The sequence below is a fragment of the Pezoporus occidentalis genome, unplaced genomic scaffold (genome assembly GCF_034315485.1).
Source record: "Pezoporus occidentalis ecotype Australia unplaced genomic scaffold, CSIRO_AGI_Poc_V1 ctg103, whole genome shotgun sequence".
In the NCBI taxonomy this organism is placed as follows: Eukaryota; Metazoa; Chordata; class Aves; order Psittaciformes; family Psittacidae; genus Pezoporus; species Pezoporus occidentalis.
Window position 1 is genome coordinate 1 of NW_026912812.1, and position 71,146 is coordinate 71,146.

The following is a 71,146-nucleotide window of genomic DNA, read 5'->3' on the forward strand; positions in this document are numbered from 1 at the left end:
TTAACATAAATATTTAAAGCCTGGCAGATCCAGTCCTTAAAGGACCCAAATACGGGCCAATATAAATAATCACCTCTAATTTGCTTACCTCCCCAAACTTCCATACAGTAATGTACCATTTTTACTTTGTCCTTACCCCGCCTAGAAGGGTAGTCATCCCAATATTTAATCATCAATCCCAACAGACTATCCGGTGGTATCTGGGGTAGCTTAGCCTAAGCTCTGACACCCCCCCCCCCCATGGAATCAGAAGGCTTGCTTTTCTTCTGTCCCATCTTCCGGAGTGCCTTCTCACACACACACAAACAGCCCCCTGTTCATGGCCCAGTCCCTTGCGGGAGATGGGAGCCGCAATACTAAGGGGTCCACACTCACTTCGTCCTTAATTGGATGTCTCACACAGGCACACTCCGGGACACCCAACCCCAACCGAACAGGTAACCAGGCCTATTCTTACGCACTCCTGCGTCTTCGTTTGGAGCTTCGTGCACAAAGATCATGGGGTTGCCAGCTTTCTTTTGCTTGCTGTCTAATTTAGGATTTGTCGGTAGAGGGTATGGTGAGATAGCACCCAAGCAAGGGCCACTATACAGCAGGGCGTCTCCCCTGTGTGGGGCTTCGCACCAGATTGCCTCTATCCAAGTCACGGCACCAAAATTGTTATAAATGTGGCTCAAATAAATTGATGAGAGCCAAACCAATGAATCAAATCGGTTTATTGAGCAAGTGACAGCAAGCAAAACAGCACTGGGCACCCGGGGAGTCTCCACTCCGCCAACGGCACACACCCCACTTCCCCAAAGTCACTGGTTTTATACTCTTCTTCATCTGATATATGTGTCACCTCCTGGCGTCCTCTGCGTCTGTGTGATCTGTAGATAAAGGGTCTCATTCTGTCTCCCGGTGGGTGTGGGGAGGAAGGCTCCTTATCGCCTTCGGGGTTTCATTCTGTCTCCCGGTGGGTGTGGGGAGGAAGGCTCCTTATCGCCTTCCCCATGCATCGTTTACTTTAACGGATACCCGCGGTCTATAAGCAACATGTCAAAGCACTGTAATTTTCCAGTAACTATTAAGCAAGCAAGTAACTCCTAAGCAAGATTTGATTAACAAACAGGAATTTACTCATTACAACAGCACTCGAAACACTTTAATGTTCTGAAAAAGTAAACCCCTGAATGCTTCCTTTCGGCTACACAGGAGGCTGGATCACCCACTACGGATGTGTTTATCACAGCTAGCGCAAGCAGCCACCTCTGCCTCCCTACACAACAAAATGGAGGACCAACACACAGATCACAAAGAATGGAAAACGCGGGAACGGGAAGAGGGAGGAGCGGGAAGGAGAGGAGGAGCGGGAAGGGGAGGAGGAGCGGGAAGGAGAGGAGGAGCGGGAAGGGGAGGAGGAGCAGACCGGGGCCGGCACTAGCGCTGACACCGCCCCGGAGGGTGGACCCCGCGGTGCCAGCACATAACGGCTGACAGCAAGCTCTCCCAGGAGCCCTTGCGCCTCTTATTTGCATACCCTCACCTTTGAGCCCAGGAGTAGCCAATCAGCGGGCGCGGCGGCGGGCGGTGAGTGCCGCTCACCTGCTGCGGCCGCGCCGGCCCGACGGCTGATTGACAGGCAAGGGGCGGGGCGGCGGCCTTCTGCTGCGCGGTTCCCGGCGGCGGCGGCGGCGGCGCGATGGTGTGCGGGGGTTTCGCTTGTTCCAAGAATTGCCTCTGCGCACTCAACCTGCTCTACACGGTGCGTGGCCGCCGCGAGAGGGGCGCGGGCTGCTCAGCGGGGCCTCCTCTCCCGCGTCTTCCCCGCCTTGTGGGTTCCGCTGTCAGGCGAGAAGAGGGGAGGAGAGGCGGCTGGGTCTCTGCGGCCTGCGGCGGCCTCCTCTTAGCAAGCTGGTGCCGAGGGTCTGGCAGGGCTCTGAGCCGGGAACGCCGCATGGTTGCGGTCTCTGGCTCGGGGGTGGGGAAGGTGGCACCGGTCAGACCGGGCTTTGTCACCGTGGGGACGTGGCTCCTCGGGATCAAAATCCAGGGTGGGTCGGGAGCGGGCGGCACGGCAAGCGCTGCCTGCCGGGGAGGGGGGTGTGCGTCACATCTCTAGCCCCCTTCCGAGCGGGGCCACGGGATCACCCCTTCGTCAGCCCTCCCGAGCCCGACCCGCCGGTGCCCTTTCTTCTTGGTCTGGAAAGGTCTCTGCACCAACGCAGGCGTGAATGGGGAAGGGGTTATTTTGGTTTTCCTCAGCCAAAGCCTAGCGCCGAAATAAGGCAGTTCGGTGTATGAGAAGGCCCCTGGCCCTCTGGTAAGCAGCCGTCCCCTATGATGGACCAACGAGTTACAAAGTCTGGCTGCTTTGGTGTGGTGGGAGCATGGGGGGGCGGGGGAGAAAAGTAGTATGCTACACTGAAATAACTGACTTGCTGGGGAGCTCCAGGCAGGTGCCTGGTTTTGTTCGGGCAAGTTGGAAGACCTGTTTTCAACAGATAACAATAAAATCATAAAATGGTTTGGGCTGGGAGGGACGTTAAAGATCACCTGGTTCCAGCCCCCTGCCATGGACAGAGACACCTGATCCTAATTTCCAACTGTGGTATAGTTGTGAGGTTTTTTTTTTTTAATTATCTATTTTAAAATTACTCATAAATAGCAAGAAACAGGAGTGTATGTAACGGCTTCCTCTTGCAGCACATTTGGAAAGGTAGTATGTCCTCTAATGTTTCATGTTAACAGCTGTGCTTGGGGGTGACTTTCGGTAGACTGCAGTTGGGGTCAGCCAGTGCTTGCAGGCAGTTGTATCACTGTTTTTCTGGAAGCACTGCCTGATCTCGAGTGAAGGTGAGAGAGGAGAACAAAAAGGTCTAATGCTGTTCATCAGAACAAACAGTTCTTGTAGATAGCAGTTACTGGGCCTGATGATAATCTCCAGGATGGAGCACGAATGGATATAGAAGTGCCTCTGTTTAAGCCAGTGTTGTTTGTTATTATATTTTTTGGTACATGAGGTGACTCTCATTCCTTCAGAAAAGGGCAGAACAAAAACCTTGGTATAGGAGAATTATAGGACTGTGTCCCTGGAAAATGCCTCTGAAGTATGCTTAGGGGTACTCCACTGCCCACTGTGGAAGTCACCTGGGATCCCTGTGATGCTATGGGTTGCCCCTAGCCAGAACAGAGGGGAGCAGGTAGGCGTTACATTTTTTGACATCTGTAGTTGGAGGTAAGTTTAGTCTATGTAGACTGGCATGGTGAAGGTAATTAAAATTGTAGAATAGCCCAGGTGGGAAGGAAGGGACCTCAGAAGATCATCTTGGCCAACTTCCTATGGGATTACCTCATCCCAGTGGATTGTTATAGGTGAATTGTCCCATTCCAGTTTTGCTTTTTGGTAAACCAGAGGTTAATGCAAGACTTCATTTTTTTTTTTTTTTTATCATTCTTGGTTTATATTTCTGGAGTGACAGAGGAGTGAGAGCTCTTTCTACCATAATACATGCAGAAATCTCATTTTGATGTCATGTGGACAGTAGGTGTTTTTCTGAAGACAGGATCAGTTATTCTTAAAGCTGTGTATTAACCAGGTGTAAGGGGTCTGGTAGGTTTTTTGATTGCATTTGACCACAGCAGGGATGGGTTGATTTTAGGGACCTCTGTAGTTCTTTCTGCAATACCTGTACAAAGCACCTGTGACCTTAATCTTGTTCTGATGTCTCCCTGACTAGAATTTACTTTGTGGGTGTCACTTGATATTCTTTCATTTGACCTATGCTGAACATATGTTTCTGCTGAAGAGAAGGAATGTCTTTGCATTACAGGAACTAGAATATCCGATCGGTACTGCTTGTGTTGCTTATTAATTATAAACAAGTTGCAGGACTAATGCTTTCAAATTCAGAGTTTCTGCAATAAATAACATTTAAGGTGTTGGCCTGGTGGAGTTGATCCAGCAAAAATGTGGGGGCTTCGCTGTTCTTCGGTTAGACAAAATCTTTCGGTTGCAAGTGAATTATGGGCTTATTTTTTCCTAGCTGGGAAAAAAAACAGAAGACAACTAGAGCAAGAATCTCATCATCATCTTCTTAAACAACATCAATTCACTGTGATAATTGATGAGAGGGGAGTAGTAGGGGTGAGAAGGGATATTAGCTCAAACAGGTAATGAATGTTTTTCTAGCTAGCTTTGATGTGCCTGGATCACATGCTGGGAATGAATTAACCCTTAGAACTGCATATTGGGGGTTACAATTTACAGTCTGCTTTTCTTTAAAAGTCTTCTAGAAAAGGATATTAGAGCTTGATTTTTATTTTTTATTTTTAATTTCTTTTTATTCTTTTTATAGTAAGTAGTACACTAAGGAAAATAGATGTCCTGACTGTAATAAATCTGGCTTAAGGCAAGAATCCAGAAACCCACTAACCTAATTGCTTGCTTAATGTTCTTTTCAGATGGTACTTTGCTGATGACTTTTGGTTTTCCTCTGTACTAAGTTAATGTCCTTAGGCCCTGATTCTATTTTTAAATTCATTTTATATGAGTAATTCTGGCATCTATGCCGAGTTGCTGAGTTCAATATGGTTCCTTATGGGTATAGGAAGAGTAGCGAAAAAGAGACTGTTGACTCTGTCTGTAGTGACGTGTGTTGTTGGAATAGTCTTATGTGGAAGAACTGCCTGTATTGTAGGACCTTCAAAATACTAGTTTTGGGTACCTGACCAATGTCTTTACTAAATCATATTTCCATTTCCTGCTGAATGGTAAATCATACAAGCTGTTTAGAAGGTCTGTCCATGGAATTGAGCCAAATTCAAGGATGTGTGGCAGAATCTGCCAGGTATGAGAACCGTTCATGCTGGCTCGACCAATATTTGCTCACTTTAACAAGATAAAAGATTTCCTTAGGTTGACAGTGATCCTTCCAAGGAAGCCTTGAGTAATTGTGTTGAAGTGAGAACAGCTGATATATTATTTCAATCAGATTTTCAGAAAGGAAAAGGAAATTCCTTATTCCTAGCTAGTGGTGAAAGATTGAAGTGGTAGCTGGGTCACAAGATTAAATATTTAAATTAAAAATTAAAATACTGACTATCAGTTCATTTGGATCGTGTGTGCTGGGTTTGTCACCCAAGCAGCTACTTAATTGCCACTGCAGCAGCAAGCATGAGCTATTCATTGTGAGGTTGTCAGTATGTAAACATCACGCATTTATTTTAATGAACAGGTTTTCAGTTTCATTACAGCTAGAGAGGTTGTTTGGTTTCAAATAAAACATATAGTACCTTTACCGTTAGAAGTTTGTATTTCTTAGTAGCACAGAATTTGTTCCCCAAAAGTATCCATATTTCCTCTTACCACCAGGAAGTACTTTATCAAAGCAATTTACTTTTTATATTAGTTTGCTCTCTGAACCTGATTTTTTTGATTGCCTGTTAAGCATCCTGGATTTTGCATTCATTTTCAAAGCATTGCCTTTGAAAGTTGGTGTTTTGATACTTTTCCCCTATCACTGCCGTTTCTCTGGGTGCAGTAATTATTGTCAGTGCAACTAGTGCATTTGTGCCTTCTGCCCTCTTTACCAAAATTGCTTTGCCTGTATTATGGAAATATGTAAAGATGAGTACAGAAATTCTCAGATTTGAACAGCGTGTGCTTAGCTTCAGAGGGATTTTAATAATGTCCATCTTAAATGCAAAGTTCCCCATACAGAGGAGTTGAGCATGTTGCATCTTCCATGCAAATTTGCTACCTCCATCTATTTTTTTGCTGTGGAGGGGGAGCCTGGTGATAGAGGTAGGCTGAACATCTGGCTTTTCCAAGGGAAAAGGGAGATGTGACTGTTTTCTATGTTACTTGATGATTCACGACTGCTGTAGTGGCTGCGTATCATCTGAACTGGATGCTCAGCAGTTTCCTTGGAGCTATTTCTGTCATTCTTGAGGACATTTTGAAGGCAGCAGTACACACTGTGCTATCTAGCCTTGATGTGCAGATCAGACAGTGGTACAGAAGCTCCCAGGTATGTGGCAGGGAAGGTTAACATCGGTCATATCAGTGTAGTCTTGGTTGGGGTTTTTTTGTTTGTTTGTTTTTACTGGCTTTTGGGGAAGGTTTCTACACTCATGCTTGAGAACGCAGAGCGATTACAGCGTAAATACAGATACATATTTGAAGACTTTTTGTCAGTGTTGGGAATGCCCTCCCCAAAAAGGTAGTATAGCTGCTGTGTCAGTTTATAGTCAAAGTGCCAGAGGTTTGTGGTAGCAGGTCAGCACTGAGATACGTGCTGGCCCTGTATGCCAGATATGAGTGGGTTCTGGTTTTTCACTTGTCTTGCACAGAGCATGTAGTGGCATTTAGAGCTAGGGAGGCAGGCTGTATTTTGTGAAAGAACTGGGGAATGGCAGGGCATAGAAGGAGAAGGCTATATGACGCATAGTATGTTTTGATAATGATGTTTTTAGATATCACAGCAGTGCAGATGAACACTTTCAATCCAGCAGTTATTGCGAAGCCCTCAGAATGCCTTGTAGCTGAAGTCATTATTTGTGTTCTTTCTACTATTATTTTCATGTTGAGGGGGATGTGTGTGTGGAAGAAGGATCTGTGGAATCACTAGGCTTCCTGAAAACATTTTGCAAGCAAAAGTAAACATGACAGAACATAGTTGTTCCTGTTACACCACAGAAAGTGTGTGTTTCTGAAGACCGGGGGGGGGGGGGGGGGGTATAAAACGGCTTAAATGTCACTGTCATTTTAACATTAAAGAAGCTTGTTACATAGTCAAAACCAATTAGATCCTAATTACTGGCCAATAACTTGAAGAACTAGGCCTGAAACCAAAAGAACTGCCTTTCATGATGACACAGGAATGCTGTCTTTCACATAAATTGCTTATTCCACATCATGTGTCTCAAGGCTGTTCAGTAACCAGACTACTGATCACTTTTCATTTACATTAGTCACTTAAAGGTGGAATATTTTGCTTTCTTACTCCTCAGCCTTTGCTTTCAGTAAAGCTGAAGGAGTACTGTAAAGAGAAAGTTGCTTACAGCTGTGATAGAAACCAATTTAGCTTAGTCTTAACTTGTTTAAGATGCACCATTATATACTGTCCATACTTCTAATGTGGTGTTTTTTAGATGAAGTTCAGGGAACCAGAAGAATTGTCTCCTAGATTCTCTATGGCTGTGCAGGAATGTTTGGCCAACTTGAAGGCAAGGGTGGTGGAAACCTCTTCCTTCAAAATACATACCATTTGAGTTTTAAACTGTAAAGTCACTTTAAAAGAAGTGGAATATGAACTTATATGTGAAGAGAGAGGTTAGGAAGGATGTGTTTCATCATGTGTGTAACCTGGCTTTAGTTCCTGTTCCGCGTCCAGCTTGAAAGCTGTTCTGTAAATATTTCCTTTGCTGATACCAGTGTAAGTGCTATGTAGTCTCTTTACTTGGGAATGATGAGGATGTATTTCTTGAAATTCAAGTTCAGAAATGAAGTTTTTAAAAACACCATTTAGGGCTGAGTTTAGAAGGAAGCAGTGGGAATTTCTGCATATGACTTCCTTCCTAGTGAGCAGTCCAAGCTAGCTGAAATAAATGTGCTAGTTAGTCTAAACAGCAGATTTGTTTGGGGCTTGCTGTTGAAGGAAGGAGGAAGTGGCTTTGGCATTTGAATAGTTTCTCAGTTGTGTTGTCTAGAGAAATCTTTTGTCAGTATCTTCGTTTCTTTTTGTAATGTAGAATATAAACCTGTGGATAAGCACACAAGGGGTAAATTTGAAGAGAAGTATGTTTTTCCAGTACAGGAGTGAAGGAAATGAGCAGCTATGTATGCAGGAGAAGTTGGATTTGAAGAAGAGAGCAAATTAGGATAAATTATTATCTATTTATTTTTTTAATAGAATTTATGCAGCAGTAAGGGTAAAGTAAATCCCATCAAGTGCTGTAAAGGCTAATGCTGTAGTAAGGTTAGTAAGTGCACTGGAGAACAGGGCAAACTTGTGATGACTTTACCTGTGTGATAAAGAAATTCATCTTTGTCTACAAACTGTTATTTTGAAAGAGCTCTGTGGTTGAAGTGGGTCTGAAAAATAGAATGGAAATCACTTGAAGTCTGATCCACTGATCTTGCAGTCCCGAAGAACTTTCCTGTTACAGACAGAGTAACATGCTGTCTATTGACAGTATGCTTGATGTTTTTTTGTTGTTTTGGTTTTTTTTTCCTCTTATAGGGGTAAAAAAGAATTGATCTTCACTTAAGATTTGTGCTACCCATAGGTTTGTTCCAGTAAAGCATTTGCTTCATTTCAGATTGATGAGTTTAAATGTTAGGTTCTGCTAAGCCTGTGTTTGCCTGTGTGCTTTTTAAATAAGGTTGCTAGAGTTTGTATTGATGGAGAAGGTAGTATACAGTAACTAAGGATAGTATATTCAAAATGCTAGGTGTCAGTCCCCCACATGCACACACTTCCCATGGCTCTGTGTTGCTTATTTGTGGACAGTTTGTAGCATCTGTGTGAGAGACAAATTGCTCCAGCTTGAGACTGTAATAAATACTTTTGCTCCTAATGCCTGTTGGTTTTCTGTGTAAACATGCCTTAAATGAATGGGACCTTCTGAGACCAAGATTAGTACTTGTGTTTTTGAATCTCTTTAAGTACTTCTGAAGACTCATTCATTGCTCTTTTAGTGAGAGACCTTAAGGCTTGTAAGAAGGTGTTTTGTTGTTAATGGGTTTAGGAGCTATTTAATGAGCTAGTTGGTACAGAAGAGTCCTTGGCCAGTGTTAAACCTGCCACTTATCTGCCTCTTAAACTTTGATTTTTGGTGTGGAGAGCTCTTCCATGGTGGAAGAGCTGTCTGTGGTGTGTGGGATGGTTGGTTGGGGGAACTTCTGGGGCTCATCTGTACAGGTTCCTGCTCAGACAGGATCACGAATACCAGTTGTTTGCCAGCTGTGGCTTTGTCTCCCGAGTCTTGAAAACCTCTGAGAACAAAGTCTATCACCTCTGAGTATGGCACCAAACCACCCTGCTTTGTGCTTTATCTAATGTCCAGCCTGAGCCTCCTAAACTGTTGTTTGTAATACTGAGAGGAATTTTTCTCCTTTGGTTTTGTAACGCACTTTCAGCTTCAGTTACTATTAGATTATCCCTTGGCTGCCTTTGTTGCACTAAACAAACCCAGCTCCATCACCTGTTTCTCAAACATCATCCTCAAGGCTCCAGGCCATTTTGATGACTCTTTCCAGGTTCTCAAATTCCTTTTCAACCTGGGGAGCTTGAAATAGGACACACATTTGAGCTGCAGTCTCACCAGCATTTGGTTTCCTTTGATTGCACTCCTTTTGGTTTTTCCTGTTTGCAGTGGGAGCAGACTTGGCTCGTATTCAGCTTGTAAATCAGTTTGATCTTCAGATCTATCTCAGTAAGGTTGTTGCTCACCTGGTTTGTTCCTGGGTCCAACTGAAGCACCTCATGAGCAAGTTTTGCACTTCATGAAGTTCCTGTTGGCTTATTTTTCAAATTTATCAAGGTCCATCTATATTTGAAGAGTCAGTTGCTCTTCCTTGTTCAGTATCATCCACAAATTTTCTGAGAATTCATTCTGTCTTAATCGCCCAGGTTGTTGATGGAAGGTACTGTGGCCCCAGTATCAGCCTTCATGGTGCTCCTCAGGTACTACCAGCTGGATACTGAACCATTGATTACTACCGTTTAAGCTCAGGGATCCAACCTGTTACTTAGTCTAACAGCCCATTTCTCTAACCCATGTCTCTTCAGTTTACTAATAAGGCTACTGTGGGAAACTGAATTTGTCTTAATCACTGAAAACTGGGTTGTGATTTCATATATTTCTAGTAGGCTTCTCAAGCAAATATTTGAAGCATTATTAACCAAGGCCAGCTTTATATAAATAACATGGAGTTTCACTTGGACTTCAGTCTTCCAAGGATGATGCTGTTTTCATTGGAGGAATTCTGGTGCTCTGAAGTGTGGTTTCAGTAAAATGAAATGTGACATTCAGAAGCTCCATAGGGGGTCCTTTTCCCCTTTTTTAACACAAGTGACTTTTAGGGTTTTTTTATTATTATAAGTAAATAAAGCTTGTATGGTTAGAATGTGCATATTGCTCATTTAAAAGGAGTTAAGGCCTCTAAGTAATTTTGTTTCAAGTACATTTTACTACAAAGTCTTAGGAGCTTCACTTCTAGAAATACTGCTTTTTAATCCTTGTGTTTCAGACACTGGAGTAAGCCCTGTTGAGCAGCCATTTTTAGTGGCTAAACAGTGCCTAATACTATGAGGCTTGTGTTGTTTTACAGACTTATAAATCCTCTCCCAAAAACAACTTAAGTTTGGTTTTTTTTCCTGTTTGTAGTTGTGTGCATTTACTTTAGTTTTTCACATGGCACTATAAATCTATATATATAGAGAGAATTTTATTGCACAACATGCAGAGAGTCCAGTCCAAACCTGAAAATGAAGGAATAACTATAATTTCATCTTTTCCTCAAAATACAAAAGAGTCAAGAACTTAATACTAAATCTGTTTCTGGAATGGTTTGTAAGCCTGCAGTCTCCATTTCAGTTTTGAAACACAAAGTCAGTTTTCCACAATTTTTAAGTGGCCAAAATTAGAGTAGCCCGTTAGTTAGTTTGATCCAAATCATGTGTCTGCCTGTCTGGATCCAGCATTTTTGTGTAGCTTGCCAGCCAGAGCCCAGTCGCATGGATCATACTGAATTGCCAGATGTTTTAAGGAACTGGACAATGGACGATTTTGTTATGTGAAAGAAGAGAAAATACAGCTTTAGTATTACAGAGGTAATGCTTGAATACGAGACTAATGGCTCTAAAGCTAGAACATGATCAAAAGAGATACAAACTGTTTTATGTTATTTTTCAAAGCTGATCACCTGATTCCTGAACCTCTGGGGTTCAGTAAAGCATTTAAAAGCTAACATAGCTTTTTTCCCCACTTGAAAACCATAACGGTTCTAGATTCAGTATGTGTCTGTTTCTATCAGAAAAGCTTTTTGGGCCAAGAGGGGTTGTGGTAATAACTTTTAGTGTCATACTCACTGATTTCATTTACATATCATCAGTATAATGGAAGCTGAGGTGAGTAACAGCAGCAAGAAGTAACCAGTACTCTGGAGCTCATGCACTGTGTTTATCCAGTAGGTATTAGGCACAGAATTTGTTTAGGCCACTCCTTTTAATTTTGACACTTTAACAATAAAACTCAATCAAATTGTTTTAGCCCTCTTATGAAGTGAGCAATGCACTAAACAAATACATGTTTTGGTATCCTGGTAAAGTTAAAGATCTGCAGCCATAGCTCAGGTGGAACAAAGAAGTATTGGGGAAAATCACTAAAAGCAAAGTTTCTTCTGCCCCCCATCCCCCTTTTTTTGTGTGAAATAGATTGAAATATAACATTGCCTTTGAGATTTTTTGTATTTTTTTTTTTTAATGAGAGATTGCTTTGAATTGCTGTGTAGTGGCAGTGTGAGTTCAGTGCTTAGAAGTTCTTGCAGAGCATGGGACGTCAACCAGCGCTTTCTGACTGGAAATTGGGTTATAAGATCTCTTTTGTTGTTCACTTCTGATGCTTACATGGAAAAATAAACTTTCCCAGTGGTATGAGACAATGAAATTAAGTGAATGGGTACAGATCAGAGCAGGTAGGACTTGCACTTAATTGTCTGATTAGCAAGGCTAATTTTTAACATAATCACATCAGGAAGTTTACAGCCTTGTGCAGCATGCATTGGGAAAATCTGTCTGTAGCAGAGCCAAGGCTTTTGGTTTTATTTTATTCCCCTTCCATTCCCCCTTGCCCTTTCATTTAGATTTACTTGTTCTGGTGCTTTGGTTTTAAATAAACATGGTGGTTAAAGCATTTTCTTTAAAAGAAACAAAGACAAATATGAAATAATCCTAAAACTCTACTGGTATTGAGCAATTCCTTTGAATTTTATATTGTTCTTTTGTCTCTTCATGTGGTAAGAGAAGCATAGTTACGGCAAACATCCTTTTCTTCTTACATACTTTCTGAGTTTCTTGTGGGGATTACTGGCTTTTGGTTAAAATGGTTTTGAGATATGTTCCTGTGTGAGCACATGAGAAAAAACAACCCCTGTGCGTTGATCTTGATAAGCATCACTACTTGTTTTGCTAGCTTTCTTGATGTTATCTTAGATTTCCATGTTTCAAAACCAGCATTAGATAGGTCAGTCTTCTAAAAGGTACTTAAAAAAAAAAAAAGACATACTTGGTAAGTGGAGGCAAAAATGCTCTGCTGCAGGCTAAGTACACTGAAATGACAAGTTGGACATTCTGTCCCCTCACCACCCTCTGCCCCTTTGAATAAGCAGTAAAATGCCAAGCGATTGTCCTGTTCAAATGGAAACTGGTGAGCAAGTGTACTTTCTTGCTCTGTATTTGTTGTGAAATAAAGCCAATTACTTAAACTAGACCAAGTGCTTACTGTTCTGTGTTTTCTTCTGTTGTTGTTTGTTTCTTTATATATATATTTTAATAATGGTACAACTTCTGGGTATTTTTTTTTTTGTGAGGTCAGGGTTTCGGAAAGTTAAAACTTGCATGTTGAACTGGTGTTATTTAACAGATAACGTATTATCTGTGATATGATGGTACACATAGGTCTAACTCTGTTTTAAACAAGAGAGTGTTAGGCATCTTGTGTATTGGACATCTGGGTTGGTTTTCCTGCTGCTTTCTCCTGCTATACCTCATTACCTCATTACAGATTTCTTTGCAGCTTTTGATGGTGGAATCTTTTTTTCCCTTGGTTCCCCCCCCCCGTTTTGGTCTAGAAAGAGGAAAGACTGGAGCTTCCTACTCATGTAAACAACAAATCCCAGTAAATTAACTGGGAGGCATTCTTCCTGCCTTCCCTGAATACCATCTCTGAATTAAAACTGATGATTTTTAGTTTATTTGTCAATTTCATTATAATCTACACTTGAGTTTAGTGTCTCTAGTCAGTCACAGAGAGTGCAACATGACTTGACTTGCAGATGGATTAAGTTGCAGCAACTTCACATTAATAGTATTGAAGAATAAAAATGTGTGCCTTAAAACATCTGGAATTGAACTTCTGTGGTGAAGTGGAGGATAGATTTGTTTAGGGTTGTACTTCTTTTTGCACTGGAAATTAAAATTGTACCTTTCTAATAACTTTAATGTAAGGAATGTGGCTGTCTATAGGTTAAGCCTCTTTTAATGTGCAGACTAACTCTTTGTTTTTTTTTTCTTCCAGCTGGTAAGCCTGCTACTGATTGGAATTGCGGCATGGGGAATTGGCTTCGGCCTCATCTCTAGTTTCAGAGTTGTTGGAGTAGCAATTGCAGTAGGAATCTTCCTCTTCTTTATTGCTTTAGTGGGATTGATTGGTGCTGTGAAACATCATCAAGTATTGCTATTCTTTGTATCCTTCTCATGAACTGCAGCTTGGTTCACCAAATATTAACAGCCTACTCTGTCAGCTGGGACTGATGTGGAAGGTGCTTCCAAAACAGAACAGAAATTCACAATCTTATTTTGGTCAAGTGCAGTCTAAATTAAACTTCTTTCCCATTTAACCTTATTCTAGCTTCTTTCTTTTCTCCCTTGTTTGTTTGCTGAAGACAGAAGTATCCATGTCTCCTTTTGAAAAATTAAAGTATTTCAATTTTTGGAGAGGTTTTTATGGTGGTTCACTGTGTGACAGATGCTTTGTATTGTGTGCTCAACCCTGCACCAAGCTAGAGTAGATGCATTAGTGATGTTTAACAGTAGAGAAAGGTGATACTTCCAGATAGCGAGCTGGTTGTAGCAGCAGGGGAACATGTTGGTAATACAGGCTGTCAAGAAGCACTTTCTTTTCATACCTAGGTTTTAATTGCAAACCCAGACTAGAAATGAGCGCAGGCCTTCTCAGTGTGCTTTGCTGCCCCTTCCTCCATACTGACAATGTGTAAGCAGTCTGTTATGCTGCATTGCACAAGAAGATTGATCTGTTTGAATGAGAAAAGAGGTGAATAAGATAACTCTTTAATTTTTTTGGTTGTGCTCTGTGAATAAGTAGTGACTTCCACCATACAAACAGCTGAAGTGCATGAGATAAGTATCTGCCTCGGAACACAGCAGCCAAATTGTGAAGGCAATGCCTGACTTTCAAAGCATGATATTTAGTATCAAAGTTTGTTCTTTATTTGTACTGGTTTTAGATGCAGTAGTCCAAAAGTATGTGAAGCTGTGTTCCAAAAGCAACTCACTTTTTTTTTTTTTTTCACCTAGGCTAAAGTTATCTTTTATAATTTGTTACAAGACTGTCATTGAAGAAAAAACCCAACATATTCTGAGTATGCAATATCTAGAAAAGTATTTTATTTACTGCTGTAAGTATCTTGAAATGACAACATGAGTACCTAAAGCTGAAGAAACTGGCTGTAGATTTTTATCTCTCAGAGCTTCTTTTATTAACCTCTCTGCTCATGTTGTCTTGTTAGGCAAGAGACACCTAACCCAGAAATACCAGCTATGTATAGGTGTAGCCAAAAAGAGAGAATATATGGTGATTGAGGCCTGGGAACATATTTGGTTCATCTTTTCCTCAACCAGATAGAATTTACTTCCATAATTCTTTGTTTCAAAGGACTTACTTCTTATTTCATTGGATGATAATACCATTAGGCCTATGTGTTATAAAAGCAAAATTAATTAGAGAGTATATCCTTAACTACTGTTTCCAGTACATGATTATTCTTTTGCTGGTCTTTATTGTCCAGTTTTCTGTCTCCTGTGCCTGTTTGGCACTAAACAAGGAACAGCAGGTAAGAAAAGTTTCCTGACTTCTTGGTTATCTGTAGCATAATACTATAAACATATATGTACACATGCGTACACACACACATTATGTAGGCTCCCACAAAGTGGGGAGAGCATATTTTAGGAAAAATCAGCATTATCCTTTTAAGGACTAAACCTTAGGCAGTGCTTGGCTCTGGAAGCTAGAAAGAAATACATCTATCTTGGTCCTAAAATGACTTCCAGCTGACTTCTTTTATTGTTTTATTTTTAAACAATAAGAAAACCCCCAGACAAGCCTTTCTGTGTAGGTTTATGGTCACAGTGCTACAGGTGTAGCAGTGTAATGTTTTGACTCTGTATCATGTGTTTAGCAATTCCAGATAAGCTGATGAAATCTACAGTAATCATAAAGTAGAGAAGGTAAAGCTATTGAGTTGTTCTTGTGTAACTGAAAAGTTTGTAACTATATTAGGAACTGAGGTGACCCTGAAGTGTCAAAGTAAAACCAGCTTCCATTTGGTATGGAGAATAATTCTTACTCTTAAGTAGGAGGCAAATGTACAGTGACTAATCAGCTTTTTACCTGTAAGTGCATTCTTTGTTTAGAGTCTGAGCAGACCCGGGTAGATTAGTTACATGTCCCATTGCTAGTGCACTTGTTGGGTTTAGGGGGGAAAAAAAAAAGGGGGGGGGGAGGGGGGGGAAGAAAATTAATTAAAACCATGTATGTGCTTCTGCTAGGTGCTGCTGTTTCATTAGCTAAACAGGCTGTTTGAACATTCAAGTCATTATTTACTATATTATTCTGTTAGACTTCAGGCTCTGAATGTTTTAGGGAATTATCAGCCTGGCCTACTATACTGGTTTCTAGTGAAATGTGAAACAGTTCAGTTAATGTGTTTTTTGTTTATGCCTTCTAGAGTCAACTTCTAGAGGTAGGATGGAATAACACTAACAGCGCGAGAACAGACATTGAGAGAAATCTGAATTGTTGTGGATTCAGAGTTTTTGATCTGAATGAAACCTGCTCCTCTGTAAGTTCTCCAAGTGTGAAAAAAACCAACCTTTTTATTGTGTTTGTTCAGAAATGTAGAACTGTTTCCATAGTTGTAGAAAGCAGAGATTTTCAGCGTGTAAGGTAGCTGTTACAATGATACTAAGCTCTTTTGTTAACTATTGGAAACATAATCACAGAGCACCCTGCAAAGGTACCCCATTGTCATTTATATACTGGCTCTTTTGGGGTCTTCCAAAGCTGCTGGAGTTTTGCTCATGGGTGGCAGTCTTCTCTAGAGCTAACTGGATGCTTTCAATCCATGAAGTGTTGTCAGAAAATGGAGTACAATTCTCTATCTGCTACAGGATTGCTTTAGAAGTCACCAGTGTCAACCATGTGCACCAATAATAGAAGAATATTCTGGAATGGTTCTGCGATTTGTTGGTGGCATAGGACTCTTCTTCAGTTTCACAGAGGTGAGTAGAATGTTAGAAAATGAATGCTCTTCCTCCACTTCTAAAACTTAATTTTATGAAACAATTTTAGGGTGTGTATTACAGGAACTCCCAGTACTATCTTGGGAGTCAAATAATTAGGTGAGATAATACTAGGCTATCAGCTTGGTGGAGGGCTTGTCGTTTGGAAAAGTGTTGAATACCTTGTTATTTATCTACAAAGCATGATTAGGAACCATATTAAAATGTGCTGCTGTAAAGTTTAGGTTTTGCAGACAGTTAACCTATTCAGGTTTACCGTTCTCCAAAACTAGTGTCATTGCCGTAACCTGTTCTTCCCACCTTCTGCGACCTGTGCACACACAGGTCTCTGCTTTGGGGATTTATTTATTTTTTGTGCTTCCTGTAGTGCAAAGACACAGTTTCATGATGAGTGAACTGTATTTAAAACATCGAGTTAAAAGGTCTTTGACTCTTTGCTTTAGTGATGATACATATTAATCAGTGGATAAAAATCCTCAAAGAGTAGTTATTTTGTAACCCCACAGTAGAGCATGTCAGACTACTCCTTGTTCTGCTTAGTGCAGTTTTAAGAAGGTTTATAGGCAAAGCCACAGGGGGGAGAGAGTAACTAAAACAGAGTCACCCTGACATCTGCCCTCAATTTCACTACTGAAAATGTGAAGCAGCTGGGAGCTGCTGGGGGGGGAATTACAAGATTTGAAAGAGGCTATTAGAAAAATAGCCTTGTAGTTAAATGGTAACTGTAGAATAAAACAATTTGGAGGATTTGTTTATCATTACACTAAAAACAGGTTTATGAACATGTATCATGGAGGGGGAGAAGAGAATAGTTTAATGCTAGAAATGCCTATGGGAAATACTTCCCACTGTATTGCATATATGCTTTTTGCATTTTGTTTTGTTGTTCTCTCTGTTGCTGGGTGTGGATTCTTTCTGAGAAGGTTCATGCTTTTTTCTAATTAAGAAAGCTGGTGTGTGGTTGTGAAGTTTTACCAATAGTAAAGTATCCTAAACTTGTGTGCTGGAAATTCATTGTCAGGATTTTAAGTTTAAAATGGATTTTGTAAAAATGGGAGAAGATGGGGTGGAGACCCTCTGCTTAATAATATCTTTGGTTTTTGCTTTCAGATTCTGGGAGTCTGGCTGACATACAGATACAGGAACCAAAAGGATCCCCGTGCAAACCCTAGTGCATTTCTTTGAGGTTTATAAAGGACTGAATCTTCTCTCTGTACTTTCTACTTCAAAATACTGATTCTCTATAGTTTGGTATTTCTCCATAGTATGGATTCTACATGTTCCCAAAAGAAACCTGTTATTTCCATGAGAAATTTGTAGTTTTCATATTTAATTTTCCATTATTTTTCTTCTAAGAATCTCTATCTTGAAGTAGACTAGTGTATTCAGTAGCTGGGCAGAGTCAAATTGCTGCTCTGAGCAGGTTAAATAGCTCTGTTAAGGCTTTGGTGTGATGGATCTGGTGAACTTTATACAGTGAGTTTTACAGCACTACTGGCTTCTCTGGTGTCTCAGAAACTCCAGAAGTGATTCCTGCTGTATTTATTGATTACAGAAATACACATGATTTCTCATTAAAATGATAAAAATATGTAGTGGATGGTTGGACTGTATGATTTGGTTAGGCTTTAGGATGAACCATAGTCAACTTTTTTGTCTACCGCTTTCCTGTAGAAGCTAAAGATGTTATTTTCTGTAGTGCACGTAAGTGTATGTTAATGACTACTGTAGTCTTCACCCCACCCGTTTCCTGTATGTTTTGGCTTTCTGGTAGCTTTAGAATTTTGTTGAGAATAAAAAGAATTCTTTACTTTATAATGAATATCTTCACTATGAGAACAATGAATGAAGAAAACCAGAAGAGTATAATCTGCAGCTGATTAACTTGAAATTTTTATTTTTATTTTTCCAACAAGTGAATGAAGTTTGGTATTTGCACAACATCAAAATCAATAGTGATCTGTCATCTTTACTGTAAGAAACTTGATGTCTGGAAAAGTTGTTGTACAGCTATTTTTTTCAGGTGGTGTAAAATTATTGTTGTAATATCTCAGCAGTGTATATTCCTCTGTCATCCAGCTAGCAGTCTTGATTTCATGAGAGGTTGAATGGTGTGTAAAAAAAAAAAAAAAAGAAAAGTAAAAAAAAAAAGGTGAAAATGTTACGGTTTCCAGTAGTCTAATTCTATTCTTTGTTTTAAACAAAGTTAGAATGGTGTGTTATCAATGTAGTAAGTGTTGTCTGAGCTGAATGAAAGCATGCTCCTTCTTCCACCCTTTGATAGAAGCGACGCATCAGCTGCAACACCAGTCATCTGAACACCTGAGGTACGCAATGTTCTATTTGTTTTTAATCATGCTGAATTGCAGACCTCCACTGCACCTTTTTTTCATTCAGTTGCTGCCTCTGGTGTGGTAGGCGGCTGCTGTAGCCTGCAAGAGAGCTCTGGAGGAAGAAAAAGGGAAGAGTATTAAGGCCATCTGCAAAGGAATAGAGCAACTGAGTGAGGTGGAAAGGAAGACGGGCCGATGGAAGTGCATTCTCTCTCATACAACCTCCCTTTACTAGGGAGATGCCTCCTTCTGCAGAGGAGGCAAAAGAAGCTGAAATACATGCCCATCAGAATGCTATCAGACTTTTATGTGCCCAGTGCTCCCAAAGGAGAAATAGTCTGCAGGTTTCAAAGGGGAAGAGTTGAAGCTGAATGCAGAGGTATTTCAGAAGTTGTTAAAACCAGCTTCTCTTCAGGTGTAGCCGATTCTGCAACACCTGCTGTCAGCGCCATCTCCTGGTGCTTGGTCTGTGAATTACTGCTTTACATGCCATGTTGGTAGCCATTTCAAGCACATACGTGAAAGTTCCATGTAAGTGCCCACTCGTGTACTAGGAAAACCTGAAAAGCCTTCAGAATATTACTGAAGTATAATGTAAATGTATGCAGCTTTCCCCTGTTTGCCAGTGCTGTCCTGTTAAAGCAGTTAACCAGCTGTTCTCAATGTATGTCAGGAGGATGGTGGTCATCGTTAATTTTCTGTATAGAAAGGCTCCATGTTCTGTACATTCCTGTAAGAAATTAAAAGAGGAGTCTTATGGAGAGGATTTATGAAGCTTAAAATAATACCACATTGCTGCTTCAATTTTGACTTTTTTTTTCCTAATTGTTTTTAGTGTGTAGTTTTGGGTTGTTCCGGTGTCATAAATACAGTAGGTGGTATTGGAGAGCAAATGTGCATCACTGAGAAAATACTGAAAATGTTACCACTTCAGAAGCTTTCAAGTCTCATAACATGTGAGTTTGGTTGAGTAGTCGAAAGACAGATCAGCAGATCATATGGTTTGTTTAAAGTTTTTCTGTCATAGCAATACTTTAATCTATTGAAGAGTCTGCTTTAGGGAAAAGTACCAACAAAACAAAATAGAAAACGACCACTACAAACCTTGACATTCACATCAGAGGTGTGGATTGACTTTCAGAACCCAATTCTTAAGGGGGGCGATAAAACATGTTGAGTCTGACTTTGGTTTTTGGGGTGAAGAGCATAGCCTCCCTCAGGGGACATCTGACTTGCCCATCAGTATACAAGAAATGCTGGACTTTTCTGATGTGTTGAAATGGAGCATTTAAAAAATTATATCCTTGATACGATTTTGTCTTTGAAGTTTTTGTTGTTCATTGTCTTTTCTGTTAAGAAAGTAGTTTTGGTCATATAAAGACTTTTTATTGTTTGGTTTCTAGAGAGGCATTTTAACTTTTATCTGAGTGCTTGAGAATTGGGCTAAATTGTAACAGATTTTCTAGAAGCTATTTACAGCATCAGAGTATCAAACCATTAAAGTGGATTAACTTGGAGCATTCTTATTGCTTACATTAGATTTCTTTTTGACCTTAGTTGTGTCAAAATGCTTTCTTAAAGTTTGTTATTCTGGTAGAAAGCTGTCTTGACTTCCTTCAAGGAACCTACACATTTTTACCACATAAAAATAATTAGCTGTAATAAAATAATTCTGCATCTATGTGAGAAGGTGAATCTAGATCTTAACATACTGATACTACTGCACAATATCTGCCTCCTTTCAGTGTGAAAATAACTACTACAAAAAGCTTGCATAACTTGAACCTGTAAAAAATGTACCTTAAAACTTCTAGCTGACAAGTGAATGGGAATGTACTAGTGCTATTAACTTGCTCTGTATTTTTAAGCCTAATTATTTCAAGATTGTCAGAATGCCAGCAGAATTCTGTAAAACACATCCATCCTGTGTACTTTAGGTTACCGGCAGTATGTCCTTCAGCAATGATTTCCCAGGTTTTCCAAAGAAATGGAGGTTTTATTAGGTATCTCAGCTTGGCTTCATGCCTCTGTAAACCTAAATAATGTAGAGGAGTAGGTGAAAAGAGCAGGATTAAGTGGACCATTTATATATTAAGGATCTTGGAAATTTGGCTAAGGCAAACAGCCAAAAGCATACCCTTGAGTGCAAAAAAAAATGAATTTCAATTTCAAAACTTAAATTTCTTGATACCTGCAGGCTGAACTAGCTTGTGTGTTTGCATCTGTAGCACGTAGACTGCTAAACTGCTGTAGGTTATGCCTTATGTCTATTTGTTCTGTATTATCCAGAGTATCTGTACATCTGCTAGAGAAAATGCTACTTCCAGTAGTGTTATAAAAACAGACTTGTAAAATGTAATGGCACAACTAGGTTTTGTTCTACGTCAGATACATGGCTCTACACTTTGAGTTTAGTGGATAAAGATGATTCTGATAACCAGTTCCTCCAGCATCCCCCTGTGCTGTCCCTCTGTGAAGTGATGTAACCATAATTTTTGCCCGTTGTGGCTGATAGTTGGTTCTAGAGAATATTTGTGCCCCACTGCATCCTTTTTTCCTCTGTCTTCTGGCAGCTGCTATAGAACATCTTACTGAACTGCTGAAGGAATACTGAGTTGCGTGTCTGGACTATTTCCAGGTACCACTTGATATTTTCTGGTTGGTAGGGTTCACATGCCTTGCCAAAGCCATCTTAGCAGGTGCTTTGCTTCTAATTTTGCCAAGAAATTCTGCTGAGCGGAAACTCTTGCTTTTCTTGCCTGTCCTGCCCTCCCAAGTGTATTCCTCCCTAGTGGTTGTCGTTATGACTGGTAGTGGTAGTAATGGTGATAGTGGTGATGATGGCTGACCAGCAAAAAGGTGAGAAGATAGTGAAGGTATTAATCCTGGGCATAGTTCTTTCTCAGCAGTGCTGCTGCTGATTTCTTAGGTATTTGAAATTGGGAAGTCTCCTTTTGGCCTGAGTCTTAAGGTGATGTGTACTCCCATGGTGTTAAGATGCAAGTATTTCTTGTAGTTCTGACTTCTCTTACCCCTTTTGGCCTTCTAAATGGCAATGACAAGCTGTAATGCAATCATGAAACCAGCCATGTACTCAGTACAGTATCACTTCTGTTAATCATGTCAAGGCCTTACTGAAATCTGATGCGAGCAGAAATCTTTTATGAGAAGTAGTTTTTATCTTTTTCAAAAAAAAATCTTTGACTAGATAAGGTGATCCTTGGATCATTTCAGAGTGCAGCCAGCTTAAAAAAAAAAGAAACAAAAAAGCCCTATGTGTAAACAATCCTCTAGTCTCAAGTATTTTTCTGTAAAAGGTTTGCACTTGTTATCTAACTGTAAAGAAAGGGCTGATACTGAGAGCTTGGCATAGCTTGGTGCTACAAGAAAATAAATGGAGATTAGGCAGGCTGAGCAATACAGAGCTTAGCTAGCTGCTGAAACGAGATTAAAACTGCTTTCCTCTGCTGGGTTTGGCTGGATAGAGTTAATTTTCTACATAGTAGCTGTTGTGATGCTGTGCTGTGGATTTCTGACCAAAATGGTGGTGTTAACACAGATGTTTTCTGTGATTGCTGGTGCTTACATAGAGCCAAGGCCTTTTCTGCTCACACCTCCCCACCAGTGAGTGAGCAGAAGCTAGGAGGGGACACAGCCCAGGACAGCTGACCTCAGCTGACCAAAGGATATCCCATATGGTGTCATTGTTCAGCATATAAAGCTGGGTAAAGGAGAAAAAAGGAGGGGGGATGTTTGGAGTGATGGCATTTGTCTTCCTAAGTCACCATTACATGTAATGTTGCCCTGCTCTCCTGGAGATGGCTGAACACCTGCCTGACCATGGGAGTGGTGAATGAATTCCTTGTTCTGCTTTGCTTGTACACGCAGCATTTGCTTTACCTGTTAAACTGACTTTATCTCAGTCTATGAGTTTTCCCACTTTTACCCTTGTGGTTCTCTTACCCTATCCCACCCTGAGGGGAGTGAGTAGTGGCTGTGTGAGGTGGAGCTGCTAGCTCACAACAGCAGTTAACCACTTCCAAAGTCCTTAGATGTGAAAAGGCAAGCTGTGGTCTCATGTAACAGTAGTTTTCTTTCTAGTACTGGTAAATGATAAGTCAAGAAAACCCAAAACACAGCAATGTTTTGTATGTAAACACTTGAAACAGTTTTATTTTTTTAAAAAACCGTTTGTACAGTTGGATCATACAGTGTTCTTCTGTGCACCTTAAATTAAAAGCCTCCAGCTTTTAAAAATGCCACACAGTACAAAAGTGCTAATGTAAAACTGTAGTGTTTATGCATATAAACCAGCACTACACATTGCTAAATATCACTCTAAATAGTCTCTTCACCAGCGTCAATGAGTGGAGAAGAGATGGAAGATCAGGCTTCATGGTGTTGAAGGGCTTCCTTCTTTCCCTTACAGTTCAGTCTTCAGGAGCTTCAGTGCTTTCTGCATATTTGAATACACTAGAAATTAAATATTCATAGATGTTATTTTTGCTGCAACTTCCTCTGCCAGCAACTACAAATACTGTAGAGAATACGTCAGTGTTACCTAAGCTTTTGGTCATATGCATATTCCTATACAGATTCGGATGCACTGTGCTCTTCCAAGCATCTTGTGAATGTCATCTGTTTAATTTTAACTGGTGAATATATACATCTGTTAATGCGAATACACAGGCGTTTGCAGAGCTGAGGTGGGAGCTGTGCAGCAGTGAGGGAGGGCTGTAGCTAACAGCTCTTCCCTGCTCCCAGAAGGCTTCCTGGCCTGGCAGGGCTTGTGTGCCAGGGTTCTCACTGTTGCTTACAGAGAACGCTGCTGAATTATGCAAGTTCCTACTGACGTATGCTTGCTTTCAAAACAGATGGATGTTTAAGGCTCTGGGGCTCTGCCATCATTCTCTTCACCTCATTGAGTTTAAGTCTAGCACCCTGTTTAATTTTAATCCTAGTTAGCTGTCATTCAGCAAGTGCTGATTGTGAGAGTCTGTGATGTCTGGTGTTATTCCTTGTCGGGTGAAAAATGTGACTGCTTTCAGCATACCTCAGAGTGTTTCAGAATATGCTACTTACACAATGAAATGTCAGAGGGCTCATATGCATAAAGACGGTTTGAGTATCTCCCAGTAATATCTGCTCTCACAGTCAGGGAAGGATCTGGAAAATAAGGATGAGAGAGGCTGCAGTGGACAAACTAACTTTCAAGCAGAAGATAAACCTTTCTGTGCTTCTGCTTGTTTCCTAAATGTTTCTGCAGGACCCATCTGCTTCCACTAGCAACCAAGAGATGGTTCTTCTACAAAGTCACTGACATTTCTGTTTTAACTGTTTGCAGGTTGATTAAGAAGAGGGAATAGGTTTAATTTTGGTCAAGTTGATCAGCATGGCACCCTGTGCTACTGCATAGAACCTGGAGTAACTGCGAACTGAGGCTGCTTTCAGGCTACAAATGTTACTAAAAAAGAAATAATTAAGAGATAATGTGACAGTTGCTTTGGTCCATTGAAAAGGGGCATCATAACCTAGGTTTATAAAGGTATGTGTTAATGATGCATGTGTGCAGTATGGGAGGATGCAGACCTGTTCTGGGAGAGCGTATACTTGGATACATGCATGGACTCTAGCACGTCTTCAAAATGCAAATGCTTTGGAGGGTTCTGTGCATGTTAGGGCAGCTTAGAACTGAGTACTGAGCTTTGAAAATCAGCCCCTGAAGCACTGCTGTTCCTGCAATGTCCAAGGTTGTGTTGCAAAAAACAACCTGGCAGGTTTACAGTATTTCTAGAGATAGGTGGGTGAGCAAGGCTGAGCCAGTGCCCATTCTATGGCATCATGTCATTTTGATGGAAGGAATTACATGATTCATGGAATCCCCGAGGAAGGAATGCTGGAACTGTGAAGCTAATGACCCAGCTGTGTTGCTTTGAAGTCTGATGCAACAAAACCAACCAGAAATCTCATATTTGCCATGGAATAAATAAGACTGCAGGTTTGAGATGCATGGCACAGCAGGAGCTTTGACCCCAGATAAGCTTTCATGCTTGAGGTACTCACCTATGAACAAAATTCGAGGGACATACTGGCCATCAGGTGAAAGATTCTTGTCTGTGGTTTCATACTTAAGGAAAGCAAAGAAGGTTCCCAGTCAAGGAGGGCATAAATACTTTTTTCCTTCATTGTACTTTGTCTCATGAAATACACCCCAGATAATTTTGCGGTTTAAGACATACAGTCTGAGTGCAATCTTTTAACAGCTGGAGTTGCAAATCGGTAACAACAGCTGACGTTATTAGGAAACCTTAAATTCCCTCATATTTTTAGTTTATGATAGCTACAGGTGAAAGAGACTTGCTACTAATCTGTTATGCTTCAGCAGTGGCAAGTTTCCTAGCCATTAAACTGACTAATTATAGCTAGAGGAGCCATAATTAGAACTTTGTTGCATTCACTTACTGAAGTGTAACTGGGAAACTTACCACAAGGTTCAGGAGAATGAATTTTTCAGCCAGTTTCTGTATATCTTTGTGTTCAGCAAAGACCTTCTTGAGGGCTAGAATGGAAACAAATGGGAATAAAAATTAAAAATATGCTCCTGAGATCTATTCTCCTTGAAAAAGAAATTCAAACAAAATGATAGAATCAAAGTGAGAATTCCCACTTTACAATTACAGCAAAAGGAGATTTTTCATTCCACTGGAAGGTGATTAACTCAGATTCTGTGATAAAGAGTAATTATAATGTTACAAAATGTCTCTTCTTCCTTCAGATAGTGCAGCTCACTCTCAAATTTGTCTGCTTAAGTTAGAATTTGAGCATTTGACCCTCTAAGTGCTATTCTACTATTGCAGTTTCTGGCTCCAGTTCTTAAGGCACTACCAATACAGCGTGTTAAGACTGCTGCCTGAAATGTTTGAAAGGATTTCAATGCTTGTACAAATATCCTTTTGCATCCACGGCAAAGGTCTTGCCTTGTGGGTTGGCTTGCAGGAAGAAGGGTCCTCAGGTAAGTTCAGAAACACTGGGAAAAGAGCAGTCCCAGTTACCAGAAATCACACAAGAACTGAGTGTCCAGCCTAGTATGGTTTAGTCCCTGGGCAGATTCAGTCTCAGTTATCAGTGATCTAGAGAGCCAAGTATGTCCTTTCCAATACATTGTTGTTCGCTACTGGTCTTGTTATTGGTTTTGGCTGGTCGTGACACCAACCAAAACCGCATTTGTTACAGGTCAAAACCTGCTGACTTCTACTTGTTTCTGTATCCATTCTGTATCACATAACACTGAATTACCATTTTATTTTACTTCTGGACATCAGAAAAATACCTATGTGGGACAGTGTCTTGAAGAACGCTCCAAGTTGGTATTTCACTAAGCCACCAGAATGGTGGCTGCTGATATTTTTTTTAAACAGCATTTATCCAGAAACCAAAAACCTGATGATTTTGTTATTCTTTTTCTGCATAAAGGGATTACCTTGGCTGTGTGGGCAGTCATCCAGGTGGTGGATAATCATCAGGGGTTTGTTGCTGGAAAAGAAGAGTCCTCATTAGGGGATGGGGGGTGGGGTGGAAGGGAGTTCAGGGGGATGTGGGGTGCAGAGTGGGGCACAGTACCCGTGCTTGGCACGGAAGAGGGCTTCTTCGTAAGTCTGTGTCCAGATGAGCTGGTCTCCCCAGCCTGCAGGGGAAGAACAAGCAGCATGTTTTAAGCAGGGCCGTGGATTCAAAATAATGAATAAAGGGGGAAGGGGTACTAGGAAATACTAGAAAATGTATTTGCAGAATGAGTGGCAAGAAAATTAATGTAGTGGAAGAGCAGAAGAGTCAAAACTTCAGCAAACCGTGTCTCTTTTGTGTGTGTGCGTGTGTGGGTTTTTGTTTCTTTTATTTTTACCTCTGGAGAGTGTCTGAGGCAGTTTTGGTTTAGCAGTGGTCTCCTTTGTCTCCTTCTTGCCTGCATCCTTTGCCAGAGCACAGGAAATGGCAATGAGCAGCAGGAACATGGACATGTAACTTTTCTCCATGGCTGCTCCTGGGAACGGAAGAGAGAAAAGCGATGTGGCCATGCCTCCCAGGCTGGTACTTGCTTTGAGGCGCACAGCAGATAAGGACTTTAGAGCAGCAGCAGGTCAAGTCACAGGTATGCAGCTGGGTGAGTCAGGGCTGAAGCAAAGTGCTCCAGGCAGGGGCGTGGGCTCGGGGGAACAGCAGGGCAGTGGGTTTAGCAAATTACGGGGAAGTACCTGCCTGCTTTCTCCTGCTCTGTTCGTGCCCTTGGGCTCCGGTCCTTTGAAGATACGCATGTATGTGTTAGTTTTTCTCTCTTCTTTTTACACATAATGAATTTGCTCAGTAAAACAACTGAGTTTTGGCAATTCCAAAAGTAATTGCAGGTGCTAATAAGTTCTCAGTCCTACCCCAATCTCCCAGTGTTACAGTAACCTAGCAGCAGGTGCTGAAAAATTAGCTTGTCCAGCTCTTCTTCCATTTTGCAGTGGAAGCAGCTCAAATGGGAAGTGGGAATGTCAAGTTAGCTTGTGCAGTGAGCCATTGGCACAGGCACAGCTTAATGCTGTTGTTGAAACTTTTGACCTGGTCTTCCCCCTTAAAAGCATGATCTAATCCTTAAAATCAATAGAATCTATAATAAAGAGTGTGTGTGTGTGTGTGTATGTGTGTGGGGTTCTGTATGGAACAGTGAGCACTGAAATGGAGTTTGCTGGTGTAAGCAACACCAAGCAGCGATCTTTTCCTGAGCCAGACTCTGGGGCATGGGGATGAGACATGTCACCTGGAAAGCTCCTCGGCTTTTCAGGTGGGATGCTTCTCTGATGGGGGAAAACACTTCAGCAGCATGACCCTGCGTTTTCTCATTAGATTTCCTCCTAGAAACTAGAACACCAATGTAATGGGGACAGCAAGAAAAGCTGCAATATTCCCAAAGCCATACAGAAAACTCAAACTATTTATGCAAACTGCAGCAGGCTGACAATTTTTAAAATTCAGGCAAGGAAAATTAAACTCTAGGGAAACAGCATTTTCTGGATAGGAACTGCAGGAGGAAACATAAAGTGAGTTTCCATCAGAGGTACAGCACTCTCTGCTACTGGGATGTCCAGTAGACCTCACACATCCAGAGAGTCATTGTTTTAAGGTCATGAAATATGACTATTGCAGGAGACTGGCTTTCTGCCCTAAGAAAGGTCTCCTTGCCAAGGAAGCAAATTGTATAAAATTAAATTAAACACAGTGGATTTTTGGGGTTGCCTCAAGAGTTGTTTTGGCCAGAGCTGTAGAGTGGAAATAATGCTTCTTTAAAAGAAAAGAGAAAGAACTTATGGAACAACCAGGAAATAGAAGACCAGGTAAATTTTATGCTGTTGCTGATCCAGAAAGCAGAAAGCAAAGACAGAGGAACGTTAGAGCTGCTCCTTAGAACTTTCCTTCTAGAAGGCCATGTGCACTTTCGCTGATTTTTCTACTTTACCCCCTAAAACCCTTCTCTCTTGGCTCTTTTAACCTGCAAAGCTGGAATCTCTCTGCATAGTTGTTTTTCATAGCAAGCTGTGCTGAGCTGTGCCTACTTTGCTGCAGTTCCTTTCCTTCTATGGGTTGGCCACCCAGTCCCAGGTAACCCAAGCTCACAGCTCCCCATGTACTTTCTAAAGCAGTAAGCATGCTTCACCTTACCTTGTTTACTCTCCCAGATGCTTGCCCGTGGGAGAAGGTGATCCCGGTTACAGTGTGAATGCTGCCGATCCTACTGCCTATTTATGCACCTTCACACACCCAACTCCACCCACAGGCTTTGGATTTGAATACTACTTACAAAGAACTAAACTTTCAACTTTTTTTTCCTACCAAAACATTCAGGGTTAATTTTGTAATTAAATAACATCACATTTTCTTGTCAGAAGTTGCATCTGGAGCCCAGAGATGTTTCTATAGACTTTTGGGACATTTATTGAAAGGTGCTTTTCAAAGACTGGCAAAGATCCAAGTCCAGGTAAGCTTAAATCAAGACTCCTGATTTGCCTGAAGACTGATTTGTCTTTTCTTGATTGGTTGAAAAACCAATTCGGGTCATTGTTCTTTTAGTCCTTTGAAAAAGTTAAATTGATGACTCAGAGCTTTAGATTTTAATTAGATAATTAACTATGCACATTCTATAGATATGTGTGTATGTGTGCACTTATAACAGCACATAGGAAAACTGTAGTAAAGCCTGAAAGTTTATAAAGATCACCACAAAAAGCAATGTGCTCAGAAGCTGTAACAATGAACTCTGTTTGTAAGTGGAGGTCTAAATAAACATTTAAATCAAATTCTATTCTTATATGCTTAGTTCTATAGGCATTTATTTTTAACTACAACACAAAAATTAACCATTTTAGGTTTCAGATACAGTGCAATGCTCAGGAAAAGAAGACCTTTTAGGTGGCCTTTTAGGCAGGCCAGCCCTCCGGTTGTACTGACTGCAGATGGCCCCTTCCTCAGAGGTCAGTGTGATTCTGTCCTCTGCTATATATGTTGAAACTACAGTATGTTCTCCTTGGTGCATGCCTCATATATTTCAGTGAGATTAAAATCACATGTTCATGGGCAGCAAACACTTAACATTACTCAGTTGGGTAGATGAAATCCATCAGATACGGATTTTCCTGTTTGAAATTCACAGTGCTCTCTGATGTCTGCTAACAGCACCCATTTCTTTATTAATATCCTGAAGAGAATGTGCTTCTTTGGATCATGCTCTGTTGTTTTGTTTGGTTTTTTAATCTCTCATAAATAGTAATTGGGAAAACAAAGTGCAGAAGCAAGATGATGAACTGGAGCAAAAGAAAAATATTGCTGTTCCTCACGAACGTACAGTAGTACTGTGCTTTGCTTAGATGCTTTACATGTTGGAAGGGTGAAACCAAAGCTCCCAGGGAGGTCAGTCATTTTAATTCCTATTTTTGTATTTTTTATGGTAAATGTATATTTTCCTGATATAGAAATTAAATGGGAAAGTTTGCATATGAGTTTCTGCTACTCCTCCCACACTTCTTCCTGAAGATTCAGAGATGTATTTTGTTAGCTTCTGTATCGTGCATCCAAATCACATCCATGCGGATTTTCTTCTAAAACATATTCCAAAAACATTTCCAAGATCTGCATTTAGACATGGGAGCACTTGCTTTGGACAATCAGGTTACAGCCTGTAAATGTAGGAGTCAAATATTAGGTACCCATTTCTCAAATCTTGGTCTCAGCTCAGGCAATTCGTAACTGTAATTTAACATGCTTTTGCTGACTGTCTTCTCAGGTCATACCTAGTAGCATTTGGTAGTTTTAAATCCTGTAGCAGAAGCTCTGTTTGCTCTCTGGTGATGTGAAGAGGTCAGGAGCATGTAGGCTCCCACTCAGAAGCTTTTTAAAAAAAATTGGATTTTGTCTAAAATATATCCTTGAAACTGAGCCCCCACCTGCCCCTTGGCTCCTGCTTCAGATGTATTTCCATTTAACCTGCACCTTTGCTTTCTCCTGTTTCCAGGAGATGCACTTACCTTAGCCTATTCCCACATAGCTTTGTGCTGAATTGTTTCCTGTAGGAAACTCAGTAATTCAAATACAGCTACTCACAGGGACATCCCTGTCCGCTCAAACCCGGTGATCTCAATGCAGTGGTTGAACATGTCTCCAAACTATCCTTGTGCCTTGTTAATGAAGAGAGGGGAGCTCAGCCTTTCCCACAGCTCCTCGCTTGGGTTCTGAGACCAGACCCAGCCTCTGAGTTAGCTTCTGGCTGTTTATCAGGGGCTATTTTCTCTGTCTCAGTGACTAACTCCTGCAGGAATTGCCCCAGGAGAGCTTGGAACAAAATAGGACAATCACAGAAGGTCTTTTGCTATAAAGATCTGGTAGACCCCATTTACCATTAATATTTAGTATCTTTACAAAATTAGTAATTGGATTTCTCTTTTGATTTTAATTTCTCTGGTCTGAAGGTTCATTATGTTACACAGAAATGTCTGTGTTGTGTATGTTGATGGAAAAAAATTACATTGTAATTGAAATCCTGATTTAAAAAGCCAGGTTAGATGTACCTTTGAGTAAGCTGGTCTAGTGGAAGGTGTCATGGCAGAGGGGTTGGAATTAGTTGATCTTTAACGTCCCTTCCAACCCAAACCATTCTGTGATTCTATGAAATCAGCACAGTATCAGGGGAATGATGTTACAGGTGTTTTGAAGTGCATTGTTTTTCCTTGTGTTTTGTAACACATACCATTTAGGATTCAGCCATTTCTTCTAATTTAATCACAAACATGTGCTTCCAAGTCCTGTGATCTGCTGCTCAGAATAAATAGGAAAATTTGACATTAGAGGAATAAAAGTAATGAATAAAATGCATAGTCATTCCCACACTAGAAATACTCTCAGTAAAAGCTGGAGACAGCCATATCTGGGAGTCACCGAGCTCCCACTGTGGTTAAAGTAGTAGTATGTTGTATGACATGGCGGTTGAAAGTAGAATGTGTTAGTTTGAGAACTGGTCAAAATTCCGTTGTCAATGCTTTAACCACATGAACTGCGTAATAATTTTTTAGCACCTGAAATCTGCTTGGATGAAATTTGACTGATAATTTTTCTGGAAAGAATTCCAACCCAAAATTTAAGACAATTCTGACACCTATGTCAGATTTCATTCACCCCCCAGATAATTGAAGTCTTTGTCTTGAGGATTATGGGTAGGTGCTTTCTGGATTGGGGTATGGCAGTCACTCCTGTCAAGACTGTTTCTTTTTGTATAATAGTCATTTATGCTGGAGCAGGTACCAGACCCCAGATACCTCACTTCCCAGCTTAGTTGTTCATCTGTTGGGCAAGAAAGTGATTTTTCTCACATTGGAAAAATTAGGAAATGTTTGCTAATTCATGCAAGTGGAAAGCACTGCTAAAGAACAGACCAAGAAGGACTTGATATCTTACAAGTGGTCCAGACATTCCCCTGAGAGTCGGAGGATCATGGTTCAACCATTCTCCTGTCTACTGTATTTTCAGTACAAAGCCACATTTCAATGCAAAGCTGGAAAGTCAAAAGTTCAGCTTATTTCTGCTGCTGAGCACTTAAAGCTGGTAACTGGAGCTCAGGAAAATCTGATGATTTGTCTTGAAAGATGTGATTTCCCAGAACATGTCAGCCCAACACTTTCCTCTTTTTTTTTTTGTCAAATGAATGACTCAATTAACTTGCAGTACTTGCAGTTTATGGCAACATTTTTCAAATCGGATAGCAGAAGAGATGGTTAGGATTTCAAATATGACATTCTGATTCTTTGATCACTGCTTTCAAAGCAAAACACAACCCATCAGGATTTTGAGACCTCTAAAAGCATTCTTTTCCACTTGCCTGTGCATGTTTACAATACAAATCACCACCACTTGATGTAAATTGACAGGCTGGCATAAAAAGCATAGAGCATCCTTTACATAGCTTCAGATAAAGGTAAGGATTTATCATGTAACTAGTTCTTATATTATACACTGGTTTGAGCTGTGAAGTACCTAGGATGTCTGGAAGGCATTTCTGAATGACATGTTTTAAAATCAGTAAGTCATTTGAACACCAATAGTAAGTATACTTACTCTTGCACTGTTTAATAGCTTTTTTCCCAGTGGTAAGAAAATTATCACGCTCTTGTTACACCAAGGAGTGTCAAGGTTTTCAGCATATGTGGGACTTAAATTGCTCAACTTGTGTTTGGTAAGAGAAGGCCTGATCCTGACAACATTTAGATTTAACTTTGAAATGTTTTGTTCAGTCAAAACAAGGGAGGCAGTGAATGAGTGAAGAGGGATTCTTTGAGAGCGATTGGGAAGCTGAGGGTGTTTCACACACTGCAGAGGAGACTGTTCATCTGGTTTTCTTAACTGGGTAAGTTGGATATGATTTGCAAGGCTTCATGCCTGAAATTCTTGTACTTAAGTTTAAGTAAATGTATTTTAATTGATTGGAATGACCAGCTGTATTTAAAACCAGAAGATTTGCTGTGTTCCAGGATTAAAGACAATGACTCCTCCCCTATCTGAATAACTGATACTCGCTTTTGAGTATTGCTTGAAATCTGTAAGCCAGCAGTTTCCTGTTTTTATATACTGTAATATATGAGGATGGTGGGAAGACCTTTGTGATTTGGACAGCCCAGTTTTGTATTTAGTATCATATGGATAATGACATGAAGATTCAAACTTTGTTGAACTAATTCTTGGAAACCTGAGAGTGAAGTTGTCCTTTCATCTCTCTGGGTAACATGTACCAGTGCTACACTATCCTCTGCATAAAGATGATTTTCCTGATGTCTACTCTCATCCTCCCAAACCACAGCTCATGGAAAAGTTTGAATCCTTCATGTTTGTAGCACCTGTTCAAGTAGTTTCAGGCTGCTATTACATAGTCCCTTATCCTCCTTTTCAAGAGATTGGACAAGCCCAGCCAGCATCTTGAATTTTAGTAGAGAAGGTCAGTTATGGCAATAGACAGAATGTAGAATACTGCGCTTGGGGGTAAGGGGAAAGAGAAAACTCTCCCCCTATAAAGGGGTAGTTCCTAATGTTGAATATGTTTCCGAAGGCTTCTCACTGCCATTCTTGTCTGCAAATATTGACATAATATACTTCCTCTAGTTACACAGTATCTTAATGACATATTGTAGACCACTTCTTTTCCTTCTCATTGCATAAAGTCATTCTATTGCAGAATGCCTCAAACTTCACCTTTTCCTTAGTGTTTTGGGTTTAGGTTGACTGACTATGTTCTATGCTATGGTGATATTCTGGATCCCAAGATAATATTTTATTTGCCAGTATAACAGAAATGTTAGGGACAGAAACCTTTAAAAGGTCTTTACCAAGATCACCTTTAAAGATCCCTGTAGAGCTAAAAATCCTTACATAGTCTTAATACAGAATTCTTCCTCTTTTTGCATTCCATGATTGTGTGAATATAAAGTTTTGCTGAATTTTCAGCAAAACCACACTTACTTCAAAAATAGCACATCTCACAGGGATGAGAATCTTTCTATTTCTTTGCAGAATAACATTTTACTGCTAATAATCTCTTAGCACATGTTATCAGTAAACTAATTTCTTGCAAAGCATATGTTTGTGCAGGAAGCTGTCACAGGAGCAGCATTAATGATGGTGGCTTCTCAGAGATCATCTGTCTTGAAGGAACTGAGCTGGTTTTTAAGTCAGGGAACATATCACAACACATTGTCATTGCATGAGAGAAGATACACTTTCCCATAGCTTCCCTGCAGAAAACCTGATAACGTATGGACTAAGTAAAAGGAGAGTGATATGGACTGCCAGGCTCAAAGGGTTGTGATTAGCAACACATGAGTTGGATGCCAGTCACTAGTGGTGTACCCCAGGGTCCGTAATAGGGCTGGTATTATTTAACATTTTCATTAGTGGATGGAAAGAGTGCACCCTCAACAAGTCTGCAAGTAATACAAAGCTGCGAGAAGTGGTTCAAAGCCAGGCTGGACGGAGTCTTGGGTTTGGTGTGTGGTGTGTGGTGTCCCTGCCTATGGCAGGGGGGCTAGAACTAGATGATCTTAAGGTGCTTTCCAACCCTAACTATTCTATGATTCTATGACACCACACAGAGGGACCTTGACAGGTTGGAGAAATGAACCACTTGAACTTCAACAAAGGTTGATACAAAGTCGTGCACCTGGGGAGGCACTAAGACATGCTGGGGTTCCTGGTGGACAGCAAGTTGGACATTAGCCAGTAGCATGTCATTATGACAAAGGTAACCAACAGCCTGTAGTGCTGCATTAGGCAAAGCATTACCAGCAGGACAAAGTGAGGCCACATCTGGAGTTCTGGGTCCAGTTCTAGGCTCCCCAGTACAGGAGAGACATGGACATACTGGAACAAGTCCAGCAAAGGGCTTCAAAAATGGTGAAGTGATGGAGCATCTGTCATTCCAGAAGAGGCTGAGAGAGCTGGAACTGTTCAGCCTGTAGAAGAGATGGTTCAGGGGGATCTCATCGATGTGTATAAATACCTGATGTAGGGGAAGTAAAGAAGACAAAGCCAGACTTCTCTGACATCATGTGGCAGGATGAGAGGCAACGGGCCCAAGCTGAAATTCAGGAAATTCCATGCAAATGAAAGATAAAACTGGTTTTTGGTAATGTGAAGATAACTGAAGACTAGAACAAGCTGTCCATAAAAGTTGTGGAATCTCCATCCTTGGACATATTCAAAACACAACTGGTCTTGAACTACACAGTCTCCACAGATGCCTTCTAAATCCAACAATTCTGTTATTTTGTGATTCTACATATGTAGTGTATATGAAAGAAGGTTAAATAGTTCAAAGGCAAAGTTATAATTGAACCCAGACGTATCCCACTCTAAGCTACCGCTAACTGTTACTATAGCTGAATTAATAGGAAGATGCCATACTGAGGTCACAGATTAGGATGTTTTTGCTGGAACAGTAATGAATGGTTATTAACTTTGACCCAAGAGGAGCTCATGTTTCACCACTGTGTGGTCATGCACCTTCACTATACAGTTGTGATACCCCTATCAGAACAGTTAGCTGGCTATTTAAGCCAGTTAAGGCAACGTGTACTTAAAGTCTTGTTTAAATGTTATGGCCTGGAAATGGTAAGCACACTCCTGCAGGTGGTGGTGACACTAAATAAGCAGTATCAGTCACAGGGAGCTGATAGAATGGGTGTTCCCACTCTCCTGCTGGCCCAGTTCCAGCCATTATGATGACAATAACGTGGCTCTATCTTTGCATCAAATGCTCAGTGCATCTTAAAACTACATTTTCTGTAGCTGGCATAAGCAATACTATCCCGAGTCTTGTGAAATACTTTGTTGATAGTGGTCCAAGGGCTGTGATAAGTTTCAGCTATGCTTAACATAGAGACTTGGAAGCTGGGACAGAGCACCCAGCTCCCATTTCCCATTTCCCCCTCCCCTCATAAGGTCATTCCAGCAGCTGAGAATGGCTGAAATAGAAGTGAGCTTAAGCAATGTGGCCTTTTTTCATATGGCTGGTTCCTGTATCCAGTTGTACTATTTAGAGATTCCCTGGGAGTCGGGGAATTCCCACATAGTCAAGTCACAAGTAGCATAATCTCGGTATGCCAATAAAACTGGGTGGAAAAGATGGAGATTGGAGTGTGATCTGAAAGCAGGCCACTGAAAACTTCATGAAGTCATGAATATGTAAAATAGAGTGTTCTGTTAGGAGCTATTTCTGCTTTTAAGCTGTCTGAATGGAGAAGATGGAATAAGGTGTCATTTCTCTTTTTCCGTTGAAAGACCTGTAGCTGTCCACCCTCGGCCAAGTTTTCAGAGTTCAAAGTGTTAAGTCATTACAAACACCCGCAGGTTGGGGCATCAGTTCCGGTACTCCTATTTTATACTATGTAGCTGCTGGAGGTGCAGAGCAAACAGGCAGCTGGAGCAGTGCCAGCTGACCAGCGGTGTGCTGCGCTCTGCACATGTTGCTGGGCAGAAATAACCTGGGGCCGGTTGGTAACATCCACCTGCTTTCCTGCCTTCTAGCACAGATGGAGGTATATAAATCAGCAACAGGCAGAATGGGGGAAATGGCTGTTTGCTTGGTCAGTGTGAAGATCTGGTGTCTGCTACTTTGGTGTGTTGACTAGCAGTGTTGGCATCCAAGTTGCTAATCCAATACACGGTGCTGCTCCCTCCCCTGACTGTAGGTTTTGAATGTCAAATATCTTACTAAAGAGCTGAGTGAACTGAAGATAAAGAAAAGCAGCCAGGTAGGTGATGTCAGTTGCCTAGAGAGAATATAATCTACCCATACTCTTCAGTAATATGCAGCTATGTGGGTGCCACATGCCAACACACCATAGGCATGGGAGCCTGTACGTATTACTATTATTTTAATTGAAAATGTATATGATAGGTGTTACTTTCACCTGTTTCATATGATCAAATAATAACCTGTAAATAGCTGTCAGGCTCTACCATCTGTTCTAGCTCCCTATATTTTTTATTTTAAAATCCTAAAAAGAATTGGCAGAGATGTTACCTAAAAGCTAAAAATGGTTTGTGGCTTGAGGTGAGCTCTGTATGGACGCTTGGATGTTACATGTGTCGTACCTGTGTATGTGTGAAGCGGTTCTCTATGGTTAGGAGCCAGGATCTCTGGCATGGTATCCTGTAAAATCTTTACATTCTTTTTTTAGAAGAAAATGACAGTCTATCAGATGGGAATCCAGCTAAGGGTGCCTTCACTGTTTTGAGAGATGTTCATTATACCCAGGTTTCTTCTTTCTCTTGACCAGTAAGATTGTCACACCTGTATTTCCTTGTAAACTTCCTGGTTGATGTGTGCAATATATCAGCATCTACTTTGCTTGACTTTGTCTCTTATGTAGGTATTATACAGAACCAGTCCCACTTTCTGCTCTTACTGTTCTGGCTCAGCCCATAAAACAAATAACATTCTTATAGCTGGTTAATTAAAGTAGAGTCATCAAAAAGCCTAAGAATTGATGTAAGCAGTAGTAGGCTGCATCTTGAACTATGAGACCCTCCTTCTGGTGATTGACATTGAAATGAAACTTAAGCATGAGTGCACTATAATAATAGGAATTTTCTAATTGTCTCTCTGAGGCAGATAGGTTTTGAAATAAACCCACCCCATTTCTCCTGTTAAATACAGGAAATGTAGGAATAGAAAACTTCTGATGCAAGTAGCTTTACCTTTTAACTGTTTCAGTTCCAGGCTGTAGGGATTTCTTGGAGCTGTCATGTTGTTTGAATCCATTGGGATGAGTGTGGATTTCTAGTACCTGTGCTGTGAAAATGTGTTGTGCTGCACACTCAGTGAGGTGCTCTGTAGAAGCCAGTGGGACCATTTGCTGTATGTGAATTTGGCTAGCAGAGCTGGTGTCTGATTTACAGTCTTTTTAGTTCCTTCTGACTTTGGAAATGAGGGGAAAAAAAAGAGTTTAATTTAACTTTTTTTTTTTTATTTTTTTTTTCCTCCAGGTAACTGACACATGCTTTGGAAGACTAAAGATATTCAAAGCTGTTAATGTTAAAAGATTAAAGATGTTCATTTAAGATGTAAAGAAATGTTAAATTTACAGTAGTGTGGGGGAAATGAAAATGGTGTTTTATGTTTACAGATAATTTCAATTGTAGAGAAAAATTATTAATTTTATTTCATGATCATGAGGTTTTTCTTTCCTGTCGCTACCATTGCTCTTGTAAAGGAGAATGACTCCTTTTGCTCTGCAGCATGTGAATCTATTAGCCAGACCCCCTCCAGGGAAGTTGGCCTTCATGAGGGCGCACCATGTTGCCATGCTTCTTTCCTGTTGCTTGTTTGGTGAGCAAACAAACCTTCTGTGACTTCATTCCATGATCTGGCTCAGTGCTGTGCAGGGAGCCGTAAGCTCCAAGCTTCTCTATGCAGCTTCCTTTTAAATCATTCTTGATGCAATTTCTAACAATTTTTAGGTTAAAGCCAAACTGCTGTTGACCACTTGTCAAAAGATCGTTTTTGTAAAGGAATGCTACTGTGACAGTCTGTTACGGGACTTGAGCCTAAAAATTACTCCATTTCTGCAGGTCAGCCTGTGTCTGAATCTCAGTCTGAACACCCATCTCTTTTTGTGACTGCACCATCTGGTGCAATAAATTAAATCAATTCTTGTTGCAGACTGGTTTATATAGAAAACTTGCTTGATGAAATGCTTTGGTTCAAGTGGAAGATACATTGTGGCAGGAGCTGAATTCTGCAAAACCTTCCAGCCAGTTGCCTGGCAATGCTGCTCTCCAGTTTTCTTTGTTTCACTGAATTCTGCCTGGTGAGTGAGTCTCACTCGGGACAACTTACAGAGCTGGTGAGCAGGAATCTAATAGCAGCAGCCCTGGGTGTTGGCTCTCTGCTCTGTGGCACCATAGCAATTTGGGAGTGGCTTTGTTTAATTAATAATCAAAAATACTTCACTTGCTGCCTTTAGTTTTATTAGGGAAGGGGAGAGAGAGTACATCTGTGGCTTAGCACAGTAATGAGGTTTAAGTATTGTGGTGGACAAACAGCAAAGACTTTTCTATCCGTGAAGGGTGATACCCTTTTCCTTTCTCTTTGTGTTTTATGCAGGGTGTTACTGCATTCTGAACATACTGGAGAGGGCATCCTAATGCAGGAATGCTGTTCTCAGTGGGTAAATCTGAAATGGCTGAAAGTTAATGGTGGGTTTAGTGTGCTGGTTAAACAACAGCTTGCAGCTAAGTAGTACAAGTTGTTTTACTGCAATTTTACCAACAGGAAGTGAACTGGATATAAAACTAAATGCAAATAAAAGCTCCATTCTACAGTTTTGGGGGTTTTGTTATATCATTCTCCATTTTTAAAATCGCATTTTTTCCAGTTCATGCTATATCAATGATAAAGATATTAATGAAAGATCCTGGAATATTTTATTCCCCATTAGCTCCAGGAGCTAGTGTTGATATTTTGGAAAATTAATGCACATTTGGAGTCTGTAATAGCAGCATTAGTTCTTTGTTTTAGTGTGTGTACCACCATCCCATGGCCTATTCATAGCTTCTGCTCCATGTACAACTTCAAAATAACAATGGAGTCAAATTCAGGGCACTTTGATTCATTTATTTTTCAATTCATGCAGATCTTTGCAGATGAGTCAAAACTATGACTCAGGCAACCTTTTCGGAAAGGCACTGGAGATCCAGGCGGTTATTTGCTGTCAACCAAACACCTTTTAAAAAAACTATTTGTAAAAATAATCCCAGTGAAGCTTTACGCTACTTACTTATTCTGCAGAGCTCCAGTCTGAAGCATAACAGCTTTACAGCTCTATCACTGAAGCGTTTTGGAAATGCTAATATTTTTGTGCCTAATATGTGTCTGATCAAAGAATAGGATTTTTGTTGTGTCAAATTGTCATTTTTAAAAAAAAAAAGAAAAGTCCGTTTTGGAATGAAAAGTAAGACTTTCAAATTTTCTCATGCAAAGAAATAATTATTTAGAAACAGTAATTATTTAGATTCACTTCCCAAAATGAAATTTTGTTGCAGAGAATTGCTTGTGCTGCCTCCTGTGCTGCCTCTTACTGGAGATACAGTAAGAACTGGCAGTGTGAAGAATTCTGTAAATGAAAGCACAGATCAGTTACACAAAAAGACAAAAGTCAGTGTTTTAGAAATGATTTAAGTGGGTGGACAGTCTGGTGGGAGATTGGTTAGATGAAAGAAAATGGTGGAGAAAAAATGTGGCATGACAGGTGAAATGTGTAGTTCTTCATAGGAGTCTTCCACTCTTGGTAGAAAATTTTCTAGAGAAATTTTTCCTTGTGGAATAAAGCAGAGAATTTGTGTGCTCCTTCAAGTGCAGTGAGGCTTTTGAAAATATTAGGGCAAAAAAATTAAAAGTTCTGAAATTGTGATTTACTCAACCTGCAACTCCAGGACAAAACATTGCTGAAATTTGAGGAAGTTTGGACTCAGCACTTGGGTCCACAATCCAGTTTTGCGTATGGTGTCTACCATCACTGAATTTACTCATGACTCTCTATTCAGTCACCTTTCTGTTCTTGATTATTAGAAACACTTGGTTAAATATGGGTTAGATGCTTAGCACTGCATGATGACTGCAGTTTTTATCTTTCTGGAGGAATTTGGTTTTGGATGTGAACCTGACTCATTCTAAAGTTCTTGTTGGGCATTGCAGTCTGACATCTACAACTTGGGTCAATTTTTTTTCTTTAAAGAATCTCTACAACTTATGCCTCCAAAAAAAAAAAAAAGAGAAAGCAAATAGCCAACAATTGTAAACATATAAAATGATTCCTATGGATGAATTCAGTTATGAAACTTGTACTATTACAATAACAAAAAGAGAATTAGTATAAATGGAGATGTGAGAGCACAGAGTGCTCAGTTGATGTCATGTCTGCCAGAGCTACTGGAGCAGAGCCATGTAGTAAATGCACACAGCAGTGCAGAAGTCAGCCAGCCACAACATAGTGACATGAATGTTTGGAAAAGCTTCTGCTTTTGAGTGGGAAACCTTTGCTTATGTGATATGATACTGTGAGATATTTTAATCCCCAAAGGAATAAAATTAGCCTATGCAGAACTGTGGTTATTTGGGAGACAGCAATGATCTTACTGTCATTTTGACAGATGGAGTGCATCACATTCGTAATGATGGGTGATCGGTTAAGTGCTTAGCTAGGTGCCTTTCTTCCTGCACTGTCTCTTTCTTTCAATCACTGGAGAACTCTTTCTTCTTAGGTGAGCTTTGCTATATTTCTGAGCACCTCTTCCATCACCAGGACTATATAAAGAGTTTCACTTCTGCCAGACATAGTTTTAAGGTTAAGCTACCCGAGGTATGCCTGTGTATCATGCATAAATGCTCAGTTATGTCTTGGTTCTTTTCCAGTTTCTGGGGACTGGCTTTGAACTGATACATCAACTCAGAGTGCGATCTCAGTCCACACTCTGAGTGATCTGGGGGCATGATGATGTGCGATTGTAACTCTTGGTTTTAAAATAATGCAAGGTGAATTTTGTTACCTGCCTCAAAATTTTTAATTCATTCCTTCATTTTTCATCTTTTTCAATTATGGAGATGTCAAGATTTAATAATCTTTGAAACCCTGTCCTTGTGCATGCTTGTGATGGAGTGTGCATGTGCTCAGGGATCCTGAACAGGATATACTGGCACTAACTGCCCTGGAATTTTCTGTTAATTCCTGCTTTTAGCTCACTTGCAAAGCTAATTGAGTATAGTTTCTCCATGTAAGCTGTAGCTTGTCTTGTATTTCTGCTTGGCTTAATGACTAATCTCCTTCCCATGTATATGTGTTTAATCAGGAGATGACCTAGGTCAGATATGTCTGCTGGAAATGTTGTTCTACTTGCAGCACGTTTTGCTAAGCAAAAGCAATTCTGTTGAGAATTACTGCTATATAAATCCCTTTCAAAATACTTTTACTGAAGGAGAGAATATGTGTCAGATTGTGAATGGCTGTCTCCCTTACTGGTTAGATTGGAACAATTTGACCTAAATCGCAGACCTGTTCTTAATCTGTTTACTTTCATTCCTGTTGTCTTTCCTGTTTCCAACAAACGCAAATCTCTCATATCATTTAAGCCTCCTCTACCAATTTCAAATTGTCGCATCTGTCAAATCTGCATTTTTTTAACTTCTGTCTATGTATGACTATACACATGCAGACTCCACCAAAGACAAGGGGTCTTGCTGAAGCAGTGACACAGTAAGTCTCTTTCTCAATTAATATTTGGGAACAGGAAATGAGCTTCTTTCATGGCCATTTCAAATAGCCGAGATTCATTGAGACCAATTCTTGCTTTTGCAAAATTTAAAAAGAGACACGGACTTTTCTTATTGGGTTTCTTTTTTTTGAAGAATGATATCAAAACTCTATCCATCTGAGGGTCTTTTCATCATGGTCAACAGCCAACATTTAGGACTAACAACAGTGCCACTAGTGGTACTACCTTGGAGGAGAAATGCCAAAGCAGAGATAATGCCTGCTCCTCTATGGGTGAATATTCTAAAACAGTAAGTCATGTCTGGGAAGGTGGACTGTCAAGTTGAATGAATCTGCCCATTGAAAAAGGATGTGCTGTCTTCAGTGGATGGTCAGGCCTCTCATTACAGCGCTTGGTGTGACATCCATGGTGTGGTTCGTGATAAGTGAATCACTGCCTCCCTGGTGAGGGAGAGGGCAGAGCATCAGCTCTGCCAGCCCAGGCTGAGGAGTGTTTCAGTCCTGGCTCTAATTATGTTCCTGTTTCTGAGGAGCCCAGCAATGAGAAACTGAACAACTGAGCTAAGCTGCTGCACTGGGGGAAGTGCAGGGAGGTTTTTCACATGGTAGCCTGTTCAACAAAGCCCCTAAAGCCATTATTGCACATGGAGGAATAGCTGTCATCCTGACCCTGGCTATTTGTTTTCTTCTTTCCTGGTTATTGCCGATGAATATGCTGTCTTCCCCTCCCTCCCCCCCCCCGTCTTCTGTAATAATCTGGCTTTGACAGAGCAAAGGAAACGGTATACCCTATCAAAAAGAGTGGTAGGGCATGGTTCTTGAATGCTTGATCATTCCTGCCATATTGTTTGCCTACACTTTTTGCATTGTAAATGCTCAGTAAGACCTTTGATCCCTAAGCTGGTCATACTAAGTTCATTGCTCAGAGTAAGGCCCTGCTGTGCAGTCACTGAAGTTATTGTATCTGTGGAAAAGAATTAAGGAACACAGGCTGCTTTGTGCAGACAAACCTGGGAGGATAGTTGTATTCTGGGAATCAAACCAGCATCTCTGCCTGAGCCATGCCTCTGCAGAGGGGAGCAGCATCACTGTGCAGGCTGGCTGCCGCAGCTGAACACAGCCTTGCCTTGTTGTGTTTGCCTAGCTGGGTGGATGCTAGGAGACAAAGGGAAAGTGGATAGAAGCTCAGATGGGTTTGCCTGTTGTGCGTAGGATCCTTGATGAAGCACGGGGAAGTGGATAGGAGCTCAGATGGGTTTGCCTGTTGTGCGTAGGATCCTTGATGAAGCATGGGAATTGTCATGAAGCGAAAAGGGAAGAAGCCTGCTCTGTGTTTTCTGTGCTGAAAAGGAGGAGTTGTGACAGTCACCAACAGCAGTTCCTGGCTGTTTCCTTGCTGAATGCAGCTCAACACTGGAGGAGAAAGCGATGAGTCAGGGCGGTGATACACACGCTTATGGTATGAACTGCCTGTAGTATAGGAAAGGATGCTGTTATCTCCCACAAATCCTCCCACAGAGCCTGTAGGAGTAATTGCAACTGCTCCTAACATGAATAATCTTGAACAACTGCTTAGCAGAGACCACAATGAATAGCTGCATTGTGGAGGATTTGGCTCACTTCTGTTCTCACTGGTGTTTCAGAAAGGAAAGATCTCAAGGTAAATGAAGGTAAATAGAATCTGTAATATAATAAACCAGACAATGACAGTGACAAAGAGATGTTGAGCAACAATCAGAAGTGTGCAGGGACCAAAAGTTTGCTGTCATGGATACATGCCCAATTCTGGCTTATTTTATTTGTGCAGCTAACTTTATAATACAGATAAAGACAAAGAGCTGTTTTAGTGAAAAAAAAAACAAAACAACAGAACAAACCAAACCCAACCCAAAAAACCAAACCTCTACTGTCCCTATCATTTTACCTTAAAATAAACGTGTTGCAGGTTTGTTTTTTTTTCTGATTGTGAAAATTCCCTTGATGATCTGTCCTGGTGATAAAACAATATTCTTGTCACTTTGCAAAGAAATCAGCTGGAGAAGTATTTCCTTATTTACACCGCTTGTTGCAGAAACTTCCACTCTTACCTTCTTTGATTCATTTACCAGCTCAACTATCCAAGTGGATTTCTTTGGTCACGACTATAATTCATTTTATTCTTTGTCCAGGGAAGTAGCAAGACAAAACCACAATCTGCCTATGTGAGGTAGCTGTATGGTCCTGTGATACGAGAGTGAGTGCAATGTGTAATCACTGTTAAAGGTGAGATCGGATTCCCAATCTCCTTCTCTGGCAAAACTGTGCTGGAAAGTGGCTGCTAGAAGTAACTCAGACCAGCACCTCTGGTGCAAAGAACTTATTCTTTCACTTCACAGGTATAGACGTGGAGAAAACAGCCTATAAAGACACATTTGGCGCTGTTGTCCTTTAAAACCTGTGACAATCTCTCTTCCCTGTCATTCCATCTTTCATTCAGTAGGACAAGACTACAATATTTTTTTTAAATACCTGTGAGTGTGAAGACCTTCCCTCCCCCCTGCAGCCACTGATGGCTGACTCATGCTTCTCTCCTAGAGAGCTGTCTTTCTGAATTTGATTCTGAATCAAGTTTGGGAAAATAGAATTAAAGCTATGCCGAGGAATTTTTAGTCAATATCTTATCCTTTCTTCCTCTGCTGTCTTAGAGATTCAGTCTTATCTTTGATGCTGCTTTATTTCTTGTTTTAGTTCTTAAATCAAAGGAAGATACAGATGTGCGGACAAAGTAACAATGACCAGGAAAATTGAGATGCCTGTGCAATTTTTTGAAACAAAGTAACATATATTGCTCTCTTAATCCTTAGCATCCAATGGTTTGCAGTATGTTAACTAATGGTTTAGTATTATTGGTTGCTGAATTGTCATGGCCATCTATTGTCTCTCTTGCTGTCTTTCCTAAAGAATGATTTCAAATATAAAGATGAATTTCAGGTCCACGTGGTATCTGTGGTTTTGTCATAATGAAAAAAAACAAAAAACCAAACCCCACCAAAAACCAGCTGTGGAAAGAGAATACATTTTTCAAGCTTAATTAATGTGTAGTGTGGCTACACTCGTGTAAGTTACTCATATGTGCTACACTTGTGTAAGTTACCACTTATTTACATCAGTCTAAAATTAAAAAATAAATCAGTACCTTAATTCAGTACTTCTACTCTTGCCTAGCACTGTGATTTCAACTGTGCAAGGTGCCCCTTTTTCTGCTAAACAAACTAATCTTTATATGCTGTTCTATTCTGGTTGCACAAAGCCTAGCTTATATAGGAGATGAGTTTGAAAGTTTCTGTCATCATTGCATGGCAATCACCTTGGTAACTACGTGGGTAATTAGAGAGATTATAACCATCCCCACAATTTAACCACAGAAACACATTTACAAAGTGTTTGATGTTTCACACAGTAAGTTTGTATCTTTCTTATGGGCAATAAATTTAGTAATTAAAAATACTTCCACCCATTATAGGAGAGACAACATGTTACAAGTATGTACTTAAATTGCATTAAAGCACTTGATGTGTAGGTATATCACAATGGGTCCTCATATGCTTGTGCTCACACAATTTCAGGTACCAATAGGGCATTTGGGGCATCCATTCTAATTCAGGCTGTTTATGCTAACAGTTATTCTGATTTTAGAATAATACTGGTAACATAAGAGAAAAAGACTTGTAAGAAAATTCCAAGACTTGAACTAGTTGGTAACTAACTGTACACTGCAGAAAAGGCTCTGCTCTGTGGTGACCACTGTTCCCTAAATAGAAGTTAGCTCCATGTATGGTACATGCAGTACCATCCCTTTACTCCTCCTGTAGCCTGCCTCAAGATGTAGTGAATACTCTGCCTTTAAACATAACCTTCTCCCCTTAATTTGGACAAGGCCAACTAGTGTTTACTTATATGATAAACTCCAGATAAGATCATAACGATTATGGGATTATGATTATTGTTTAATCAAAATGAACCAAGAACATAGTAGAGCAGCTACCGTAGCTTCCCTTCATCTAGGCAAAGCCAGTATAGTCTATGAAGAAAAGTGTATTTTACGTGTGCAGTTATCACTCACGTGAAGTGCCATATGAGTGGTATAATGGTCAAAAAGGAGAAATGTGTTCACATCAGCCTAACTTCTGCTGTTGGGCCCAGATTCTTCCCCCTATTACGGTCCCGGTAAACCCAGCAACTGCATGCAGAACTCTTAATTCTTCCCTGTTTGTTCCCCATGGTCAGTGGGCAGGCACTTCAAAGAGACACCCACCTGTGCTGGTTATTTACAAAAGTTATGAGAGCTGTGATGCTGCCGCTCATACGCATACAAAGCATCCACACTTCTACAAATGAAATACCCTTAGAAGTGTATTTGTTATTCCAGATTTCTTACGTGAGTTTTGCCAATGCATTCAGAATTCATACAAACAAATGCATAAGCTTTCTTCTCCCCCCCCCGCCCCCCCCCCCCCCCCCCCCCCCCCCCCCCCCCGTTTTTTGTAACTGTTTTTATAGAAGATTTTACTTGTTTTTCAACTTTGCAGTTTCAGAATGTGGTTGTCAGCCTGACAACATTTTGCAGCTTGCTGCTGTAGTCACTCTGTAGTTTTGAACATTTCCATGATTTATCAGCATCCTGCCAGCAATGTATTGAGTCTACATGACTGAAATACGCACATTGAGTGATGCCAAAGTATTTACTGGTACTGGAAATACTCACTATTGTCAGACTTGGAACCACAGTTACTTCTTTAAATTAATTTTAACTTTACCAGGGGATGTGGTAGCTACCATAAAACCTCTAGCACTGTAGTTAAGGCTGTAGAATTATCTGTTTACCACAGATATTTCTGGAATTTACTCTATCTCAAAGACATTGTTTATTCTGGGGTTGTTTGTGGCTCAGTAGAGCATGTTATGAAACTATATAGCACAGGAAGAATTTTCCTCAGCTTTCTTGGTGAGTCACGCTTTCTCTAGAAGGACACGTATCCTTTGATTTACTTCAGTGCAGGAAGGAAAGACTTTATTCTTTAAGGTTTATGCATTGGTTATGAAATTGTGGATGTTCTTAATTTATCTTAGTACAATGCCTTTTCCCCTTTAATTTCAAGACTTCAGATGACTAATAGAACACATTGCACAGTCAGAAAGGGGCACCACTAAATAGTTTGTGCTTATTTTCATTCATATCAGCTAAATAAATGTACATTCAGTTCTTTGTCCTGCCACATTTTTTTTGTGTGATTTTAGTCTGCCTGTGTTTTAGTTTCTTCTGTATACAGAAGGCTAAATATCCTTAGCTCCTGTGAGCTAAGGATATTATACCCCTTCAGGGTAAAAACCCAAAGGATCTGTCAGTCTCTTTAATGCTACTCCCATTTTGTAGGCAACCTTCAGGCAGCATACCTGCTTGTGGACAATAGCATTGACTAATGCTTAAACTGTCTGTCGTTCATGCTCTAGAGATGCCCTATAGCTGTACCTGGGAATGTAAAAATTCAGCTCACCAGCTGTGCAGTCAATACATTTGGTCAGGAAAGGCAGCCTTGAGGTGTTGCCAGTAGTCATACTTGATGTTGTTAATATAGTAGATACCACACGGTGCTATGATACAAATGCATAAGAGCTGTGTAAAATCACGGCCCCACCTGCTTGCAGCCTTGAAGCAACAAATAATTTGGCAGATCAGGCCTTTTCTCCCCATCCTGTACAGCACACCTCACCCTAGGGTGTAGCTTCTTCTCCAGGCAGTCACTGTCATCTTCCCTGTGTGTGAATGTAAGCAGTGAAGCCAATGGTTTGTATGTCCATGAACTCAGCTCTCTCCAGCTGGCTGAGTGCTAAATAGCAGTGTGGTTTCATGTGTGCCAACCTTTTACCAACAGTCACTTGGGGAGGTACAGCCAGGGAGTGCAAAGCAGTAACAAGTGATCCTCAGTGAGCACAAAAAGGTAACAGAAGACACAGTAGGTCTTTCTGAAGGCTCTTTCCTGAAGCAATAACCAAATTAAGCACCAAAAAACTACCTGAGGAGTGTTGTGTCATGGGCACTATACCTTGAAAAATTGTTATGTGTGGTATTTTTTCTTTCTCACAGGTGACACTTAGACATGTACAAAGGACTTGATGAACATCTACTTAGGAACTGTGGAGTTGGAATCACAGGGGAATTTTCAAATACAGTGCTTGATATGGCAGTGTGAACTAAAGGATGACTGCTGTATTTGGACTCCTTAATATGCTGAAATAGGGGAAGCTGTTGTTTTTGTGTGTCTTCTCTTATTCTGAAGGAATCAGCAAATATCCAATACCTCCTAAAAGAAAATAGGCTGCTAAAGTAGACCCGTTTGTAGTGACTAGTGGGTCAGTTACTTTACAGTACCCAGTAGCCACACAAGATGGCAAGTGATGAATAGCACGAGCACGTCGAACAGCTAGGAAAAGGTATAAATATATAGATTTTAGTCTGGAGATTTTCTGGTGGAAGAATAAATATTCATCCCCTTCTGATCCATGATTTGGACTTTTAAATTGCCATGGCAACTTTTTGTTTCCACCTGACTCATACTGTGGATCTGCGCATCCATCTGAACAAAGGAAGAAACAGAAGGAAGGAGACCCGTGACTTGGCCAATCCTGTGGAGGACACCTCAGCATCTGGAAAATTCTTTGTGTCAACCTTTGGTAAAGACATGTGTAGCACATGGAACAATCCAAAGTATATCAGCCTTTTGCATTTTAAGTGCTGAGGTGTCCCACAGTCACTCAGCTCCATGGTACATAAAAGGTATCGTGGCTTTTCTTTTGTTCCAGTCAAGCGCAAATATTTGCACATGGGAAAATGTTTTAGCTCTGCAGACTAATACATCAGCCATCTGCCTAGAAAAGCCAACACCCTTCTGTATTGAGACGGATACATGGGGGAGGATCCTGTTCTGTCAGTTCTCAGATTCCTGTGCCTCACCTCACTGACGTTAAGTCCACGTTTGTTTGACTAACCTTGGTCTGATTACAACAGATAAGTCCAGACAGTAAAGTAGGTATGGATGTGTGAACAGTGGCAGTAAATTCGGTTTCCCAGAATGTGTTCATAGCAAAGGCAGAACACTTATAGAAAAAATCGGCTTCCACAGGTGACACTATATTATGCTCATGTTAATATCAGCATCCATACATACAGGTTATGAATTCTGTAAAAGCACACAGTCTACACATGTAGGCTTTCTCAGCTATTGGTCTGACTGAATTTATATTGTGACTGAATTTATTCTGTGTAAAACAACTTCTGCTCTCATACTAACATTTTCAGTCTTATTCTTTTCTTTCAATACTAACCCAAGAAATGAAGGCTCAAAAAATTCTGTTTTGTTTAGTTTCAGTTAGCCAAGGTACAAAAGGAACAGTTTCCCACTCTTTCTTAAGAGAGGGAAGTAAAGAGTGTGAATAAAAATCTGCCCACTAATCTTGTGAATAAAGCTGTATGGCAAGAAGGGGATAAAAGAAGGAGTAGCGCCTTATGCCATTCATTTCAGAGAAAAAAAGGGGGCAGAATCATGCTGTGGCTGTTATTGCACAGGCTACAGACTTATTATCTTATTCCAGATCAATGAGACTTTAGTCAGAGGTGTGAGTGTCTGTTCCATCAGGCAAGATATTACCTGGCAAAATAATCTTTGAAGGGGAGAGTACAGAAATATAGTAGCAGCATTAAAATTAAGAATGAATGTCAAACTAAGCTGCAAATGGAAAATACGTGTGCAACATGCAGGGTGTTTTTTACCTGAGTATCTAGCTCCACCAAAAGGTCTGGATCTGAATCTTTAAGAATCACAAATATTTAGTCTGATTCCCCAAACTATGCTAAGGGCAGATTTCAGCCTGGTACCCATAGAGATTTGAGAAGGGAAATAAAAGGGTGAAATCTCCTTTAGTCACTTTGCAAACAGTTCTTATATGACACAGAGGAATTTGCATGCCCATGACATTTGTAGAAAGTGGTTATTGGATGAGCGATTTGTCAAAGCTATTGAAAACTTTGAAAGCTATCAAGTATCTGGACAGACTAGGGGAATCCGTGACAGTAGTCATTGCAGGCAGATGCTGTCATCTTTGCAATTAATAGAATTGTAGTTGTAGGCAAGGAAACAAGAGCACCTTGAACAAAGATGTAGTTACTAGAGCTAAAGGGAGGACAACAGTTGTGTTTTGTAGCTGATTTCCAGATACAAAATGGGAAGTTTTTGTTCCACACTGCAATTAAAGCGTAGCCATGCAAATACTTCCACAAGCTCAGCCTTCTCTCAAATATCCATCTAGAACCTGCAGCCTTAGTCTTCTGCATCTTAAGTAGGTGAAGCAGGCTTTGACTGATGCTGTAACTATCCCACATTTGATTTCCTGCCTGAGTCAGAGCAGAGGCTGTTTCAAGCCAATGTCTCCTGTGATCTGGGCTGATGCTGAAAGTGAATGTTTGGAAGTAAAAAAAATCCATGCAATATGACAACAAGGACCCACCATTTTCCACTTACTCTTTTTTGGTAATATTTTGAATCTACCATACTGAAGCATTTCCAAAGTTATTTTGTGTTGTGCTTTTTTTAGTGGTAAATCTTCACTCGACCCTACTTTGTAAAGGTGCTGCCATGGCTATCCTGTGTTGCCTCTGGCAGCTGGCTCACATCCTTTTCTCCTGAACATCTCTGGCATGCTTGAAAGAGGGTATGCCCACAGACTGGGAAATGTTGTTAAATCAGATAGATTGATCAGCTAGATCAGATCAAATAGATACGGAAATAAAGGAGTAGAGTCAAACACAAGTCAAAGGAATGTGATTATCAGTTTAATGTTGTTTCTAGTGTTTTCTAATAGATTAAAAAAGTCATTTAACTGATTACTGAAGACAGTATATTGTTAATGACTAATACAAGTTTTTTATTTTTTTTTTCTCTTGGTGTACTGGACATTTATCACCATTATGTTGGAATATATGCTTATATCCAAATTTTACACAATTATGAAGTCATACGTAGGTGCACTATAACTCAATCATGACAAATTCATACTAGGTATTTTAAATCAACAATGCTGTCCTTCAAAGATCCTTTCTTCATCTTTTATATTTGTATGCAGGCAACCTCATAAGAAATGGCAGGCAGCACAAACATAGCTTTGCATGTTTATGCTCTTACTGCACACGAATCACTATCTTGCTCTAATGAAAAAGCACATTGCTGGGATAACAAACTATTTCAACTGACTTCAGCTTTTTACTTAAAACAGACATCTGCCCTTGCACATTGTGATCCTGGAGAAATTTTGTGTAGACTTTGTATATACAAGCTGCCACCTTGATGTCTGGGTTAAGATGCTACAGAAAAATAAGGGATGAGCTGGGATGATTCAACTGCCATTTAAATGAAAAGAACAAAGACAATCCTGCTCATTTTTGCCATGCCAGACTTTACAAGCATCACTCAGCCTCAGGAGTGGAGTTCTGGGACTATCTCCTTCCATCTCTGTTGCTTCACTGTATCTTTACCATAGCAAACCCTGTAGTTGCTGTTTGATGATTATCACCTCACTGAGACCGCATTCTCAATGTGAACTATCTATTCTGTTCTCAGCATATTGGAATGACAGTTAAAGAATTACACAGAAGAAAGCTAAGCCCAGATCCCTCGTTTATTTCTGTATAAACTGTTCAAAAATGTCTAGGAAGAGCCTTCCTCTCTGCTTTGCCAGCAAAGTTTCTTTTGCTTTAAGGAGAAATAAATGCACAAAACAGAGATACACTAATGACTTGTCAAAAATAAGCTTCTTGTCAAAAATAAAAATTATGAGACAAGATGCACCTATTAACCTATACAAAAAATTGCAAAATGGCACCAAAAACATTGGTTATAAATCTTGGTCAGAAGTCATAGCTGATTTAACAAAGCCATAGTTGGATTGATAACAATACAACTCAAAGGTGCTGCACCTTAAACCATCACTTTAGGTTATTCAGATAACTAATTTCAAAGTGTTTCATAGATTTCTCCTCTTGTTTTCCAAATGGGCATTACAGTCTTTCTGTGTTTGATCTTCAAATAGGACATATAAATTTCTCATTAAATCTGATAGACCAGTGCTGCTTGTTAAGAGTTCAAAATGCTAGTAGAGACGGAGAGGTGCAGCTTCACCTCATAGAGGCTATGGTCATTTTACTGTTGCTGACTATAGTTCTGTCTGAATGAGACGTAGTGCTTTCTTCATGTTCTCTATTACTGAAAGAAAAAAAATAAGAACTGTAAAAATGTACATAAAGTGAATTTGTACTATTAGAAAACCCACCTTCTTTGATTAGTAAATTGTTCACACTGCAGTTAATTTATGGTCACACATTAGAGTTTTCTATTGTGAAAATTCTGGCACTGATACTGAAACAGAAGGTAGAAGCTTCATGAATCAAAATATTTAACTTAAAGGGCTTTGACAACACTCCTTTCAACTCCTTCATTTCTCAACAGCAAGTCTGGTAATCAGATGTGACGTGCATATTTGTGGTGAGATACTCCATTGGTGTCAGATAGATGGTACAGAGTAAAGGCTAGCTCAACCTGAAAAATCACATTCCTTTATGAAATATAGGTGTTAGGTGATACTCAGGCAATCACCAGCATTTCTTTACTGATTCCCTCGCACCACTGACCATTCACATTGTGCTGTTGGTTACCTTTGAGTACAGTGACTTTCACCGTTCTCCAGCAAATTGCTCAGACCTTGTTTCTGAATGTTCTCACCCATGATCTTTGTCTCACCTGAGCAGTCTCAACAAATTCAATGGGACAATAGCTGTGCTTAAGTGTTTTGCTAAACAGGTTAGACTATGATAATTTATTTAGGGTGGTGAGACACTGGAACAGGTTGCCCAAAGAAGTGGTAAATGCTCCATCCCTGACAGTGTTCGAGGCCAGGCTGGACAGAGCCTTCGGCATCATGGTCTAGTGTGAGGTGTCCCTGCCCACACAGGGGGTTGGAACTAGATGATCTTAAGGTCCTTTCCAACCCTAACTATTCTATGATTCTATTGCAAATGCTCACACAGAGTCTTTATTAATTATTTTGAGATCTTAATGTATTCTCAAGCAAAAATAATTGGATGTGGTGTATCTGGCTGCTTACAATGTGAAATACAGAGTAACACAACAGAGGGGACACTTACAGATTGGTATGTCTTGTGGCTCATAAGTGTAAAGTCGGTTGGAGTATCTTCCTGTGATATCAGCTCTTACTGTGAGAGATGGGTCTGAAAAAGTAATTGTATTAAACACTGCTTTCCATTCCCACAACAGATGAAGATGATGCCTGTGTGTTCTGCTTTCATCAGTGAGGTAATTATGATGCCTTTACTCTCTGTTCCAACCAACTATTTTTATTTGAAGAAATCCAGACAAAAGCTAATGTTCACTTTTACATTATGCAGGTATTTTAAAGTGACAGATTACACATGCATTTCACCAGTAATTAAAAAAATATATCCTGTTTTACAAGTTCTGAGGTTACATCAGGAGAGGCTGATTTGACTAGATGCACACACAGTGAGGGTCACGCATACCTAATGCAATATTTGCATGACCTACCTAGAGCCTTCAGGATGAAAATCTTGTGATGGATCATCATGGAAACAAGTTGTTGTGGACATCTCTTTTCCCAGTTCCCCTTCCAAGCTTTTTGTTAATCAACAGACTCCTGTTACTGCATTGCTTTTTGTCTGAGTGTGGGCTTCATTTCATCTGACTTTGGATGCCACCACAGATCTTGTCACTCTAAGCTCCTTGTACAGCCAGTGAAAAGGAACAGGTGCTCTGCAGCATGTTTCATTCTATCTATTTCAGAAGTCTGCTTTATGATGGGATAAATCACTTCTTAGATGTCACTGACCATCGACTTGCTCTGTGGTAAGGTCCATACTGTAGATATCTACATTCAGTCAGATATTGGACTGTTCTCGGTAAACTTTGTTTTACAGCAGCACTAGCAAGTGGCACAGAGAGCAAAAGCCCCTATGCTAACAGATATTTAAGCATCTTGCCCCCAAGCACAAATTAGGTACCCTCCTAAAGTATCTATAATCTGAGGAAGTTTACAAGATTTAAAGCCTATGACAGAGGGAGAACTGAACTCAGATCTGCTAAATTCCAGACTAATGCCATGGTAATGATAAATCTCATGCTATTTTCTTATTGTAAAATAAATTATTTTGATGTTTCAAAAGGAGGACACTGGTATATCACACCTCTGAAGTTACATAAATATCGTACATACCTATGAACATGATTCGGGGCACGTATTGTCCATCAGGTGACAGGTTTTTATCTGTGGTTTCATGCTGGCAGAGAAATTAAAGCTAGTTATTAAAATATTTCTGTAGATCTTGCCAAAATATTACCATATGTGAATAGTCTTCTATCAGAGGACAAAACTAAAATGAAAGTACTACTTGTGTGTGGATACACATGCACAAATGCCTGTTCTTGCATGTAGCTGAAATGCCAGAGGTATTTAGCTACAATAACATGAAAAAGCACAAAGAATGAGAAAACACCAAAAAAAAAAAAAAAAGGAAAAAAAGAAAATACCAAAAAAAGAACCCCAGTGAAACAGCCCCAAACCCTTCATACCATGAGATTCAGCATAACAAAGTTATTTTGAGCCATTTCCTGTATCTCTTCATTTTCTGCAAAAGCTTTCTTCAGTGCTAGAAAAGACATGATCATTTTGAAGTTCATTTGAAACTGCCTTTCCATCTGCATTTAGGCACCACATTGGCTAGAGACTGGCTATATTGTTCCTGTTCCCGCTGATTCACATTCCTGAGGAGACACTTAAGGGCTCCACCACTGCTTTTTGTTTTTTTGACCCATGTCAGTATAACCTCCCAGCTATGAAAATGGAAGCTCTCTTCTGTTATTTGTGAGGGCTGTCATCTCAATGGATACGATGTCTCAGCTGGACAAAAGTGCATTATTCTCAGAAAATTCTTACTAGATCGATTTCAACAGCCCTGTCCTTGTGTCCTTCTTTAGTTACTAGTTCAGGAGAGCCAAACAGTATTAAATCTGTTCAACGAGTCAGTAGCAAATCTGTGCAACTTAATCTAAACTGCTGAGTGCAGCATTAGGGATAGCAGGACAGCAGCACTGAGTATTTTTCACATTCTTTTTTGGATAGCTTCATAGTGGAGTGTTTGTAAATAACAGTAATAAATTCTTAGCTTTTCAAACACATTTTTATTTACCTCTTTAAATAGTTTTCAATAAGTGCATGGTAAATATATAGGTAAGTGCAGTTTCTCATGAAAGTATTCACATAATTTTTACACTCAAAAAATCAAAATTACCTTGGCAGTACTGACAGTCTTCCAAATGATGAATTACCATCAGTGGCTTGTTACTTTATTAATAATAATAAAATATGTAGTTAGATAATTTGACAAATATATACAAATGGGTGACTTTACGAGCAGAAGAGAAAAGGCGAATTACATTTAATGTTATGTTAACCCACAGTAAAACCATGGTTTTTTTTACAGACATTCTGTAAACAATTACAGACATTTCTGAGAAATGGAAAAGGACATAACTCCTTCATAAAAGAAAGAAATAGAGAGAGTTTTCATATCTAACTAGGTTTTCTAAAGTAAGAGATTCTAGAAGAAACAAACAACAGAGCCATCATAATTTCATTCTCAGTTTGTATATAATCAGACTGAAGATGTATTTAATAATGCTTAGGTATGAATTTCTCCATAATTAAGAAAATAAAAATAATGTGTATGAGCTGGAATAAAATAATTTTTATAACATTGTGTTTACCATCAAATATTTCCATGAAAATTCCATGGTTTTTAAGGTTTCTTGAACAGATATACAGTAAATTATGTCTTCTGTAAATATTTTGGTAAAGTATCAAAACTTTATATTTTTGGATGTCAAAACATTAACTAGTTCTGTGCATTTTGCCCTGTATTTTTTTAAACTACTGTTATTGTTCAGCGTATTAGGCATTAACCTTGATCTGCTATCACTGTCAATAATTATTCAGTTCCTAGCCATTTTCATGTTACATGAAATTAATTGCCTTTTATTTTAAAAATAATTTGCCTTCAATTTAACATTATTATCTAAAACAAATTGCAAGAGATGTTTAAATAATTAAATTAATTCAGAGATATATTTTCAGATGAGTCCCAGAGAAGATTCAGAGTAAAACATTAATTTCTACCAAGATAGTGGGAATCTGTGAGTACATCATGCACCTATGTCAACTAATAAAGTGTTGGGGAAAACATGAGAGGCAGTAGTTTACCATGCAAGAGCAAATGTAACTGATTTCCAGATGTTAATATTAAGGAAGTAATCAGAGGTACATGATATTAAAAAAAAAACAACAAACCACAACAGTTGTATTTTTCAAATTATAATACCTGTTTATCGTTGTTTATTCAAATGACAACACTGCTGTTGTGACAAAGAAATGACAACATTAAACTATTGGTTCATGATGTTGCTTCAGAGCCATAAGACCCCTATATGGCTTTTACTTATAGAGACAAAATATGTTTTATTTAACAGAGTGGTCTGCAGCTCAGCTGTCATGGTGTTTCTTTGTTCTGTTTCATTATAGTATTTTCAGGTGTGACCAATTAACATCTTTGTCTTTCAAACTGGTTTTAATCCCTTACCTTTTTTTCGCTTGATAAAGCCCTTCTTCGTAAGTTTGTACCCAGGTAATTTCATCTCCCCATCCTAGAAATATAACAAAAAGATTAACTGGTGGCCAGGCAAGTAACTCATAACAAGTTACTTTTTTAATATTTATCAATAGTAGTACACAAGTAGGATTTGTTTTTTTTTGTAGTCAAAGTTCCCTGAACATTGTGGATATGCTTATTCTACATATCCTGATAGGTGCATTGGAAGATTTAAAACCCCCAAACAACCAAACCCCACAGAAAAAAACCTCAGCTGATTGAGTATCCAATTCAAGTCCTTTGGCAAATCTGTCAGATACCTTTTAAATACTCAGACATCCCTAAATCAGCACCCAAATTCTTTATATCTTTGTTGTCTGCTCCATATTTCATGTAGACCCTGGGGCTTAAAGAGAATGTTAGCTTATAAAAGAGAAAAGAATAAAATACAGCTCAAATAAGATCAACTTTAATATGAATGTTGTTAGAACAGTCTTGGATTATAAACTTATCTCCAAAGTAATGAATTTCAATTTACAAGTATTTAATCACATAATTTATTTATTTTAAAAAAAGGCCCTTAAATAAAAATGTCCACTGAAACAAAAACCCTAATGAATCGTCAACTTCATAGTTCATCCACAGCTGGTGATACGCTGATATCAAGAAACAAATTGTCCAGTTTGTTTCATGCCTTCAGATACCAAAGACACCAACCCGTTTGTGGTAGATTCCTGCCTCCCAGGCAGTATTGCTCCATTCATGATGGTCCTCAAGGGGATGGTAGAGCAGCTTCTGGATCTGGACCAGGTTAAGGTAGTGTTTCTTCTGTGGTGTCTGGACAGTGCTAGGTTATGCAGATCTCAAGGGACAATTGCTTGTTACGCAACTAGGTCATCTTTGCTTTCAGGAGAATAATTTCGATTACGGATCTGTCCAGTTAAAGGTGGGATTCTGGCATGTTGACCAGTGTGTTCCCAGCCCGGCTGAAGTCAACTGATGACATAGGTAACTTCACAGAGGAGTCAGCAAGGGTCATTTTGCAGCACATTTGAGTATTCCCCTTTGATCTGTGAAAATTACAGGTAAAGCGCTCAAGGCATCCCAAAAGGCCTGAATCAGGATTAAAACTGGTACTTGCTTTCTGTGACTATTGTTTTCAAAGTTGCTAGAATTGAAGGTGCTCTTTATCTTTTTATGAATTTAGCCATAGTGGGAAAAATAGATTCTGACATATGCAAGATAGGTGTAGATACCAGACGATAATAACCTTTCCCCAGGGATACTTCTTAGGAGAAATGATTTGCAGTTTCAATTTGGTTAGTCCAGGTGCTGCATGATTTTGTCAAGTGCTCCCTGAGCAATTAGTCTCAGACAGGATTTCTGTGGTAGGTGTGATTTTGCCAGTGCTTTGTATAGGAAGACCTCAAATGTGAGCTGTGGGTTCTGCAGGCTTTGCATAGCATGCAGAAGGGGGTCAGGAAGGGAGCTGGAGATTTTTTGAGGTGAATAGGCCCAAAGAAGATGAAGAAGAGGAAAAGGCCCCAGTAACCTCTCTCTCTGCTTGTATTTCTAATGACTGATCGGTCATAAATAACTTAAAATAGGGTCTTTAGTTAACACCCAGGTTGAAAGTTATGCACAAGGAAGTGAATTATTCACTGCAAAGCGTGACTGTGACTTTGACGAAAAGCAAGAGAAAAAAGTCACTGAGAAAAACCCAGTAGTGGCTCAGAGTGTTGTTTTGTGTATAAAAATGGGTCTGTAGAAAAATTGTTTCATAGCAACCGAAGTTACGAAACTGTGTTTCGGTAGTTAATAAGTTGCCATAATAAAATATCTTTTAAATGGTGCATGGGTAATATATTTTCACCATTTTTCCTACAAGTTCATCCTTATTTGGGAAACTCTGTTTAGGTTTTTTGCTTCTACTAGGTCACTGTGAATTATATATATTATGCAGGTTATATGAGGCCCTCAGCCATACCCTTAAGAGCAAACTGACAGAGTGAAATGACATGGAATAAAAAGATGCACTACCTAGAGTGTCACTTAACACTAGAGAAACAGGTGTCAGTAAATATATATGTGCTTCCACTTGCATTCTAAATAAAAGCATTTGTTGACCTATATGGTAAGATAAGGAGGTAACTATACACAGTAGATAATACAATACCTCTTGACAGTGTCTGAGGTGCTCTTTTTTCCTTCTTGATTGCCATTGCAAGGTTAGAAGAGACTGCAATTAGCAGGAGGGACAAGGCCAGTGTTGAATGGAGCATTATTTCCCTTTCAATGAAGCAAAGAGACTGGAAAACAAAGCAACAGCTTTAGTCTAATGGATTTATCACCTGGAGCAGTGTAAATCAATGTGTTAGTGGTATCCTAACAATCTATACTACAGAGACAGTTTGGGTTATTTCTCTGTGAGAAAAGCGCAAAATGGAAGTGCCTTATTTTATCGTGCAACACTGCTTTCAGATGTCAAAATTAGTCTGCATTGGACAGTTCTCACTATGATGTGATCAAGGGCACAAAGTTCATTTCAGTTCACTTCTGGCCACCCACCTTTGATTCTTACGAAATAGTACAGTAATTGTAATCCTGGATCATGACAATTTCAAGACAGTGCTACTAGTTGTTCTGTTAGGTTTTTTTAATTTTAGTGACATCTAAAGTCATGTGATCTTTTCATGAATAGTTTTTGTGGGTAGGGTTTTTGGTCAAAAGATGTCTCCTGATACCCCCTTTAATAAAATAGGAAAATTGATAAATATTTGCCTCAGGTGTAATACATTTTAAATTGGCAAATCCCTTCAGAATGTTGAAATTGCCATCTTTTTTTAACCTGGACCAGGCTAAAAACCAGGATGTTAAAGACTGTGAAATAAATAAATGTCAAAGTAATTTCCAGCTGTTTCTCGCAATCAAAACTTGAAAAACTTTTCCAGTCTTCATGGCATTTTTAAACTCTATTTTCAGCTCTACTCCTGCTGAATGAAACAATCCATCTGTGCTCCTAGCTGTTTCAGTATTCTGAAGTTATTTAGTTCTCTTCATGACAAAGATCATCATTCAGAAGTTCAGTAACTTTTGGTCTTGATAAAAGTCAGAGAACAAAAGCAGTACTTGTAGAGAAGCATGACAAAGATAATTTTTTTTTATTTTGTAAGTCTTCTTTCTGCCTGGTAGAATCATCTTTATGCATTAAAACTCTGATATTTAGGTGGATATCTGATGGCTTGACCTAAGTTAAAAATTATAATGCATGTAACCCAGGATACCATGAGCTTATTGGTTCTCACTGGACACTCCACTTTCCAGAGGCTGGCTGAACTTTATGAGTTATCAGGTAGACCCACTGAGAAAGTGATTTGACTTAAACACAAAAATAATTCCCTGAAACACTTGTGCCTGGATTGCTAAAAAGAAAAGAAAAAATATAAAATCAAACTTGATTTAAAAGGTGATATACAGTATGGAATTGCAGCCTTGTACACTGGCAAAAGAAGATGCTGTGTGCTTCTTAAGGACATATGTCCTTAGGCTTGTTCAAGTTAGCTATTGTTGATTTAGTTTTAGAAAGGAGTCTACTTTGGAGCTTACTAATTATGCACATTAATTTGATGTTTGGAGATTATTGATATTTAATAAGAAAAAGGTTTTCTAGTGCTTCTGAAGGAGAGACTATAACTTTTAGTTAAGTCTGGGGGGGGTGAGGAATTTTTGGTAGTAAAAATTCCATTTGAATTTTCCCAGTGTTTGTGCAGAACACTAACTTCAGTCAGCAAAAACCCATCATTACACCCTGCTACTAAACTCTTGATGAATGAGTATTTGTAGCAACTCTATGTGAAAGTTAATAACTATCTTTAATGCCAGTTTATCCACTAGATGTTAACAATAAAATCTAGCACTTATATTAACTAGCTAAAATTATATTTAAACATAAATAGTTATGCCTTTGAAATCACACCAGATAATGTCTTTTCAAAACAGGCATGGAATGCATGAATCAGTTCTTTCTTTCATGATGTATTCATAAAATCATCAAAGTATAAACCTCTTCAAGTCATAGGATTAATTATATGAAGTTTAAATAATTGATTATCATCCTATCAAAACCAAATAAGGCTTTGGAAGGGTAATTTATGGAGCTGTATCTGGAGGCAGTTTAAATTCAATATTCTGATTTTTTTGATGTTACATGATCCAATGTTATTTAGTTGATTAAGAGAAAAAAATGACAGCTAACACCATATAGATTGCCTTCATCTCTGTAAGAACAAACGTTTTGCTAGCTAATCTCTAAGCATCTATCATTTGTCTTTTTTTGTATAACTAGGCTTGTAATGCATTTATCAACCGTACCTCATTGCTTTACTAAAGGAAAGTTAAGAATGAGAAATACTTGCTCACCAGCAGCGATAAATTCTCCTGATGGACGGTCCTTTTTCTGGAACTGATTAGTTAAAACTCAGTGTGATTTGAGCACAAAATACCTGTGCTGCCCAGGTCTCTGTGTAGCAACAACAGCACATTCATCCGGTAAAAAATGAGAGGAACCTTTTAGCTGAAAACGAAATTTGTGCGTTTCTACCCTCCCCCTTCCTTTTCTGTGATCCCTCCAACTTTTGCTCTTGTGGGTTCCCATGCTTATACACTGAATTCTTGGATTTCTTTTCATCTTGCCTGGTATCAGGTGTCTTGTATGAGGATTGGAAATAAATAGTGGCTTATGTCTGCCTGCTACTTCCCCCCTCAAACAATCTGGCTTATGTCCAGTGAAAAAAGAAACCACCAATGAAAGCTGGAACTGTAGGTGCTTTTGTTCCCAGTGAATGGCTGGGTTCACTGGTTCTTGAAGATAGTTATGAATCTAATAGGAAGACACAAGGGTTACTTTGTTTGGAAGAGTATAATTAACAAATAAAACAAACTTTTTTTTGAAGGAGAAATAAAATTATTTATTTAAACAATATGGTTTAAAGTATCAGATTATTGGTTCTGTGAGTTGTAGTTTTAAAATGATCTGTTTCTTGGTTATGATGCTTCATATACTTTTGACCTAACTTGACTAAAAAAGGAAAACTCCTTTATTCATCATCTTTGTATAAAGAAGGTATTAGCTGGATAACCTTTCCCCTCTTGCTTGGATAGACTTTGTTAGGGAATCAGAAGGCACTCCTCTTTGGTTCTTCCTTTCCCATGTATCTGTTTATATGGACTGCATGGTTAAACTTTTTCTTCCTCCTTTTCAAGTAAAGTTTGACTTCCTATTTGTCTTTGATGTTTTGATCTCCTAATGTTTATTGTCATTGTCATGTATATGATTAATGACATACAGTTCTAGTGTTATGCATTATCAAATATATTTGTACCCAAAGGCAAAAAATGTAACTTTCTATATTTTTAGTGCTGAGTGTTAAATCTCTTTAATATTTGTAATTGAGAATTCAAACTTGCATTTCCAGTTAAAAAAGTATAGTGACTGTATTTAAATCTGTGGCTTTAAGCTGAAAAAGGGTGGATTTAGATTAGATAATAGGAAAAAATTCTTTACTGTGAGGGTGGTGAGACACTGGAACAGATTGCCCAGAGAAGCTGTGGCTGCCCATCCCTGGCCAGGTTGAACAGGGGTTTGAGCAACCTGGTCTAGTGGAAGGTGTCCCTCCTGTGGCAAGGGGGTGGAACAAGATGATCTTTAAGGTCCCTTTTACCCCAAGCCATTCTATGATTCTATGAATATACTTAGCTCCTGGAATAGCTGAAAAAAAATGGGATGTAGTTCAGTTACAAAAGAAAGGCAGGCAGATATTTTTAAATCAAAGTAAGTGCTATATTGCGTTTATTCATTTACTTTTTAAGCAAATAAAAAGAGTTATCTGTTGTCAAACCAAGAGAGATTTAAAGAACCTCCCTCCATCCAAGCTAAGAGTTTTCATGTAGAAACCCCAGGCACTGAAGCTTCAATTCTTCTTACCATTCAACTAATTACAGATCATTAAGTAGGCAGTAATATAGGAATTTTCCAACTGTAATGAAGTGTATTGCTGCTCAACCTTGAGATATTGTGCTTTTCAACCATGAGATATTGTGTTCTTCACTGCAGAGGTTTCTATTGTAAGGAGTAAAGGGGTAGATAGTCAATCAAATAGATTAAAATTAGTGCTAAGTTACCTGTGAGCACCCTTTGGCAGGATGTTCAGCAATTTGTCTTCCATTCTTTATATTTGAAGATCAGAATTTCAGCCTTTGTCAGTCTTGCCATCGAGAGATTGGCAGTCCTGATCAAATAGACTTGTCAAGGTTTAATACTGGAAAAAAATAACTATGATACTTTATAAACCCAAGTTGGATGCCTTCACTATACCAGTCACTGCTTGTTAGGTGGAACCTTATCAGCTCTCTGTTCCTACTTTCTTCTGCTTGTATTCAGCATCCACACCTACCTAGATGCTGAATCTCTGCACTGAGCATACATTTCTGCTCTTATTTGTTGAACTAGTTCGGTCTTCTTTATTGAAGTTGGCCAACTTAATCTCCAAGGTAATGTGGGCAGAAGGTGTTTCCATTTTCTCTTCCACTCTAGAAGATTAATATTGGAGATATGAGTAACTATGGATTAACTATGTATATACAGTTGTATCCAGCTCAAAATCAGGAAATGTAAGAATTAGCTAAATATAGGGCGGACCAAAGTAGCAATAAAGTGTGTGAAGAGGACTGACTTTCAGAAAAAGCAAGACAGTGCAGAATGACTGACACCTGTAATCACATGCTGCTGTATTCGCGTGAGCCCACACGCTATGGATTTAAGTATGTATTCATAGATGTAGCCCATTTATGAAATGTGAAATTGACTTTCTCATTTTTCTTCACATAGTGCTACACAAATGCTAATACATAAAAATCCCAACCCCATTGTATTGATCAGTTCCCTGATCTCACCCTTTCAGCAGCCTCATAAGTGTTTTCTCTGGTACCCGTCAGGGGATACACCAAGGGAAGGAACAAGCAGCTAATCAGGGTGTAACATGACAACTCCAAGTGACATTTGCTCTCACTTATGCATAAGTTTAAATTAAAGTGATCAGGAATTGACTGCATAACAGTAATACACTTTAGTTATATAAAATTTTATTCAGTCAAAGCCCAGTCAAAGTACTTAACTGGGTAAGGTGCAAAAAATCTTCAGTGCCAAAAATAATGCCATGGTGATATCTCTGTAGACAGAAAATCAGTCTTCAAACTGAAGTAATTGGCTGCACCCTATAGCATGAGTCAGTGACAGAGGATAAGCATCACCATCAGTCTAAACAGTGTTTCCTATCCAAGGCTTCAGAGATCTCTAGGGCTAGGTCATTCAACTTGCCATGTCTTTTCCATTAGTGTTTGCACAGGTATGGCTTGCTTATATGATCCAGTTACAATGGTGTAATGAGTTACTCTGTGTCCACAAGAACTCTGTGGGCCACCAGCATGAGTGCAGGCAATGCTGAGGTTAGTTAACCTGATAACCATCTCAGATTTGTTAACCCTTGTTACTTATTTGAGTCATTAAGCTGAGTATGAATCTCAATTTGCTGAGTGCACAGTATGAAAATACATGGTATGAGAACAGAAGATAAAAGACAATTTCACATCTGAGAGAATTTCTAGGGAAAAAGTTCCTGCAGTGACACCTTTACTTTATGTGTTTCTCATGCATTAGAGCATCTTCTAATGACGGTAAGTGTAAAATCTGAATTACAGCAGGCTTAGTAGAAGGAACCCCTATTATAAGTAAAATTAAGTTTGCTAAATTCAAATTAAAATTAAAAATTCACTTTTGCTTTTAACTATTAGAAGTATTCAATACTTCAATATTTGCAGAAGCGAAACATTCCTGTTTGCCACCTCCTCTCTGCTGCTCCTGTCTCTTTGGGTTCCATGGAAGCTGGCCTCTTCCTGTGTTCAGAGGAAGGTACGTGTCCTGGTTGGAGGATGATAATGTGAAGCATACCTCCACTAAGGTAATAAAAAGGAATATTAAGACCCTCTAAAAAGCTGATTTCTGTTTTAGCACCTCTGATGTAGGCACTTTGTTGGGTCTGCCAGTCAAGGTATCTTAGTTTTGTAAGCATTATAGTTTAAGAAGAAAGGGTGAAGTGGATCTGGTGAAATGTGTTGGAGAGAGCCTGCTGGCAACACTGTCTGCTGCTGCAGGCAAGTTGGTCTCACTGCGGGAAGCCAGGGAATATTTCCAACTCAATTGCCTTAAATCCTGACTGCATTTCTTCAGCAGATGAAAACAGTTTGACCCTTTGTTTTGTAAGCCTGGCAGTATCAGCTCCTGCCTTTATGACAGTAAGACAAAAGGCTCTGGGTTTAAAAGAGAATCAAAAATGCACTATCATCACTGACAGAGGAATAAAAAAAGGAATGAAGGATTCAGGTTGGTGGAGTTACTTACTCAGGATTCAGTGGTGAGTTACTTCTATATAAAAGACTTTGTTCTTTTTCCTTATGAATTGTTCCACAAAAGCATCAAGATGGGTGTGAATTCTTGTTAGTGCTGCTGCTATTTTTTTTTGATTGGGCCACACTGTAGTGATGACTGGGAGTTAAATGCCTGCCCCATGGAAGTCAGCTGGCTTTAGCTTGGATGGTGTGAGAATTTTCCCAGGGAGTTTTAAAGTTTGCGACTTGTGCTGAGTATTGACTTTCAGGAGGCATTTGAGCAACCTGGGAACCAGCTAGTAAACTGAGATTTTCAACACTGGTGGGGTTAATCCCACTGTTATGAAAGTCTACGCTAGGTGTATAATATGTGTCCAGTTGCTCTTTACTTCATTGGTACCCTGGAGTGGTATGGAGGAACATTGGTGTACATTACACCCTGCTGAAAAGCTATATCTCGTGCAAGTCATAAAGCATCTTGAAGCCCGCTGACCCATCTCCCATCCACCTTTGGGAAGGTAGAAAATAAGGTTTGTTGGCTGAAATTCCTATGGTAGCAGCTCACTCAGCTATATGGAGCTCTGCTGCAGTACTGCATGGTGAAGCATATCCATCTTGGAAAGGGAGCTCTCACAAAAGCTGTCCTTGTTCTTCACCCTACCCTGTAAAGCATGCTGTAGGGAATGCAACTCCTGCCTTGGAGAGGCAAGATACCAGCCAAAATCAGGCAAGATACCAAGCTGATAAGATGAATTCTCAAGATAACTAACTTCACAAAACACAAACCGAAATACCTCAGGGCAAAGACCTGCAGAATATAATGCCATTGCCTATTTCACTGCATCAGTGGCTAAGGCAGCATGAATATTAGTTTGTAATACACATATATTATCCTAAAATTTTAATTGCACATATGTGTGTGTAGAAAGAGTTATAATGAGTTAAGTGATGATGGACAACATAGCAATGTTTGACCTTCTTTTTTTTTAATTTTTATTTGCTTTGGAAGGTTGCTATTACAGAGAGCTCCTAGATCTGCTTTTAAAAACTGTTCTGATTCATCCACAAGTATATTAACCAGGGCACCATGGTAGGTAGATTTTTCTTCTTTGTTTTTGAACCTGCTAAAGATAACTTGTCTTAACATGTGTAACTCAAGTGCGTGTTGGAGTAAGCAAACATTGTCAGTAGTGTAATTTTTCAAAGCCTGTTGTAAAGAAAATCTTCAAAATACCAGAAGGCCTTTGTTTTATAATTATTACTTTCTACCCCTTGGCAGTCAAAATGTTTAGTTTTCTCAGGCATAATATAAGGAGTTTTATTTCATGCTGGCATCCTGAAATCTTTTCTTGCCCTGTTCAAATTCTGCTGTTAAAAGTCTAATTTACTTCTGACTCATTATACCATAAAACTGAGGTGAGCTGTGTTAATTCAGATAAAAGCGAGTTATTACAATGAATTTTAAAGGGTTTACCTCACTAGGACCACCCTTGGTGACATTAGGACTGAAAAATGTTGACAGCAAGGAGCTGCGGAGTCCTTGGGTCTGTCTTGTATAAAGATGGCACCTCCAGCTAATGCTCACCAGCAGCAGGACTGATCATAGGCTGATTTGGAAGGTTAAAGACTCGCTGTTGATCTCCTTCCCCCAAATGGGAGGGTGCTGCTGAAGTTCTTACTCTCTCCAAATCTGCCATAGCCCATGAGATCACAGCTCCTGTGACAGCTGTAATGCAGCATCATTCGTTCAACATCTATTGATAACTCTACCGAAGACTTTTACACATGTTCAATGTACCTTTGCAAATCAATACAAAATTAATTAGGAAATTATACAGATAAAATGCTCAAACAAATTTTACACTGAACAACTGCAGAAAGCTTGACAGAGCACATAGTTTTATGGAGGAGAGGTACTTCTATCTGCTAACACAAGTTACTGGTGTGCAGTGGGTCTGGACCTCAGGGCTCAGTCAAGCAGCACATAGTACCAGAGCTGAGAAATACGCTTCAGGCTTAGAGGGCTGAACATTAGCTTTCACTCTCCAAAACAAACGAATAAATTGAAAAATCCTGCAAGTGTCTGTTTGGCTTAGGTTTTGACTGACAGCCAAAAATCATTATTAGAAAATGTCTGGTTCATTTCAGTAAAGCCATTTAAAGAAATCTAGATCTGACATGCTGCTTTGTTTCTGTGTGTCTCTTTCAAAATAGTCACCATTGTGAAAACGGGGCTTCTGGTATTACAAATTGATTCACAACAGATGCACTTCTTATTTTTTAATTTATCTTTCCTAAAAGTGGAGCTCTAGGTAAGGCTCAAGTGAACAAACTACTCCAGTATTGCCTGAGCCCCAGTGGTTTGATTCCACTGGACCACTATGCTTATTTAGCTTTGTGTTCCTATAAGGACATTGTTACGGAACATAAACATAATAACTGGAAAAACATTTATTGAATTAGTTTTTACAGTGGTTTATACTGGCTGCAAACTATATTCTCTGCTTCCCAGGCCCATGTGTATGTTTTCACTTCTAAACTTTCATCTTATTCCAGTACTGTCACCTCTAACCACCTCCAGGGTTTTCTCCTCATTTTTGGGGAACTGGCTCCTCCATCCTTAAACTTCCCTGTGGTACAGCCCCTGGAAAACGTGGTTCCAGGCTTAATTGGCACCACACTGTCAGCTGTTCTGCAGCTCTGTGCCCCTATGACTCACTACTGTCTACTGGCTTCCGCTTCCCAATGAGATTATTTTCCTGCCCTCTAGGCTTCTCAGACTTCCCAGGCACTTTTATAGATACAAAGCTTTGAAGACCGTCAGGGGAAAAATGTAATTTATTATTTTTCATGAATTTTGCTGAGATTTACAGAATAAATGTGTTTTGGTAAATAAAAGAAAACTGGTGCTGGATGCTGTTGGCTCCTTCCTTCAGTCCAAAAGTACAAACTGTTCTGGCCACTATGTTTTTTTAGTGCCATGTGAGCTCTAACAGGCAGAGCTTGCCCTTCTACCAGCAGATGTTCCTGTTGCACTGTGGTTCTAGCCATGCAGTTTTCAAACAACCTTCTAGGCTTCTGCTAAAGAAAAGCCATGTTTATTTGTATCCATATGGCTCTCCATTCTGATTATCAGATGTAGATACAGAGATGCAGAGCAATAGCAAGGAGAAGCCCTGGAAGCCGTTCTGGCCTCCCAAGCTCCTGGTGCACCCGAGGGCATGCCCTGTCAGCCAGAAGGAGGGGTACCTCACACTCCCTGCCTGTGGCTATGCAGATCCTGACTGCTGTGAAGGAGCATGAAGGGTCACCACCTGCCTGCTTTTATTTTGCCATCTCAGTAAAGTCCCTTGGAAACATCTTTCCAAAGGGACCTGACGCAGATAGAGCTCCCAAAGCTGTTTTCTGTTTACAGTCCTTAATTAGAAAAGGAGAGAGTTGTGTGTCCTGTAATTCTGGAGCACAGTGGGTAAGCCTAGAAGTACGGCACATCCTCAGGCCTCCCAGTGTTCTCCCTTCCAGCAGATTGCCTATGCACAGGGTTGCGTTAATTCTGTCACGTGGCAGAGGAGGGGTGGGGGGCTGCTGGAATGAGCCTTTACCCAAGGTTTCTTTGATCTTAGACAGCATGAGGACCTTCAGAAGGTCCCCGTACTCCTCTGCTCCAGCTCCTTCTGGAGGGATGAGGGGCATCTGCATGCTGCTGTGCTCTGTCATCATGGACATTGAAGGGAAGAGGGCTGGGGTGCAAAGTGGTGCCCAGGCAGCTCCAGCCTGTGCATAGTGCATGAGCATCCACAGCTTCATGTTAGGTCTCTTTTTATATGTCGAACTAGCAACATATCAGGAATTACATGTAGCAGGCAGTAACTAAGCCTTTATGGTCAAGTGAATTTTTTCTCTATTTTCGATGTAACTGTTCCAGGTATGAACAGGTATCTTCCTCCTCAAAGTCTATGCCATTTTACAGAGGTGAAAATTTGCAGAAATGGGTTTTTACCCCACCTGAATAGACTATGTTTTCTTTATTCCAATAAATTATGAAGTCTTACTTAAATTGTAGGTTGAGAAAAAGATATGTAGGATTAATTTTGCTCTCAAAATCATGTATTTTAAAATTTTTTAGTGGTTCCAATGTCTTGTGGAGATATATTTCCAAAAGCTGTTAGAATGGCTCAGTAAGTCTTTGAGGAATCTAAAGTAATTTGAGAACAAACTTAATTATGTCTGAGTTTCTGAATAATGCAATGTGGTGTTTGAATTCAATGAATGACATACTGAAGCATCAAAATCTAAAGAAAATTAAATGCAACCACCACTGTAGCTGGAGGATTTGGGTGGGATTTCTGTAGAGCAAACATGATCTTTCAGTATTTATGGTTAAACAGCCCTTTAAGTCTATTGATGTGGTCCATAAGACAAGAATTCGATCATTCCCAATGCCTCTAGTTGGCAGTGTTGCATTACTAATAGGATAAGAACAAATGGTTTTATTTTAACTTTGTTAGATTCCAGTGATAAGCACAGAATACAAATCATTTAAACATAAAAGTGATCGCATATAGAAAAATCCACAAAGTTTGGAAAACCAGTTAAAATCTTAAAATCAGTTTTGAAGAATCAGATTTTTTTTTTTTTTTAACAGCGTCTCTTTTTTTTTTTTTTTTTTTTTTTGTGTGTGCGTATAAAGTAATTTGAGGGGGGGGAGGGGTAATCACACAGACCAGATTTTAAGGAAGAGAGCCAGGAAATTCAGCATGTGTTTTGGAAGAGATTGAGAGCTCTGAAATATTCAATGAAACTTTCTGACTGCCACAAGAAATGAAAAGCGGCTGCATTCCCCTACAGTCAAGACTGTCCCAATAAAGACTTCACAAGCAAGAATGCTCTCCAGAAACACATTGGACTACTTTGCTGCAGCTGTGAGAGTGAGTCAACCAGGCCTCTGTTAAAAGAGATGCCTGCTGCTGCAATGTTTCTGTGATGTTTCCCTGCAGTGACATCACTGTATCTGCTTTAAAAAGTAGTACCACCTAAAAATCACAAGACATTGTGTGCTGTAAAATGAGAGTGTTTACAGTATCTTTTACTGTTTCAGGTTTCTGTACAGGTATTCCTTTAACTTTTACTATAATAAGGGATTTATCCCAGGGCTTGCTTCCATGAAGGACTGACGCAAGAGGGCATAAGAGCAACTCAGTATTACTCAGCTTTGTCTCCCTTTTTATTCTCTGTTCTTCAGCCAAACCTTGATCCTGCAAGATTTTGAGTCGTTGGTCCCATTCCAGCACAGCACTCGATACATATTTAATTTTAGGCACATTAGCAACTCCACTGATGTCCATAGGACCACTCATATGCTTAAAGTTAAGCATGTTCTGGAGTGTCTATACTGGATCAGAGAATAGGGGCTTGTGGTCTCTGGCAAGCCTCCAGGAAGGCTTCTCCTAAAGAAGCCAGACAAACTTTTCTGATATGAACCTGTCCTGGTGCAGCCATGTTTATCCGCAACAGCCGGTTGCTAAAAAGGGGCTCTAGCTAATCATTCCTCACTGATGGAGCAGACCATGCTGCTTTACCAACAGAAAGGTTTCAGCTTTGGCCACTGCACTATAGAGCTCCCTACCTGAGCACCAGTCCTAGCCCCTTCAGCGGTGCTCACCCGTTACCTTAAGTCTGAGCTTATTCACTGCAATGGATCTACGGAGCTCTCATCCTTTCATCTGCAACCTGTTGCTGTCACATGAAGCACTTTCAGTCTGAAAAAGATAAGTGAAAACAGACTTCCATATTGCTAAAATAGAAAGCTGCTTTCACATATATTATTCTTCATAATATATGTGAATATTTAAGTATATCCAGAAAACTTAAATCAGAAGTTAAAAAGAAAAACCCAACAACAAATAAAACTTTTGTTACAATTCCTATCTGAGAAGCAGGACAAAGTTAGCATTACCA

General features: G+C 39.7%; 3 protein-coding genes across 3 annotated transcripts; 1 reads left to right on the top strand and 2 right to left on the bottom strand.

Moving 5' to 3' along the window:
- Positions 1–1,572: 1,572 nt before the first annotated feature.
- TSPAN13 (tetraspanin 13) lies at positions 1,573–18,131 on the top strand. Its single transcript, XM_062616480.1, has 6 exons — positions 1,573–1,747; positions 13,288–13,455; positions 14,762–14,842; positions 15,740–15,853; positions 16,182–16,292; positions 17,424–18,131. The coding sequence occupies exons 1-6, from the start codon at positions 1,685–1,687 to the stop codon at positions 17,496–17,498; spliced, it is 612 nt and encodes a 203-aa protein (XP_062472464.1). The 5' UTR covers positions 1,573–1,684; the 3' UTR covers positions 17,499–18,131.
- A 4,659-nt stretch (positions 18,132–22,790) lies between these two features.
- Positions 22,791–28,474, bottom strand: AGR2 (anterior gradient 2, protein disulphide isomerase family member). The gene is made up of 8 exons (XM_062616492.1): positions 28,343–28,474; positions 26,547–26,684; positions 26,267–26,330; positions 26,127–26,179; positions 25,132–25,205; positions 24,710–24,773; positions 23,729–23,812; positions 22,791–23,119 (listed from the first exon to the last, which is right to left on the bottom strand). The coding sequence occupies exons 2-8, from the start codon at positions 26,674–26,676 to the stop codon at positions 23,070–23,072; spliced, it is 519 nt and encodes a 172-aa protein (XP_062472476.1). The 5' UTR covers positions 26,677–26,684; positions 28,343–28,474; the 3' UTR covers positions 22,791–23,069.
- A 23,667-nt stretch (positions 28,475–52,141) lies between these two features.
- AGR3 (anterior gradient 3, protein disulphide isomerase family member) lies at positions 52,142–59,202 on the bottom strand. Its single transcript, XM_062616457.1, has 7 exons — positions 58,923–59,202; positions 56,738–56,801; positions 55,394–55,446; positions 54,675–54,751; positions 54,319–54,382; positions 53,216–53,299; positions 52,142–52,277 (listed from the first exon to the last, which is right to left on the bottom strand). Exons 1-7 carry the CDS (start codon positions 59,026–59,028, stop codon positions 52,228–52,230), a joined length of 498 nt encoding a protein of 165 aa, XP_062472441.1. The 5' UTR covers positions 59,029–59,202; the 3' UTR covers positions 52,142–52,227.
- Between the last annotated feature and the right edge of the window lie 11,944 nt (positions 59,203–71,146).

What these genes read in the sequence shown, in the direction of transcription:
- TSPAN13 (XM_062616480.1), top strand. Translation starts at nt 1,685, where the DNA reads ATGGTGTGCGGGGGTTTCGCTTGTTCCAAGAATTGCCTCTGCGCACTC. An exon ending in CACTAAACAAGGAACAGCAG is followed by an intron (nt 14,843 to 15,739) that starts GTAAGAAAAGTT and finishes TATGCCTTCTAG; the next exon opens with AGTCAACTTCTAGAGGTAGG. An exon ending in TCTTCTTCAGTTTCACAGAG is followed by an intron (nt 16,293 to 17,423) that starts GTGAGTAGAATG and finishes TTTTGCTTTCAG; the next exon opens with ATTCTGGGAGTCTGGCTGAC.
- AGR2 (XM_062616492.1), bottom strand. Translation starts at nt 26,676, where the DNA reads ATGGAGAAAAGTTACATGTCCATGTTCCTGCTGCTCATTGCCATTTCC. An exon ending in CTCTTCCGTGCCAAGCACGG is followed by an intron (nt 26,180 to 26,266) that starts GTACTGTGCCCC and finishes CTTCTTTTCCAG; the next exon opens with CAACAAACCCCTGATGATTA. An exon ending in TCATTCTCCTGAACCTTGTG is followed by an intron (nt 24,774 to 25,131) that starts GTAAGTTTCCCA and finishes GCTTTCCTTAAG; the next exon opens with TATGAAACCACAGACAAGAA.
- AGR3 (XM_062616457.1), bottom strand. Translation starts at nt 59,028, where the DNA reads ATGCTCCATTCAACACTGGCCTTGTCCCTCCTGCTAATTGCAGTCTCT. An exon ending in TTGTTATGCTGAATCTCATG is followed by an intron (nt 54,383 to 54,674) that starts GTATGAAGGGTT and finishes TTTCTCTGCCAG; the next exon opens with CATGAAACCACAGATAAAAA. An exon ending in GCCCCGAATCATGTTCATAG is followed by an intron (nt 53,300 to 54,318) that starts GTATGTACGATA and finishes TTACTTTTTCAG; the next exon opens with ACCCATCTCTCACAGTAAGA.